The 52213-nt window shown below is 48.2% G+C and overlaps 1 protein-coding gene across 2 annotated transcripts; it reads left to right on the top strand.

Annotated features, from left to right (window-relative positions):
- The first annotated feature begins 1305 nt into the window (after window positions 1-1305).
- Window positions 1306-52011, top strand: LOC114607263 (tumor necrosis factor receptor superfamily member 16-like). 2 transcript variants are annotated; one of them, XM_028750297.2, is made up of 6 exons: window positions 1306-2234; window positions 26312-26444; window positions 28086-28469; window positions 42247-42469; window positions 49991-50136; window positions 51077-52011. In XM_028750297.2, exons 1-6 carry the CDS (start codon window positions 2136-2138, stop codon window positions 51379-51381), a joined length of 1290 nt encoding a protein of 429 aa, XP_028606130.2. In that variant the 5' UTR covers window positions 1306-2135; the 3' UTR covers window positions 51382-52011. The 2 variants fall into 2 exon arrangements, with proteins under 2 accessions (XP_028606130.2, XP_028606131.2); XM_028750298.2 differs by lacking the exon at window positions 1306-2234 and adding an exon at window positions 2426-2678.
- The last annotated feature ends 202 nt before the right edge of the window (window positions 52012-52213 follow it).

Raw genomic sequence — 52213 nt, 5'->3', positions numbered from 1 at the left:
ACTTCTGGACCCCAGAAGAAAAATGCAGCCCTCGGACTGATGTGGGTTCCCTGTACATCTATTAGGAGCAGGGCCTTTCCTGTGGTGGCCCCAGTAGGATTTTATTTAAATGTATTAATGTAGAAATGTGTTTGTCGCCGTGTGACGCAATAGTAGCAGCAGCGAAGGCATTACTGGGTTAATGTAAAGCGCTCTTAATCTCAAGGTTGTAGGTTTGAACCCCACGCTGGGCAAAAGCAGTGCTTTTTTCTGGGGGTATGCATACCCCAAAACATTTTGTGAATCTAAATCTGGCCTCACTGAGGGGCAGTATTTCAATATGAGTAGGAAAATGAGAGTACCCCTAAACCAGGCACCCCCAAACTCAGCCCTCTAGCTGTTTTGGGACTACAACTCCCATCATCCCTAGCTAACAGGACCAGTGGTCAGGGATGATGGGAATTGTAGTCCCAAAAAACATCTGGAGGGCCGAGTTTGGGGACGCCTGCCCTAAACATTTTTAAAGAAAAAAGTCCCTTCCAACTCTGCAATTTTGAGGGTGAAAGCGGAGAGCGCAAAATATGGCTTGAAGCTCAACATCAAAAAAACGGAGATCATGGCCACTGGTCCCATCACCTCCTGGCAAATAGAAGGGGAAGAAATGGAGGCAGTGAGATTTGACTTTCTTGGGCTCCATGATCACTGCAGATGGTGACAGCAGCCACGAAATTAAAAGACGCCTGCTTCTTGGGAGAAAAGCAGTGACAAACCTAGACAGCATCTTAAAAAGCAGAGACATCACCTTGCAGACAAAGGTCCGTATAGTTAAAGCTATGGTTTTTTCACGAAGAGTCGGACACGACTAAACAACAACAACAACAACAATTTATGGACCTAACAGGTCCATACACAACACAAAAACACAAAAATGTAGGTTTTATTATTTATTTTTTTAATGTTATATTTTGGAAATGTGCATCCAGGGTTTTTCCCCCCTTTAATTTTTTTGAGGGCCCCCAAGAGAGTGGGGCCCTAAGCTATAGCTTTTTTAGCTTATAGTAAAGTAAAGCACTGCTGCTTTCACACACAAATTGATGGAACCTCCCGTTTAGAGGCAGTCAGCGTTCTTGATGGATGCTGGACTAGAAGCGCAATTGCCCTGATTCTGAAGTGCTCTACTTATGTTTCCTGGGGTTTTTTAAAAAAATCATAATTTAGGGAGGTGGGAGAGAAAGACGGAGGAAGAGAGAGGCAGGAGGGGGAAGAAAGGGAGGAAAAGGAGGCGAGGCCGGGCGCGCCCACCTCTGGGAGGAGACGAGCGAGTCAGCCGCCAGGGAGCGCGTGTTGGAGAAGGGGCGCGTCCCCGGCCGTTGCAGCAGCTGCTCCTTCGCGGGGCTTGCGAGGAGGAGGCGGAGAAGAAGAAGAAAAAGAAGGAGCCGGGAAGGAAGCAGAAAGGAACCCGCTCTCAGCCTCGCCAGCCCCGGGCCAGAGAGATCCGGGCCAGAGAGATTCCACGGTGCCAGAGAGATCCGGGGAGGAAAAAAGCTGCGCAACGCCCAGCGAGGGATCGATCCAGCGTGCGGCTCTGCGCCCTTTTGGTTCCACTCCCCACTTTTCTCTCTCCTCGTTTATCTTCTGCAAAACTGCAGACCTTCCTCCTCCGGGAAGAAAGAGGCTCGGCTACGCCTGCGCGCGCCGACGCCTCTGGAGCAACATCTGGAGCGACTTTCCGGCCTCCCCAGATGCCAAACGCAGCTCCGGGCTCGCTCTCCCCAGAGGCCGCTTCGTTTTAGCAGTTGGATTGCCTTTTTTCTTTTTTTTAATCGGGAGAGAGAGAAAGAAGGAAAGAAAGAAAGAAGGAGGGACAGGAAGGGACAAATCTGTACTCCTCTTTGGGGAGAAAAGTGTCCCCCGTTTCCCTGCGATTGCAGAGCGCGCTCTCTACCCAAATTTTTGGACCGCGAGAAGCGTTTGGTGGTTGGTAACTTGTTAAGCAGTGGGCGGGAGGGGGCTCTGTATTTATTTATTTATCCCCCCCCCCGGCCAAAAAAAAATTAAACCATTAAGAAAAGAGAGGTTGTGCATACGGATCGAAGCATTCCTAGCTTGCATTAAAAAAGAAAAAGAAATATATATATAATTGAGGGGCGTGCAAGATGCATTTCCAAGGAGAAGTCTCTGGTGAAACGGACGTGAAAGTGACCAGAGCCACCCTTACCTGCCTTCTTCTGCTACTCCAATCCCTCCCTGCTCAGGTGAGTCTTGCCTTACCAACGCAGCCGTCTTCCACGCGGTTCCTGCGCTGTTGCAATCGGGGGTTAGGCTGGATGATCCTTGGGTGTCCCTTCGCCGCTTCGCAATTCTAGGATCCTGTCCTCTCCTCCTCCTCCCCCCCCCCAGCTTATTTTCCCACCCACCCCTCCAATTAATTCCGTGCCGTTTCGACCCGGGAAGCTTGGATATTTGGGCCATATTTGGGGGCGAAGATCTTTGCGCGCCCTTCGCTCCTTGGAAAACAACCACCGCTTGGATTTGAAAGTTGCGCGTCGATCTCTCCAAAGGAAATGAAGGGGGACTTGCGCGCTTTCTCGGGAGTAAGTCGCGCTCTTGCAGAGGATCTCCGTCTTCAAGAAAGGGCGTGGCTGGGGTGTGTCCGGACAGGGACTTGACGATGAGTTTGAATTTGGCTGATGCAGCTGGTCCGTGATTTTTTATATATATATATTTTTGTGTGTGTGTGTGTGGGCGTTTGTTTAAAGTGCACGAATTTGGAGGAATAGTTTGTAGGAGCAGCAGCGCGTGAGTTTCCCAGCACACGCGCAAACTTGGATTTAAGAGGCTTGGCGCTTCTTTCGGATGGTCTGAAAGAGTGCCTCTGAGCATAAATAAGTGCTTGTCGCTCTCAGCCTGGAGTAGCGCGCAGCAAACGCCTTTCCTTACTCCCATAACTGGGGCTGGGTGTTTAAAATGCGAGAGTACTGCTTAATCTCTAATCGCATAAAATTTATGTACTGCTTGATTGTTGAAAAAATAATCTCAAAGCTGTTTACAAAAAAAAACCCAAAAAAGAAAAAATAGCGACAGTAATTTAAAGCTAAAGTATAACAATAGACTAAAAACAGATGAGAGAAAAAAACAAATTCTGATTTGGTGGCATTCATTTCCCTAGCACTTACTGTGCAGATTTTGTTTTTGCCATCCGCAAAGTTATTTTGTATTGTTTTAGTATTATTTATTACAGTGGTACCTCGGGTTACATACGCTTCAGGTTACAGACTCCGCTAACCCAGAAATAGTGTTTCAGGTTAAGGACTTTGCTTCAGGATGAGAACAGAAAACGTGCTCTGGCGGCACGGCAGCAGCAGGAGGCCCCATTAGCTAAAGTGGTGCTTCAAGTTAAGAACAGTTTCAGGTTAAGTACGGACCTCCGGAACGAATTAAGTACTTGACCTGAGGTACCACTGTAGATATAGATACCACCCTTCTTCAAAATATATCACAAGATAAAAACAAAACAAGGGCAAAGCACAACAGCCCTGTGAGGCTTGCAGCTGGCTTCAAAGCTTGGGCAAATAATTTCACTGCCCCACACCCTCTGGAAAAAGGGTGATAAGGTCTCAGTTCTCCAGAACTGCTTGAATTCTTTAGAACTTCTGGCTTCTAAAGGACTTGTCACCAGATGGAGGAGACTGAGAGAGAGAGGAAACAGGCCCCCTTGCCAGCTTTAGAGTACTAAAAACACATTCACCAGTGGTGAGAGGGTGTTTTCCTGGGAAATCCAGACTCTCTACTTGAGATCTCAAAATATAAAACAGTTGCCCTTTAAACTACCCAGTCAGCTTTGCTTTTGGGGTGATGGAAAGTAAAAGAGGGACCTTTCCTTTTCTCTGTCCCCACTTTTGCATAGATGAGGCTGTTTCGCATGCATTGCGTGGGGATCTGTGTTCGAGAAGGAACAGAGATTCACCTCTGGTTTTTGCTGTGCATTTTGCAGTTTTTATGTTGTGATTTTGCGCCGTGAACCTCCCTGAGATCCGCGGGCGAAGGGTGGCATGCAAAATTAATGCATAATAATAATAATAATAATAATAATAATAATAATAATAATAATAATATTTTGTATGCAATGTGGTTAATGCATTTCTAGGTATGATTGCTCCTTGTGCTTTTTAGTGCTTTTTTTGCAGCCTAAATTTCGACACTTGGCAGAAGGGTCCACAATTGCACAAAACTCTGCACTTCTACGATTCTGTGCAGTTCCACGATTCCCCAGTAAAAAGGGGAAGGGCTAGGGGGAAACAAGATCAAGAGTTCGAATTCCCAACTTCACCTTGGACTTCCAGCCCACCACTGCAGCTCAGACTTGGTTTGCCTGTTGTGAAATGTGAACAGCAGTGGCCTACCTCACAGGATTATTGTGAGACTCGAGGCTGCAATTTTATTTACGTTTAACCTGGCCGTGAATCCCATTCGTGGGGCTTTACTTCCGCAGTGGTATTTAGGGAGTTGTGCTACGGATTAAATAGCATGTTAAAGTCCTAAGCATTCTTTTTGGGAGCAAGTCCTGTCGTTTCTTCTCTGTATATGTGATTGAAATCGGTCTGTACAAGTTTATGAGCATCAAGGAATCTTGGGGAAAGAGCCTACAGTCTTTTCAGCTGCCCAGTATCTTTGGCTCGCCTTCGTCTAACTTATTGGTTAATTGGTTATAGCAGGCACATCCAACTCACAAGATTATTATTATTATTATTATTATTATTATTATTTAATTGTACCCCACCCATCTGGCTTAGTTTCCCCAGCCACTCTGGGCGGCTTCCGACAAAGATTAAAAATACAATAAAACATCAAACTTTAAAAATTTCCCTAAACAGGGCTGCCTTCAGATGTCTTCTAGAAGTCAGGTAGTTGTTTATTTCCTTAACATCTGATGGGAGGGTGCCACCACCGAGAAGGACCTCTGCCTGGTTCCCTGCAACTGCACTTCTCGCAGGGAGGGAACCGCCAGAAGGTCCTCGGAGCTGGACCTCAGTGTCCGGGCAAAACGATGGGGAGACAGTGATCTATATAAATCTGTATTTAAAAAATGGCAGTGTCCTACCCAGAGTGGTTGAGCTTTTTTTAGGGTTTTAGGGGGGGCGTGGGGGGTGGAGGGCGGATACATTCATTCTACGTCTTCTTTAATCACAAGATCAAAAAGTATCCTGCGATTAACCTCAATATCCAGGGAATCTACCTGTCGACCGGTTGGACACCGCTGGGTTATAGTACCGTATTTTTCGCTCCATAAGATGCACCTGACCATAAGACACACCTAGTTTTTAGAGGAGGGAAACAAGGGGGGGAAAATATTCTGAACGAAACAGTGGATGTTTGATTTTTGTGGTTCATGCTATGGCAGCCTCCTTTATCGCTAGAGTCCCTTATCTCCCCTCCCGATCGCTTGCTGATCAGCTGTTCAGCGGCTTTGTTTCAACACCCCCTTCCCTCTTTCTAAAAATAAAAAGCACGATCTGCTTTTTGCTCCTGGGCAATTTGGCTCCAGGGACCATGCATTTACTCCGTAAGACGCACAGACATTTCCCCTTATTTTTTAGGAGGAAAAAAGTGCGTCTTATGGAGCAAAAATTACAGTATTTCACGCAGTAATGACTCTTGACAGCAGTGTTACAAACTCATATATATAAGCTAGGTGCCAAATGGCCCCTTAAACCAAGGTTTGCAGTTGCCAAATGGAAGGTCCAGTTGCCATTTTGGGGCAAGATGGCTCTCAAGTCTTCTTTTCCAAAGGATGGACTGACTGTGATTGGTTCTCAGTTAAACATCTGGCTCAGTTCAAATTGCTAACTTGAGCTTGGTTAAGAGCTTTGAGAACTTAAAGAAGAAAAATCGCTTGATCCGGGGACAGTCCACATATATATTGGCCTATTCCTACCTCTTTTTCTTAATGGTGACACAGACCATTCATAATGTAAGAATATTCTTCACAACTGTGAGCAAGGCAGTGGGGTAAGTGAAGACAAGAAGCAACGATATGATACAATACAATACAATATCTTTATTGTCATTGTCCCATACAGAACAATGAAATTGAAAAATCTACGTAAGACATTCAAAACCCCCTAAAAACTCTGAAACCCCATTTTAAAATACAATACACTCCTATAGAGACTCCTTATACTGCGTTTAAAACCAGAATTGCATTTGGGTAGAAACAATTTCAGTTTATTGGTTAGTCAGTTTCAGTTTATTGGTTAATTTTTCTAGTAAGGCTGTTTCCCGGACTATTCGGTACCATTGGTCCATGCTTACTCCTGTCAGGTCTCTCCAGTGTCTGGTTATGGTGTTTCTGGCTGCTGAAAGTACCGTATTTTTCGCCCTATAGGACACACTTTTCCCCCTCCAAAAATGAAGGGGAAATGTGTGCGTTCTATGGGGCGAACGCAGGCTTTCACTGAAGCCTGGAGAGCGAGAGGGGTCCAGGCTTCAGGAAGTTCTTGGGGGCCCAGTGCGACTTCCCGCCGGACTCCCTAGGTTTGCGGATCGCAGCCTGTTCTGGGGAAATAATTTTTTTCCCCTTTAATTCCCCCCCCCCCAAAAAAAACCTAGGTGCGCCCTATGGGCCGGTGTGCCCTATGGGGCGAAAAATACGGTAACTATAACATTGTTTCCTGCTCAGGCTGCACAGAAAAAGGATTTTGGTTCCTGAAATCCATTCTGATTGTGCAGATCAAATACAACCGATAGAATTCTACAGGATGTGGGATTAGGGTGTGGAAACATCCAAGGATCCCCAGATGGTGGAAATGGGAAACACCATCCTGTCTCCCAGGCATCTCGACTTGGCCGAGAGCCAGGTGCAAAAGGCGCCTGGCGAATTTCGAACCCAGTGCTGGACTAGTTGGGCCGCTGGCCTGATCCGGCAGGAAATGAGAAGGGGGATGAGGGAAGAATGATGCAGTTATGACCATTCTTTATCCCATGTGTTGTGTGTCTTTTACCTAACTAGGGCACCAAAGTCCCTGCTTCCTAGGAGCTTACAGTGTAAACGGTAATGGATGAACAGGAGTGATGAAGGAGGGATTTCTCTTAGAAGTACAGTTGTACCTTGGTTCTCAAACGCCCCAAACCCAGTAGTAAATGTTCCGATTTTCAAACATTTTTCGGAAACCGAACATCCGATGCGGCTGTCGGCTATTGTTTCCGGGGCGCCTGCACCAATCAGAAGCCGCACCTTGGTTTTTGAACATTTCAGAAGTCAAACAGACTTTTGGAACGGTATGAGTTTGGAGCTTTTGTTTTTGAGGATTTTTCGGTTAATTTGTTTTTGTGACTGTGTGGAACCCAGTTCAGCTACCGACTGATTGATTGTGTGACTGAGGAAATGGATTAAAAAAAACCCCATCCAAACAATGACTATTATCAGTGCAGGTACGAAAAAATATAAATTTTTATTTTTAGCATCTACAATACTGTCTTATTTATTTTCTAGTACAGTACATTGATTCTTGCTTTCGTTTTATGGATCAGTGGTCTTGTTAGAGAGTAAAATCCATGTTAAATTGCTGTTTTAAGGGTTGTTTTTAAAAGTCTGGAACGGATTAATCCACTTTGCATTGCTTCCTATGGGAAAGCGCGCCTTGGTTTTGGAACGCTTTGGTTTTGGAACGGACTCCCGGAACGGATTAAGCTTGAGAACCAAGGTGCCACTGTAGCAAAGTTGGCTGAGGTTATTTTATTAATGCCACTTGATCTTCCAGCTTTGACAGGGGTGCATTTAGGATCGCCAGGTTTTTGCAGACACAGAGAGCTGTTGTTAGGCCTCAGATACAAAACCTTGAACGTGTGGAGCCAAGGCTGCTGGCTACTGACTCTGCTTTTGCTCAGGGCTACGTGCCTCTGTGATGTATAGGACTGTGGACTTTGCCTCAGGGTGTTTTCCCTTAAATGGCTCTGGAAAGATATTTGGAATTTTTGAGGGCGATGTGATCTAAATCTTCCCTCAAGCGCTTATTAAGCAGTACAAAAGACGGGGGAATGTGAATTTTAGCGAAACATGATAGGGGGGGGCGGAAATACCCACAATTTAAGGGAAACCAAACATTGCCTCCCACTGATGTTAATTTACAGGCCAACACACAGCATTTAAAGCATTAAACTGTATTTTGTTTGTGTCTGTACTTTGTGAAGAAGGGTCCCCGAGAAAATAGATTTTAAAAGGCTATTAAACTTCAACTTCGTAGGGCACAATCGAAAGGCGAGTTCCATTACAAAAATCCCATTGAAGTGAACGGGGACTGAGAATAATCCCATTCATGTGAATGGGACTTGTGCCCCCAATAGTGTTTGTGACTCCAGGGGGTTAACTCCAGCAAGTACAAATCTGTTTTCCCTAAAATTGTGGGGGTTTTCTTTCTAAGTATTATTCATGTGAAAATCTGTGGTCAATCAAGGCTTGAAGACAGGCGTGTCTGGGTTGTGGGGCTGACTTTTCTCAGAAGTAACACAGAGCAGGTCCCAGATTTTCCTTACTGCTGTTTAGATTGTAAAAACGTGGCGTTTTGAACCTGGAACAGATGTGAAATAATCTAGGATGCCATCTTCATATCCAGCAATGTTCTCAAACTAGGATAATTTCATGCCTAGATAAACAGAATGTTGTTGTTTAGTCGTTTAGTCATGTACGTCTCTTTGTGACCCCATGGACCAGAGCACGCCAGGCACTCCTGTCTTCCACGGCCTCCCACAGTTTGGTCAAACTCATGCTGGTAGCTTCAAGAACACTGTCCCACCATCTCGTCCTCCGTCGTCCCCTTCTCCTTGTGCCCTCCATCTTTCCCAACATCAGGGTCTTTTCCAGGGAGTCTTCTCTTCTCATGAGGTGGCCAAAGTCTTGGAGTCTCAGCTTCAGGATCTGTCCTTCCAGTGAGCACTCAGGGCTGATTTCCTTCAGAATGGAGAGGTTTGATCTTCTTGCAGTCCATGGGACTCTCAAGAGTCTCCTCCAGCACCATAATTCAAAAGCATCCATTCTTCGGCGATCAGCCTTCTTTATTGTCCAGCTCTCACTTCCATACATCACTACTGGGAAAACCATAGCTTTACTATACGGACCTTTGTTGGCACGGTGATGTCTCTACTTAGGTTGCGTTTATGATTTTCTGAAGTGCCAATATGGCGTGGCAGGCGGCACAATCCAATCCTCCGTCTACTCAGAAGTAAGCCCCCGTGGGTTCAATGGGGCTTACTCCTAGGTAACTATCCTGTGTGGGACTGTAGCCTGTCTCCCATCTCATGCAATGCTTGGGATAATCTTTTTGCGTGCAGGATGGCCGGAGGAGAAACTGCCTCTGAGCATGAGCAGAGAGATATTTCCTTACCAGAACCAGCTTCTAGGCCTGTTTTTGATTATTCCAGGCACTAGGAATTCTGTGTGCATGAGCCCATGTGCGCAGGAGTCCAACATCCTGCATAATTCTTTGCCATGGCTACTAAAGGCAGAAATAATTATGCAAAGGACAAAGAAATAATAAAAAAAACCACAATGCAGTCACTGCAGATTTTCCATTGTTGTCTTTCATGTTTTCGTGTTTTAAAACGTGGAATACACAGAGGCCACAATAGGCAGGTCTTTTGCACACAGAGAATACAAATGACGAAAACAGACTCTTGGGCTGGGTACGCACCGTACAATTAAAGCAGAAGCTTCTCTCCACCGGGAACTGTAGTTTAAAGGCGCTGGGAATTGTAGTTCTACTTTAGGGCACTGCCTGAAGCTGTTCTCTCACTTTGCCTAATGGCAGAGCTACCCATATTGCCGAGCAGTAAAGAGAGTTTACTTCTATGTGTCTGATGGTCAGGCATCCTGGAGGTTTCGCCATCTGCGCTAGGTCAACCTGAGCTGCGATTGCAGGGGGTTGGGCTAGATGACCTTTGGGTCCCTTCCAATTAGGTATCCCAAGAAGGTATTGAAGAGGCACCAGAAGCCTAGTTCTTAGGGTCCATGTAAGGCTAACACGTCCTGCATCAGGTGAAATGGGCTGCCGTCCACCATAATGACTTTATTAGCCTTTTGCATGGGACGCTTCTTAATAATAATAATAATAATAATAATAATAATAATAATAATAATAATTTATTATTTATACCCCGCCCATCTGGCTGGGTTTCCCCAGCCACTCTGGGCGGCTTCCAACAAAATATTAAAATATAGTGGTCTGTTAAACGTTAAAAGCTTCCCTAAACAGGGCTGCCTTCAGGTGTCTTCTAAAAGTCTGGTAGTTGTTTTTTTCTTTGACATCTGATGGGAGGGCGTTCCACAGGGTGGGTGCCACCACCAAGAAGGCCCTCTGCCTGGTTCCCTGTTACTTGGCTTCTCGCAGCGAGGGAACCGCCAGAAGGCCCTCGGAGCTGGACCTCAGATGGGGGTGGAGACACTCCTTCAGGTATACTGGGCCGAGGCCATTTAGGGCTTTAAAGGTCAGCACCAATACTTTGAATTGTGCTTGGAAACGTACTGGGAGCCATTGTAGGTCTTTCAAGACCGGTGTTATATGGTCTCGGCGGCGGCTCCCAGTCACCAGTCTAGCTGCCGCATTCTAGATTAGTTGTAGTTTCCGGGTCACCTTCAAAGGTAGCCCCACGTAGAGCGCATTGCAGTAGTCCAAGCAGGAGATAACCAGAGCATGCACAACTCTGGCGAGACAGTCTGCAGGTAGATAGGGTCTCATCCTGCGTACCAGATGAAGCTGGTAAACAGCTGCCCTGGACACAGAATTGACCTGCACCTCCATGGACAGCTGTGAGTCCAAAATGACTCCCAGACTGCGTACCTGCTCCTTCAGGGGCACAGTTACCCCATTCAGGACCAGGGAGTCCCCCACACCTGCCCGCCTCCTGTCCCCCAAAAACAGTACTTCTGTCTTGTCAGGATTCAACCTTAATCTGTTAGCCGCCACCCATCCTCCAACCGCCTCCAGACTCTCACACAGGATACCGGTACTTCTTCAGTTGGAGAAGTATTTTCCACGCATTGTGGACTAGGCTCAGTGGCAGAATACCTGTTTACACACCCAAAGCGTCCCTTTTTTCCGGAACCAGTGTTCCCAGGTTTCAGGGGGGGGGGGAGATCAGTACGTGTGTTATGTGTCCGAGACCCTGGAGGGCAGCTGCCAGTCTTCGTTGAATTGGAAGGGACCCGATGGTCATCTAGTCCAACCCCCTGTAAAGCAGGAATCTTTTGCCCAACATGGGACTCGAACTCACAACCTTGAGGTTAAGCGTCTCAAGATCTGATGACTGAGCTATCTCCATTCAGCGTAGACAACGCTGATGGACAAAGAGTCTGAACTGGGATAAAGCGACGTGTTATGAGGCTGGGCTATGTCTTTTGTGGGTTTTACCACTGCTTTGGAATCTGAGGTCTGAACAGGGAAATGAGCCTTTTCTTCAGGAGCCATTTTTCCTTATCAAGATGGCCCCTCGGGGAACAAGATACCAAGATAAAGAGATCATGGAAGGGGCAATTATGGTTGGGGGGCGGGTTTGGGCCCAAAGGGCAAGAGATAAGCAGTTCCGGTAATCCAAATTGCAATTCCTGCAGCTGCTTTATGCTTAAAAAACAATTCTTGAATTAAGAGAGAGATTGTGAGGAGTCCCCACCTACAGTTTGGAATCTCTGGGTGAGACAACCTCACTGAGGACTAGAGCAGGGGTCAGCAAACTTTTCCAGCAGGTGGCCGGTCCACTGTCCCTCAGACCTTGTGGGGGGGCCAGACTATATTTTGAAAAATATAAATACAGTGGTACCTCTGGTTGCGAATGGGATCTGTTCCGTAGCCCCGTTTGCAACCTGAAAGGAACGCAACCCACATCTGTGCACGCGTGGATCGCGATTTGCTGCTTCTGCACATGCGCGTGACGTCATTTTGCACGCATGCGCGAGCGGTGAAACCCGGAAGTAACCCTTTCCGGTACTTCCGGGTCGGCGCGGGACGCAACCTGAAAAGACGCAACCTGAACCGAACGTAACAAGAGGTGTGACTGTACCCTGCAAGCCGGTCCCACAGCTGCCTCCGGACCTGGAGGAGGAACGCACTCTGCACGCGCTCAGGAGCGCATCTTGACGCCGCCCACTCACCAGCGTTGTTGATGAGCAGCTGCCGTTCCATCGGCCCGACCCTGTGGAGCTCCCAGGTGGTGTGCACCACACACTGCGGCCCGTCGTTCGCACACACGGAGCGCTGGGCAGGCGCCACGCAGCTCGCCCTCCAGCTGCTCCAGCGTGGCCGCCGAGCGCGCCACCAGTACAGCACCGAGCCAGGCGCAGGGGCAGCAGGCGCGCCAAGCCCCGTGATGCGCCTATCATGATGCCCATGGTGCTGTTGGGATGCGTCCGGGGAGACGGGTGCATTTGGCAGGCCTCCAGCTGGCTCCAGCCACCGGCCGTTCAAGTCCTCAACTCTCCGGGGCAGGAGAAAACAAGATTGTTCCCTCTCCAGTGCGACAGCCCTTGAGATATTTGAAGATGGCTCTCTCCTATATCTCCTCTCAGTCTCCTCTTTCGGCAGGCTAAACATGCCCAGCTCCTTCAACCGTTCCTCATCAGGCTTGCTTTCCCAACCCTCAATCATCTCAGCCACTTTCCTCTGCACACCTTCCAGCTTGTCAGCATCCTTCTTAAATTGTGGTACCCAGTATTCCAGGTGTGTCCTCACCAAGGTAGAATAGAGTGGTACTACGATTTCACTTCCTTGACCTGGAACAGGGGTCAGCAAAGTTTTTCAGCAGGGGGCCGGTCCACTGTCCCTCAGACCTTGTTGGGGGCCGGACTATATTTTGGGGGGGGGGGGAACAAATGAACGAATTCCTATGCCCCACAAATAAGCCAGAGATGCATTTGAAATAAAAGGACACATTCTACTCATGTAAAAACACGCTGATTCCTGGACCATCCATGGGCTGGATTTAGAAGGCGATTATACGAATAATAATAATAATTTATTATTGATACCCCGCCCATCTGGCTGGGTTTCCCCAGCCACTCTGGGTGGCTTCCAACAAAGTATTAAAATACAGTGGTCTGTTAAACAATAAAAGCTTCCCTAAAGAGGGCTGCCATCAGATGTCTTCGAAAAGTCTGGTTGGGCCGGATCTGGCCCCCGGGCCTTAGTTTGCCTACCCATGACCTGGAAGCTAGATTTCTGTTGATGCAGCCTAGAATAGCCTTAGCCTTTCTTGCTGCTGCATCACACCTTGGGCTCATGTTCCGCTTGTGGTCCACCAAGATCCTATTCACATATACTGCCGTCTCCTCCATCTTCTTAGATGCTGACGGCCATAGCAACGTATCCCTGCATCTCAGCCAAGATGCTCTCAAAAGTTTTCGCTCTCCCTAAGCTTCCGGTTTGCGATCACTGCAGATGGTGACAGCAGCCACGAAATTAAAAGACGCCTGCTTCTTGGGAGAAAAGCAATGACAGACCTAGACAGCATCTTAAAAAGCAGAGACATCACCTTGCCAACAAAGGTCCGTATAGTTAAAGCCATGGTTTTCCCAGTAGTGATGTATGGAAGTGAGAGCTGGACCATAAAGAAGGCTGATCGCTGAAGAATGGATGCTTTTGAATTCTGGTGCTGGAGAAGACTCTTGAGAGTCCCATGGACTGCAAGAAGATCAAACGCATCCATTCTGAAGGAAATCAGCCCTGAGTGCTCACTGGAAGGACAGATCCTGAAGCTGAGGCTCCAGTACTTTGGCCACCTCATGAGAAGAGAAGACTCCCTGGAGAAGACCCTGATGCTGGGAAAGATGGAGGGCACAAGGAGAAGGGGACGACAGAGGACAAGATGGTTGGACAGTGTTCTGGAAGCTACCAGCATGAGTTTGACCAAACTGCGGGAGGTAGTGGAGGACAGAGGTGCCTGGCGTGCTCTGGTCCATGGGGTCACGAAGAGTCGGACATGACTAAACGACTAAACAACAACAACAACAAGCTTCCGGTTGACCCGATGAAAGAGATCATAGCGCAAGTCGTGACTCAGTGACGGCCCATCTTCCCTGGCACCTTCAGGTACGGCTGGGGGAAACCAGCTGCTGCCAGCCAGTGTAGACAATATTGAGGTCGCTGGACCAATGGTCTGACTCTGATTTGTGCAGTTCCGAGGCTGAGGCCTGGATCAAATTAAGCACCGACGATCGTTCTCACGTCAGAAGAGAGGCAACTAAAGCCGTACGTTCCTCCATTCACTATTTCCAGCAAATTTCACATCGTGGGTTAATGCGAAACACATTTCCCCTAGTCTGGTATTAACATTTTTTCCCAGGCAGCCCCTGTAATTACGCGGTCAGACCGTATAAAAGCTGCCTTTATCCCTTGTACTTCCTGGGGAAGCTAATTAATGTTGCACAGCTTAATATTCTCTAGTCTTATTAAGTTGCAACTTTGGGGTGGTGGCGCTCATGGCTGGGGGCGTTATTTAGAATTTTTTTAGATGGGATGGCAAAAAACGTAACGAATGCAGAAGTGGGGGGGGGGTGGAGGAAAGCAGATATGGGTTCTTTGTTTCAACCCCAAATGCTTCAGGATGAAATTAACTTTGTAGGAGTTTTGGGCTTCCTAGATTGTTTGAAGAGAGTGAAAAGGACATTGTCTTAAAGGTAAAGGTAAAGGGACCCCTGACCATTAGGTCCAGTCGTGGCCAACTCTGGGGTTGCGGCGCTCATCTCGCTTTATTGGCCGAGGGAGCCGGCGTACAGCTTCCGGGTCATGTGGCCAGCACGACTAAGCCGCTTCTGGCGAACCAGAGCAGCACACTGAAACGCCGTTTACCTTCCCGCCGGAGCGGTACCTATTTATCTACTTGCACTTTGATGTACTTTTGAACTGCTAGGTTGGCAGAAGCAGGGACCGAGCAACGGGAGCTCACCCCGTCGCAGGGATTCGAACTGCCGACCTTCTGATCGGCAAGTCCTAGGCTTGCCTTGTTGTTGTTTAGTCGTGTCCGCCTCTTCGTGACCCCCTGGACCAGAGCACGCCAGGCACTCCTGTCTTCCACTGCCTCCCGCAGTTTGGTCAAACTCAAGCTGGTAGCTTCGAGAACACTGTCCAACCATCTCGTCCTTTGTCGTCCCCTTCTCCTTGTGCCCTCCATCTTTCCCAACATCAGGGTCTTTTCCAGGGAGTCTTCTCTTCTCATGAGGTGGCCAAAGTCTTGGAGCCTCAGCTTCAGGATCTGTCCTTCCAGTGAGCACTCGGGGCTGATTTCCTTCAGAATGGATTGGTTTGATCTTCTTGCAGTCCATGGGACTCTCAAGAGTCTCCTCCAGCACCAGAATTCAAAAGCATCCATTCTTCGGCGATCAGCCTTCTTTATGGTCCAGCTCTCACTTCCATACATAACTACTGGGAAAACCATAGCTTTAACTATACAGATCTTTGTTGGCAAGGTGATGTCTCTGCTTTTTAAGATGCTGTCTAGGTTTGTCATTGCTTTTCTCCCAAGAAGCAGGCTTCTTTTAATTTCATGGCTGCTGTCCACCAACCTAGGTAAAGGTAAAGGGACCCCTGACCATTAGGTCCAGTCGTGACCGACTCTGGGGTTGCGGCGCTCATCTCGCTTTACTGGCCGAGGGAGCCGGCATACAGCTTCCGGGTCATGTGGCCAGCATGACTAAGCCACTTCTGGCAAACCAGAGCAGCGCACGGAAACACCGTTTACCTTCCCGCTGGAGTGGTACCTATTTATCTACTTGCACTTTGACGTGCTTCCGAACTGCTAGGTTGGCAGGAGCAGGGACCGAGCAACGGGAGCTCACCCCGTCGCAGGGATTCGAACCGCCGACCTTCTGATCAGCAAGTCCTAGGCTCTGTGGTTTAACCCACAGCTCCACCCGCATCCATCCACCAACCAAGCTGCCTTTAAAAGATTGTACAAATACATGGTCAGTGCTATTGACTATTGCAAATCTTCCTTGCTGCCTATCTGAATCCCTCCCACCTCTTTTCTCTCTTCCCCTTTCTCTGGGCATGTCTACACAGAGCTGAGGATGTGTTGCAGAAATATTTCTCCCCCCCTTTTTTTTTTATTTCTGCATTCCAGGTGAGCGTTGCTGCTCCCACTCCATCCCTCCAGGCAGCTAGGGGGCCGGGGCTTCCCTGCCATTCATCCAGCCTCTGAGAGTTCATTCATCTCCCAGACGCCCTGCCTTACCCTGGGGGGATAGCAAAGAGTGATTTGAGCTCTCTGGAAATCAGGAACCCAGGAGGGAGGAGGAGGAGGAGAACAAGGGAGAAACCTCTGGGTTGAAAATGCAACCCTTTGTTTGCTTGTCAGACGCCGCTTTGCAACAACTGTCCCTTAAATTGCCTTCCTTGCAGAGGTTTTGGGCTCCCAAATCCCCTCAGCTAGATGAAACATCTGTAGCAGATTGTGGCTCACTGGACATCACTGTACCAGAGGTTTTCAACCTTTTTGGGTCCTCAGCTCCCATGACCAACTACAGTGGTTCCTTGGTTCTCAAACTTAATCCGTTCCAGAAGTCCGTTCCAAAACCAAAGCGTTCCAAAACCAAGGCGCGCTTTCCCATAGAAAGTCATGCAAAGCGGATTAATGCGTTCCAGACTTTTAAAAACAACCCCTAAAACAGCAATTTCACATGGCTTTTACTCTTAACGAGACCATTGATCCATAAAATGAAAGCAAGAATCAATGTACTGTACTATAAAACAAACAAGACAGTATTGTAGATGATAAAAATTTAAATACATATTTTTTCTCACCTGAACTGATGATAGTCATGGTTTGGATGGGGGGCTTTTATCCATTTTCGCAGCCACAAAAATCAATCCATCAGTAGCTGAACTGGGTTCCACACAGTCACAAAAACAAACCGAGAAAGCCTCGGAAACAAAAACACAAAATAAATGGCAAAAACAGAAGCGCCAAACTTAATCCGTTCCGGAAGTCCGTTTGACTTCCGAAATGTTCGAAAACCAAGGCGCAGCTTCTGATTGGTGCAGGTGCCCCGGAAACAATAGCCGACAGCCGCATTGGACGTTCGGCTTCCGAAAAACGTTCGAAAACTGGAACACTTCGGGGTTTTAGCGTTTGGGAACAAAGGCTTTGGACTACCAAGTTACCACTGTATATTCTTTCTGCGGCACCCCTGGGGGGCTCTGGAGTGCAGTTAGATCACCCCTTGCCTGCAGAGCTGGCAGCCTCTCGCCCTTTTTCGAACACGCTCCCTTATGGTATCCTCAGCCTCCTCCCTTCTCCCATCTCCTTGGGAGTCCTTTGCCCCCGATCTCTGAGCTGCCCCTCCTGTCCCACAGAAAGGTGCCTCCTCACACTGCCCCACGGGGCCTGGAAAGAGGGTGCCCCCAGGCTTAGTGGCCCAATGGAGACAGGGCAAAGGTGAACGTGAGGCTAGCGCCTTACTTTGGCAGGCAGCAGCGGGCACTCCTTCAGCACCAGGCTCTCCTTCATCACCAGGCACTCACCTCCCAGGCAGGCCTTGCACACAGCAAGCACGAAAAGGACTATTATTATTATTGTTATTATTTATTATTTGTACCCCGCCCATCTGGCTGGATCTCCCCAGCCATTCTGGGCAGCTTCCAACAAAGATTAAAAATACATTAAAATGTCACACATTAAAAACTTCCCTGAACAGGGCTGCCTTCAGATGTCTTCTAAACATCAGGTAGTTGTTTATCTCTTTGACATCTGGTGGGAGAGCGTTCCACAGGGCGGGGGCCACCACCGAGAAGGCCCTCTGCCTGGTTCCCTGTAGCTTTGCTTCTCGCAGGGAGGGAACCGCCAGAAGGCCCTCAGAGCTGGACCTCAGTGTCCGGGCAGAACGATGGGGGTGGAGACGCTCCTTCAGGTATACTAGCACAGTGCCTGCCCGCCCAGCCTCTGGTCTGCCCATTCCCAACAGCAAGGGCTGGCTGGCAGGGCTCCCTCACCTGTTTGCGAACTTACTCTCAAACCGCCTCGGCTCCAGGCAACCAGCTTCTTCTTTGGCGATCCCTCGTAGCCGAGTAAGATTGTCTTCCATAAACACAGTTTTAACAGTGAGTCCGTAAGTGACTGCGGAGGCCAGTTCTGGATCCATACATCCTTCCACAGTGGGGACATTGGTTTCCGGGCTGGAGTTGATCACGGTGAGGGTTTGCCAAGCGTGCCTTCCTCTTAGCACGTTTCTCCCTTGCGTCCTGAGTTCGAGTGTCTTCAAAGCCCATGACACCTTTGGTAAAGGCTGTTCTCCAACTGGAGCGCTCGCAGGCCAGTGTTTCCCAATTGTTGGTGTTTATACTACATTTTTTAAAATTTCCCTTGAGACCGTCTTTAAACCTCTTTTGTTTACCACCAACATTACGCTTTCCATTTTTAAGTTTTAATAGAGTACAGTGGTACCTCTGGTTGCGAACGGGATCCGTTCCGGAGCCCCGTTCGTAACATGAGCAGAACGCCGCCTGCGCGGGTCGCAATTCGCCGCTTCTGCACATGCGTGTGACGTCATTTTGAGTGCATGCGTGAGCGGCGAAACCCAGAAGTAACCCGTTCCGTTACTTCCGGGTCGCCACGGGACGTATCCTGAAAGAACGTAACAAGAGGTATAACTGTAGTTGCTTTGGAAGACGATAATCAACATGACCAGTCCAACGAAGTTGATGTTGAAGAATCATTGCTTTCACACTGGGGATCTTTGCTTCTACCAGTACACTGACATTACTTTGCCTGTCTTACCAGGTGATGTGTAAATTTTTTCAGAGACACCGTTGATAGAATCTTTCAAGGACTTGGAGATGGCTCCAGGTAACCAGCACCCTCTGGCCAGCGTCAGAGGCGCCATTCACCTGCGGCGCTTATAGCCAGGGCTGCTGCAACAAACAGCTGTGCAAGCCTTTGGGAGGGAAATGAACGGATTCCTATGCCCCACAAATAACCCAGAGATGCATTTTAAATAAAAGGACACATTCTACTCATGTAAAAACACGCTGATTTCTGGACTGTCCACGGGCCGGATTGAGAAGGTGATTGGGCTGGATCCAGCCCCCCGGGCCTTAGTTTGCCCGCCCATGGAGTTACCCTTTCTCAATTTAGACTGGAGCCCCCTCGGGGCAGAGACTTGCCCCTTTCTGCTTAGGCGAGGCTGCAAATTGCCGAATAGACTAGCGGAACCCAGGCAAATGGAGACAAGAGCAATCTTATCCCAGCCTCTTCTTTCTCCTCAAGGGAGCAATGGCCGCCCCACAGCATCTGATTTCTTGCACCCAGATTTATAAGGGTGAGTCAGTTGGAAACACTGCCGTCCCACGCAGAAGAGGAGGGTGGAGCCTCTTTGCAAACCATTTTTATGAGTTGCAAAATGGGCAAAATAGCCTCTATGGATCTAAGACTATTTCAGTTGATTTTATACTTGACTCCCGTATATCATTTGTTATCTGTACCCTGAACTCTTCACTCCATTTTTGTCTTATCATATTCTAAATCACTTTGTGCTTTTGAACTGCTAGGTTGGGAGGAGCTGGGACCGAGCAACGGGAGCTCACCCCATCGCGGGATTCGAACCGCCGACCTTCCGATCGGCAAGCCCAAGGCTCAGTGGTTTAACCCACAGCGCCACCCACGTCCCAGGTTCATGATACAACTGAACAAAATTAAGAGCAATAAACTCATTCACTTGGTTTGTAGTTTGACAGCATAACGGACCCCCTTGAAAGGTGGAGAGCTCTCCTTCCTGGGCTGTTTTCCAACAGAGCTTGGACTGCCGTTCTTGCGCTGCGATTAGACTTGAAGACCCTTCCAACTCTGTGAGTCTGTGATTTTTACACCAAGAATGTTCCGGCAGTGGACTGGGAGAGGCTGACTGTCAAAAGCAGGGGTCAGCAAACTTACTACGCCTTGGGCCGCTGTCTCCAGCGCCAATCGCGTGGCAGGCCGGAGAGCAGGGGAGCACATGCCCATACACATACGCACACGCTATTTCTGGCGCACTTCCGAGTCGGAGGAGCATCGGAAATAGCTTGTGCGCATGTGCACGGGCCTCCGACCTGGATGTGCACAGGAAATAACGCGCATGCGCAAATAATGCTTGTGGGCAGCCGCGCAGCGCTGGTAAGAGCGGGTGGCGGGAGTTGCTGCAGGCCAGATAAACGAGTCCCTCGGGCCTTATCCGGCCCGTGGACCTTAGTTTGGTGACCCCTGGTCAAAAGCCCCGGAGAGCACCCCCCGGTCCGTGCAGACGTTCTTGAACACACCGACCGCCTGGCGCTGTATAAAGCAGTTTGCTATGTTTCTCTGGAGCCAGCCCATTCCTAGAATCATAGAATTGTAAACTTGGAAGGGACCCCAAGATTCATCTAGTCCAGCCCCCTGCAATACAGGAATACCAGCTAAAGCATCCTTGACAGATAACCACCCAAGCTCTGCTTAAATATGTTTAATAGGTTATTCCAGTACATATCCCAGTGGTGATGATAGGGAAACTGGTGCAGATAAACTCCATCTTCCTCCCATCCCCTGACCCTGTTTCCAGCCTCCTTTTCCTCCTGTTTCTCTGGGCCCCTTCTGCAGATGAATAATAATAATAATAATAATAATAATAATAATAATAATAATAATTTATTATTTATACCCTGCCCCTCTGGCTGGGTTTCCCCAGCCACTCTGGGCGGCTTCCAACAAAATACTAAGACACAATAGTCTATTAAACATTAAAAGCTTCCCTAAACAGGGCTTTCTTGGGCTCCATGATCACTGCAGATGGTGACAGCAGCCACGAAATTAAAAGACACCTGCTTCTTGGGAGAAAGGCGATGGCAAACCTAGACATCATCTTAAAAAGTAAAGACATCACCTTGCCGACAAAGGTCCATATAGTAAAAGCTATGGTTTTCCCAGAAGTGATGTATGGAAGTGAGAGCTGGACCATAAAGAAGGCTGATCGCCGAAGAATGGATACTTTTGAATTCTGGTACTGGAGGAGACTCTTGAGAGTCCCATGGACTGCAAGAAGATCAAACCTCTCCATTCTGAAGGAAATCAGCCCTGAGTGCTCACTGGAAGGACAGATCCTGAAGCTGAGGCTCCAAGACTTTGGCCACCTCATGAGAAGAGAAGACTCCCTGGAAAAGACCCTGATGTTGGGAAAGATGGAGGGTACAAGGAGAAGGGGACGACAGAGGACGAGATGGTGGGACAGTGTTCTTGAAGCTACCATCATGAGTTTGACTAAACTGTGGGAGGCAGTGGAGGACAGAAGTGCCTGGCGTGCTCTGCTCCATGGGGTCACAAAGAGTCGGACACGACTAAATGACTAAACAACAACAACAACAACAAAACAGGGCTGCCTTCAGATGTCTTCAAAAAGTCTGGCATCTGGTGGGAGGGAGTTCCACAGGGTGGGTGCCACCACCGAGAAGGCCCTCTGCCTGGTTCCCTGCAACCTGGCTTCTCGCAGCAAAACTTCCAAAAGAAGAGATGGTTATGGAAAAGCAGCTGATGACCTTGATCTCTAAAATAAACAACCCTGCGGATGGGAGTGAGGATTTGACCTTGAAAGATTTTACAACTGAACCAGAAAAAACATCTTTGGAGTTGGTGGAAAAGGAGTCTGGAGGGGAAAAAGTGCAGGAATATGAACTTGTGCAGCCAGGGAATAGAGAACTCTTTTGGATTACAAGTTACAAGAGAAGAAAAGCAAAGGAGAAAGCCCACGGACATCATGGAGCTAAAGTCAAAGGAATAAAGAAACACAACTGGGACTTTCTCCTTTTTTCTGGCCTTGTTGATTGTGATTTCGAGGAACTTTTGTTAGAACTCTGGCAGCAAACCCGAATGGAAGGTGATTGGAGAGAAGGTGAAGAGACTGTGTTTAACATCCCTCGAGACTTGGATCCCTACAAGAAGGACTACCAACAGAACAGGCGGAGAGAGACTCAAAGGGACTTAAAAGCCTCTGATGTGAGAAATCCGGGCTAAGAGTTCTACAAGAGGACAGGGATCTGGGAAGGGACAGATACCAGGGCGGGGAGGAGGGGGGGGAAATCTAACTTCATCTTATGATTTTTGGGTTTTATAATCTTAATTTAGATTCTAATATGAAAAAGTGGAATTTATGGTATAAGAACATGGATCGATCTTAGAAAATGGATTTAATGCATATAAGAGAACTAGATAATTAAATTGGGCCTAGCAAAGGGAATTAAGTTTAAGTATAACAAGAACAGGTTGAAGGAGTGAAATAAGAACTTGCTGAATTATACAGGAGAATTGGGATGCATGGGGTGGGGTGGGGGGAAGTCAAGAAAGAGGGCGATGAAAGAATCTATTTGTATTCTTCTTATTTTTTTTTTTCCTATTTTTTTTTTTGTTCTTTTTATTTTTGTTTTGTTCTTTTTGTTGTTATAAAACTCTGAAAACTCAATAAAAATTTATTTAAAAAAAAAAAAAAACTTCCAAAAGAAGAGACAGTCACAGGTGGTTTTGAGAGTCTCTGAGAAGCAGCTGGATCCAGCCATTCAGTTGTCTTTGAGGAACAGCTGGAGGAGGGGGGAAAATATCTCTCCTTCCCTCTCGCCTCCTGCTCGATATCATATAGGCGCTGCTTAATTAAATTATTTGCTTTAATGAAGCCCAGTGTTAGGAACTGTGGTGGTGATAAACCAGAAAAGTAAAGCTTTCGGTTGACAATTTTAGTCTTAAGAGCTCCCGTGACAATCTTGCAATACTTGCGATCAAGTGAAGATGCCCAACGGCCAGGATTGCACCAGACATCTCTATAATCTGAGGATCCTTGGATCGGGACTGTTTTCACACACTAATACTACAGCCTGTAGAATTCTAGCAGTTCTATTTAATCTGCACAATCGGAATGAATTTCCGGAACCAAAACGCTTTTTCTGTGAAGCCTGAGCAGGGAGAAATGTTATAGCTAATTGTTGTCACTTGTCTTCACTTAATGCACCCTACTGCCCTGTTCACTGTTGTGAAGACTATTCTTACGTTTTGAGCGGTCTGTGTCACCACTAAGAAAAAGAGGTCAGAACAGGCCAATATATTTGCAGACTGTCCCTGGGTCAAGTGATTTATCTTCTTAAGTTCTCAAAGTTCTCAACCTAGCTCAAGGTTGTCATCTGAAAGGACGTGGGTGGCACTGTGGTCTAAACCACTGAGCCTCTTCGGCTTGGTGATTGGAAGGTCGATGGTTCGAATCCCTGCGACAGGATGAGCTCCCGTTGCTCTGTTCCAGCTCCTGCCAACCTAGCAGTTCGAAAGCACACCAGTGCAAGTAGATAAATAGGTACCGCTGCGGCGGGAAGGTAAACGGCATTTCCGTGCGCTCTGGTTTCCATCACGATGTGCTGTTGCGGCAGAAGCGGTTTAGTCCTGCTGGCCACATGACCCGGAAAGCTGTCTGTGAACCAACGCCGGCTCCCTCGGCCTGAAAGCGAGATGAGCGCCGCAACCCCATAGTCGTCTTTGACTGGACTTAACCGTCCAGGGGTCCTTTACCTTTACCTTATGCCTGTCATCTTTTGAATGTTTTATGTAGATTTTCAGTTTCATTGTTCTGTGTGGGACAATGACAATAAAGATACCGTTTATCAATCTGAACTAGCCTGATGTTTAACTGATAATTGATCACAGTCACTCATCCTTTGAAAAGTTAGGCTTTAGTCTTGCTCCAAAATGGCACCAGACATTCCGTTTGGCGACTGTAACCTTTGTTCAAAGGAGCCGTTTGGCGCCTAGCTTATACAGTGATACCTTGGTTTACGAACTTAATCCGTTCTGGAAGTCCGTTCTTAAACCAAAGCGTTCTTAAACCAAGGCGTGCTTTCCCATAGCAGCGGGGGACTCAATTTACAAATGGAACACACTCAACACGTTCTGCTTCCAAGGCAAAGTTCACAAACCAAAACACCACCTTCTGGGGTTGCAGCATTCTTAATCCAAGTTGTTCATAAACTAAGCCGCTCCTAAACTAAGGGACCACTGTATATCTGAGTTTCTCACTTCATAGGATCATTGTAGGGATTAACATGAACCATTCACCCTTGGAGAAAAAGATGGGAGATTAATGCAATTAACCGGTAAATTTCTAACCCTAATTGCAATGGGGTGTGCTTGGCATTTACAAAGACCTGGATGACAGCGTGCAGGGTGGGCTCATATCTCTTTAAGGCACCCCAGCCAGTTGCTTTATCCCAGGTTAGCTTAAGGTCACCGTCTTGTGCTTCCTCAAACTTTACCAGCCTGCCAAAAGGGAAAAAAAGAAAGAACCGGGAGCCAGCAAACCAAAGGTTAAGCGTCAAAGTCTGAACACCTGGTTGCAGAGAGGTGGGAATTGCAGAGACCTGTCTGGAGCTAATCTGTTGGAACAGGGCTGCCTTCTGGTTTGCAAACTCCTCCGAAACATGCAAGCTGTTAGGAGAGGGAGCAGACCCCCCCCCCACAAACCACCTCACAAACACACACACACAAAATGCTGGAGAACAGGATTCTCGTCCTTGCCTCCTTGTAATTTTCTGCTCTGCCTTTAAGAGAGGACCTTGCAATAATTAAGTATCTCCAGATGCAAGGCTAGCCAATTAATTTTCTTTGTTCTTGGCTGGGGGCAGAGGGGAGGAGATATTTCCACCAGAACCTCTTGCTGTTCGAGAGAGATGGAGGAGAGATTTGGGGGGGGTGTCTCTCCACCCACACACTCCTCCCCCCCAACTCTGCGTCGTGCAAAAAAGTATGGATCCGATGATTCCTTGTAACATGATTCGTCTAACTCCCAAAACAGAGGGGAGTGACAGGGCAGATTTAGGCTTAATTGGAACAGGCTTATATTTTATATTTTATTTTTTTGGATTCCAAAGCAGGCAGGGAGTGTCAGGATGGGGGCAGGATTCTTCCGCAAAGCAAAGAACACAGGGACGTTTTTGTTCCACGCTCTCTCTCTCTCTCTGGGATGGAAAAAAGTTTGGCGTCTGCCAGCTGTGAGCCTTTGCGTTTGCAACCGCCCAGTTCTGGTCTGAGAGAGGTGTGTCGGTGTGAAACATGCCTGCATTCCAAAGTTTATTAATAGAGACCCTCCAGGGGGGGGGGGGGCGGAGGCAGGGAAAAAGAATTGCCCCACAGTCTCCAAAGTTCAGGGGTTGGAGTCTGGCTCTCCCAGCAGGCCAGAGGGTACGATGCGAGATCGGAATCAGCAAATTCCTGGATCCCAAGAAACCAAGGTCTTGCTTAAAAAAAAAGTAGGGTTTGGAGGTTATTTTCCTGCAACTTTCTTTAAACACCGCATAGTGAAACTGTGTTACAGTGGTACGTCGGATTACATACGCTTCAGGTTACATACGCTTCAGGTTACAGACTTCCATAACCCAGAAATAGTGCTTAAGGTTAAGAACTTTGCTTCAGTTTAAGAACAGAAATCGTGCTCCGGCGGCACAGTGGCAGCAGCGGGAGGCCCCATTAGCTAAAGTGGTGCTTCAGGTTAAGAACAGTTTCAGGTTAAGAACGGACCTCCAGAACGAATTAAGTACTTAATCCGAGGTACCACTGTATCTGCAAGAGGTGTGCAGTGGTACCTCGGGTTAAGTACTTAATTCGTTCCGGAGGTCTGTTCTTAACCTGAAACTGTTCCTAACCTGAGGTACCACTTTAGCTAATGGGGCCTCCTGCCGCCACCGCGTAATTTCTGTTCTCATCCTGAAGCAAAGTTCTTAACCCGAGGTACTATTTCTGGGTTAGCGGAGTCTGTAACCTGAAGCGTCTGTAACCCGAGGTACCGCTGTACCGTGGTCACCAACTGGAAAGGTTTTTTAAAAAGAGCCATAGAAACACATGGAGAATAATAAACTAGATGACATGAGACTCTTAATCTCAAGATTGTGGGTTCAAGCCTCAAATTGGGTAAAGATATTTCTGGGTTGCAGCGGGTTTGACCAATGTGATCACTTCCAGTTCTATGATTCTACCATTTAGGAGGCAACTAACACAATAGGGACGCGGGTGGCGCTGTGGGTTAAACCACAGAGCCTAGGACTTGCCGATCAGGAGGTCGGTGGTTCGAATCCCCACAACGGGGTGAGCTCCCGTTGCTCGGAAAAGCACTTGTTTCTGGTGGAAAACTGCAGCGCAAAATTGCGGCGCCCAGAAATGGCCGCCGTCCTCTCGTGAGAAAAAAACGGGGTGTCCCGGTTTTCCTGGGATGATTGCGGGGGCTATGCCTTTGTGCTGTGGAGATGGTGGTCGCAGGTGTGGGACTCTATCCCGTTCCGTTGGCCCAACTCATCACGTCCGCGCATCTCGCTTTCTATCCTCTCTCCAGGTTTGGGCCCGCCAGCGGTGCGAAAACGGGCGCTTCACCTCCGCCGGAGATTGCTGCGACCTTTGCCCCCCGGGTTTCGGGGTGGCCACTCCTTGCGGGAGCGCCAACACCAAGTGCGAGCCATGTCAAGGAAGTAAGTGGCAGAGGAATAATAATAATTATTATATACTCCGTCAATCTGGCTGGGTTTCCCCAGCCACTTTGGGCGGCTTCCAGCAAAATATTAAAATATTCATCAAATATTAAAAGCTTCCCTAAAGAGGGCTGCCTTCAGATGTCTTCTAAAAGTCAGAGAGTTGTTTATTTCCTTGACATCTGATGGGAGGGCGTCACCACCGATAAGGCCCTGTGCCTCGTTCCCTGTAACCTTACTTCTCGCAAGGAGGGAAGCGCCAGAAAGCCCTTGGAGCTGGACCTCAGTGTCCGAGAGAGCAAAGCCTTCTGCTATGAGCCAACTAGATAAATTACGTAGGCAAATCAATATGGGGAAAGCAAAATGTCCCTTAGAGAAGGACCTGACTTATTTCACTTGAAGCTTGATTCTGTTTTATCTGAAGTTTTAATGTGTTGTAAACAGGGTGGATTTGATTTAAATCAAATTGATTTAAAGCACAATTTAAATCACTAGTCAGTAAGACTCGATTTAAATCATTTTTATTTTTTTACAGAAAGACTCTTTCTTGCTGGTATAATCTTAATATTTACAAACAGAGATTACAAACTCATAAAGATATGTATAACACAATAATCCGTTACAAAGATTTTCTCTTTTTCACTCGACAATAGTGTTGATCCTTATAATTTATCAGCTTGCAGATGGAGACTCAGTTTCAATCCTAGAGCAGGAGTCAATTATGGATTAGAAGCCAGGTTTGTAATCTCTGTTAGGATCTGTAATCTTTATTTGAGTTTGTAATCCTTGTCAGAATACATACTTTTGAATGGGTTAGTTTTTGTTACTATTGACTATTGATTTGTGAGTAGGGACCACTCCCACTACTGAAATTTACATTGGCCTGAGTTCTTGGTGTGCTTTTTTCTTGGTACATTCACCATATTTTTCGCTCTATAAGACGCACCAGACCACAAGACGCACCTAGTTTTTGGAGGAGGAAAACAAGAAAAAAAATATTCTGAATCTCAGAAGCCAGAACAGCAAGAGGGATCACTGCGCAGTGAAAGCAGCAATCCCTCTTGCTGTTCTGACTTCTGGGATAGCTGTGCATCCTGCATTCGCTCCATAAGAGCCAGTGTGGTGTGGTGTTTAAGAGCGGTAGTCTCGTAATCTGGTGAACCGGGTTCGCATCTCCACTCCTCCACATGCAGCTGATGGGTGACCTTGGGCTAGTCACACTTCTTTGTAGTCTCAAAGAACGGCAGCCCATCAGTGACGGTGAGAGCCAGTGTGGTGTAGTGGCTAAGAGTGGTGGACTTGTAATCTGGTGAACCGGGTTCGCTTCCCCTCTCCTCCACATGCAGCTGCTGGGTGACCTTGGGCCAGTCACACTTCTCTGAAGTCTCTCAGCCCCACTCACCCCACAGAGTGTTTGTTGTGGGGGAGGAAGGGAAAGGAGAATGTTAGCCGCTTTGAGACTCCTTAAAGGGAGTGAAAGGCGGGATATCAAATCCAAACTCCTCTTCTTCTTCTTCATAAGACTCACACACATTTCCCCTTACTTTTTAGGAGGGAAAAAGTGAGTCGTATAGAGCAAAAAATACGATAATAACAAGAACTCCTACTTATCTAACATTACCCTTCCTCTCTCCGCCACAGGTGTGACGTTCTCCTCCGTCGCCAGCGCCACGGAGCCTTGCCAGCCTTGCTCCGTATGTCCGGGCCATGCACTCCTACTGGATGCCTGCACCCCTGCCCACGACACAGTCTGCACTGCCAGCTGCCCGCGGGGGCATTACCACCCTGCTGGAAATGGGAGCCAGGGCGTCGGGCAGTGCCTCCCTTGCCAAGTTTGCCCCGAAGGCTACGGAGCCGCGATGCCCTGTGGCCCCAGCAGTGATGCCGTGTGCCAGAGGTGCCCGGACGGCTATTACTCGGAGTCGAAGAGCTCGCTGGAAGCCTGCCAGCCCTGCCGGCAAGCGTGCGGCAAAAACGAGGTCATGATCCAGGCCTGCACCCCTCTCTCCGACACGCTGTGCATGGGTAGGTACATAGGCGCAATGGGAGAAAGGTGAAGCTGGTTTTATTTTATTTTGGGTGCCTCTCTGCCCTCCGGGACACGGGTGGCGCTGTGGGCTAAACCACAGAGCCTAGGGCTTGCCGATCAGAAGGTCGGCGGTTCGAATCCCCGCGATGGGGTGAGCTCCCGTTGCTCAGTCCCTGCTCCTGCCAACCTAGCAGTTCGAAAGCACACCAGTGCGAGTAGATAAATAGGTACCACTCCGGCGGGAAGATAAACGGCGTTTCCATGCACTGCTCTGGTTCGCCAGAAGCGGCTTAGTCCTGCTGGCCACATGACCGGTACGCCGGCTCCCTTGGCCAGTAAAGCGAGATGAGTGCCGCAACCCCAGAGTCGTTCGCGACTGGACCTAATGGTCAGGGGTCCCTTTACCTTTACCCAGCCCTCCAGATTTTGCCAAAAAGATTTCCGCGCATACCAGTGCTCTAGGTTTGGCACAAGTGAGCTGAATGAAGGCACACTTCTCACCACTGCAGAACCATGAAAGAATTTGTTTTATTCATTCGTTCATTCAAAAGAAAAATTTTCCTTAATAGTTTTTATTTGATTTTACAAATTCATTCACACCCATAATCACAAATAATAAAAAATTACACAAGATTATTCCAAATCTCAAGACTTTCCTCTGTGGGTTCTTTAGGTAACTTTTTAAAACTGCATGTTATAAGGTAAAGGTACCCCTGCCCGTACGGGCCAGTCTTGACAGACTCTAGGGTTGTGCGCCCATCTCACTCTATAGGCCGGGAGCCAGCGCTGTCCGGAGACACTTCCGGGTCACATGGCCAGCGTGACATCGCTGCTCTGGCGAGCCAGAGCCGCACACGGAAACGCCGTTTACCTTCCCGCCAGTAAGCGGTCCCTATTTATCTACTTGCACTTAGGGGTGCTTTCGAACTGCTAGGTTGGCAGGCGCTGGGACCGAACAACGGGAGCGCACCCCGCCGCGGGGATTCGAACCGCCGACCTTTCGATCGGCAAGCCCTAGGCGCTGAGGCTTTTACCCACAGTGCCACCCGTGTCCATATAATATAATATAATATAATATAATATAATATAATATAATATAATATAATATAATAAGTCCATCTAATTTACAATCCTCAATTGTCTCTAAAATCTATGTATCATTGCAGGAGTTATTTAAAACCTGCCAAAGAGTTCAGGTGTTTACAGTGGTCTTTCTAATGTGATATAAATTTGTCCCATTCTTTGTTGAAGTTTTGGTCCTCCTGGTTTCTGATTTCCCCAGTTAATCTAGCCATCTCTGTGAAGTCCAATAATTTCATAATTATTGGACTCGTTCGTTCAAAAATTCTGTTGTGGTCCAACCCACGGCAGCTCACCCCAGCGATTAAAAACTAGTTTTCTTTTGCAGTGGGATTATTATTATTATTATTCATTTCATTTCTATACCAATTTATCTTTTAAAGGAAAAACCTCAAAGCCGTTTGCAATGCATGAAAATGTCGTGTAAAACAATCCAGAGCAAAACAAATTCACGCTTCAAGAGAACTATTTCAGATCCTTCTCTAAGTGACAATTTGTTTTCCCCATATTTAAATGCATGCTTAATTCATAGAGCTGCTCCATAGCAGAAGGACACTCTGAGGGAAGTGTGGTGTAGTGGTTAGAGGGAGATCAGGGTTCGAATCCCCACTCAGTCCTGAAACTCACTGGGTGGACTTGGAGTCTGTGGCAGCCTCTTCACCCGCCTCACAGGGTCGTTGTACGGATTAGATGAGGTGGGGGGTGAACCATGGACTCCTTGGATAAAAAGGTGGGAAGATAAATGCAATAAATTAGCTCTTCTGCCGACCTGCTTAAGAATATCATGAGAAAACATCGAGTGAAGGAACGTGGTTTTGAGAAATGTGCAAAAATCCATTCAGCATTGATGCTTCTCTGTTAGTTAGATCAGACAGCATTTCTGTACCTCTCCCAATGACCCACTCAACACAGCCTACAGTATTTTGCCAATTGAATTAAAAGAACAATTCTTTTAAAAATTATGGACTCACAGCTGTCCATGGAGGCGCAGGTCAATTCTGTGTCCAGGGCAGCTGTCTACCAGCTCTATCTGGTACGCAGGATGAGACCCTCCCTGCCCGTGGACTGTCCTGCCAGAGTGGTGCATGCTCTGGTTATCTCCCGCTTGGACTACTGCCATGCACTCTACATGGGGCTACCTTTGAAGGTGACCCGGAAACTACAACTAATCCAGAATGCGGCAGCTAGACTGGTGACTGGGAGCAGCCGCCGAGACCACATAACACCAGTCCTGAAAGACCTACATTGGCTCCCAGTACGTTTCTGAGCACAATTCAGAGTGTTGGTGCTGACCTCTAAAGCCCTAAACGGCCTCGGTCCTGTAGACCTGAAGGAGCGTCTCCACCCCCATCGTTCTGCCTGGACACTGAGGTCCAGCTCCGAGGGCCTTCTGGCGGTTCCCTCCCTGCGAGAAGTGAGTTTACAGGGAACCAGGCAGAGGGCCTTCTCGGTGGTGGCACCCGCCCTGTGGAACGCCCTCCCGTTAGATGTCAAGGAAATAAAGTGGTACCTCGGGTTAAGTACTTAATTTGTTCCGGAGGTCCATTCTTAACCTGCAACTGTGAAGCACCACTTTAGCTAATGGGGCCTCCTGCTGCTGCCGCACTGCCGGAGCACGATTTCTGTTCTCATCCTGAAGCAGAGTTCTTAACCCGAGGTACTATTTCTGGGTTAGCGGAGTCTGTAACCTGAAGCCTCTGTAACCTGAAGCGTCTGTAACCCGAGGTACCACTGTAAACAACTGTCTGACTTTTAGAAGACGTCTGAAGGCAGATTCCCTGTTTAGGGAAGTTTGTAATGTTCAATGTTTTATCGTGTTTTTAATATTCTGTTGGGAGCCGCCCAGAGTGTCTGGGGAAACCCAGCCAGATGGGTGGTTTAGAAATAATAGATGATGATGATGATGATGGTGACTTTGCTGATTTGGGCATCCATCTTGCTGCTACAGTAGGAAAACTTTCCCCCGAGAGAGGAGTGCTTGTGTCCATCGCCGCCGTGAACTTCGCTGCTCTCGCTCTCCCGCAAGGCCTTTCAAGCTTTGTTTCAGAGCTACAGTTGCGGTTTTTTGTCTGCGAGAACAGAGTCTCCCTGGGTTGCGGCTAATCCACCTTTTGTCCGCGGCTCCTGCCCCTAATCCTACTCTGGCTGTCTCTCTCTCACATCTTCCTGACTCAATTCACCCTCCCTGAGCACCCTGCTGTCCTGAGAAGGCTGCGATCACCTCGCAGTGTGCGGATGGGAGAGTTTTGCTGGGGTGGGGGCCTCCGTGGCAAGAGGTTTCCACGGCCGACCCCCTCTCCCTCTGCGTGTTCCTTCAATCTTTCGCTCCTTAACATTCGCCGCCTTTTGGAACGGCGTCTCTCGCTCCAAGCCGTGGGGCTGGGGGCGGTTGTGTGTGTGGTTTGGTGGGGAGGAGGGGGGAGAAACGGGGCTGTGAACAAGTCCCGGAATGAGACAGGACCCTTGTGGGATTTGCGGGGAGGACAGAAAAGAACAGCAGGGGGAACGAGTCTCCTATCGGCAATATTGTAGGAATTATCCCTGTCGTTCCCCCTCCACAAAATATATTCAGTTTTCCAACAGCATGAATACTCTGCAAACCCACCCTCCCCTGATTTTCTGTCCTCTCCAACTCAGCCCTGGTTTTCTCACTCCCCTAAACTTGAAATTTATTAACGGCATTGAAAGAGGCTTTGCAACCAAGCTGGAATCCAGTGTTTCGGGGACACGACCCAAATTCCCTGACAGAGCAGGTGCTTTGAATGCAGAAGGCCCCAGGCTAAGCCCCAGGTGTCTCCCCGTTGTTGTTGTTATTGTTGTTGTTGTTGTTGTTGTTCAGTCATTTAGTCGTGTCCGACTCTTCGTGACCCCCTGGACCAGAGCATGCCAGGTACTCCTGTCTTCCACGGCCTCCCGCAGTGTGGTCAAACTCATGCTGGTAGCTTCCAGAACACGGTCCAACCATCTTGTCCTCTGTCGTCCCCTTCTCCTTCTGCCCTCCATCTTTCCCAACATCAGGGTCTTTTCCAGGGAGCTTCTCTTCTCATGAGGTGGCCAAAGTATTGGAGCCTCAGCTTCAGGATCTGTCCTTCCAGTGAGCACTCAGGGCTGATTTCCTTCAGAATGGATAGGTTTGATCTTCTTGCAGTCCATGGGACTCTCAAGAGTCTCCTCCAGCACCAGAATTCAAAAGCATCCATTCTTCGGCGATCAGCCTTCTTTATGGTCCAGCTCTCACTTCCATACATCACTACTGGGAAAACCAGAGCTTGAACTATACGGACCTTTGTTGGCAAGGTGATGTCTCTGCTTTTTAAGATGCTGGCTAGGGTGTCTCCCTAACAGCTGGGAAAGCCTCGTGGTCTGAAAGCCTGGGTCTTTGGCGCTGATGCCAGTCACTGCAATACTGGGTTGGATAGACTAAGGGTTTGAGTTACTTTTAAGCTGTCTTCCTGGGGGCTACTGTGAGGATATTTTTTTAGTTAGATCCTTTATTAGGCATAGCAAACCACACATTATCAAACAGAAACCGTATACAAATTGTGCAAAATAGGAACTCAACATAGCAAGGTTTGTCCCAGTCATATCTTTGACTCCAGAGAAAATCAATTTGCTTAAATAATACAATACAGCACTACCGAATCCCCGGTCAATTAAGAACCACTAATTCTCTTTATAATGGCTCAGCCTTTCTACACGGACAGCACTCAAAAATCCAGCCACTATTAAAGTAATTTGATCATTCCTGTCCGAAAGCAGGTCCTGAACTGTTGGTAGCATAGAAACCTGCCTATTAAGTTGTAAGGCCTCTAATAATTTTCTCCTGGCATAAATGCCAAAATCACAAGGAAAGAAAATATGCTCCAAAGTGTCAGGTTCCTGTTTACTATATTTGCAGAGATGCTCTGGTTCTGGGAGAGCTAAATATCTTCCTCTCGCTGTGAGGATATACAAACTAGGGATGGGCTCTGATACCGGTTGCTCAGTGAAAGGGCAGCTGCCTTGCATGTAGAATGTCCCAGGTTCAAAACTTTGCATCTCTCAGGTAGAAGAATGTCAGCTGGCAGGGCTTGCGAATCCTTTTTTTGGGGGTGAGGGCCTTAGGTCAGTTGCAGAGCGGCACTTCCTTGCCTGCAGAACACCCCAAATTCAGTCCCTGGCCTCTGCAGGCAAGGCTGGCAATGCCCTCTGCCTCCCAAACATTTCTCAGAGCATCTTTGCACTTTCCCGGTATACTTTCTCCCCTTCTGCATTTTATTCTTACAACGGGACTGCCTCTCCTGGTATGTCCCACGGAGGACCTTACGGTCTCCAAACAAAAACATCTTGGAGGTCCCGGGCCACAGGGAGGTTACGCTGGACTCAACCAGAGCCAGGGCCTTTTCAGCTGTGGCCCCGACCTGGTGGAACGCTCTGTCCCAAGAGACTAGGGCCCTGCGGGACTTGATATCTTTCCGCAGGGCCTGCAAGACAGAGCTGTTCCACCAGGCCTTTGGCCAAGGCACAGCCTGACCCTCTCCTTTGGTAATTCTCACAGAACTCTAGCCCAATGGTTGCCATTAATTTGATTTGAATTAATTTTATAATGAAATGATTTTAGAATGTTGTATTATTTTATTGTTGTTAGCTGCCCTAAGCCCGGCCTCGGCTGGGGAGGGCGGGATATAAATAAAAAATTATTATTTATTTTTATTATTAACAACCCTGAGAGGTAGAAAAGATTGATCGGCTCAAGGTCACGCGGTGAGCTTAAGCGGAGATTTGAACCCAGGTCTCCCAGTGCCCTAACCACATTGGTGTAACCTCGCCGCCGATTGCTTTAGATGACAAATCTTGCTTATTCTTGCAAAGGAAAAAAAATAAACTCGCCTGCTACGTTTTGGCAAGCTGATATCAAGCTCTCGCTCAGAATGAGAAGAAAATGTCTGAAAGCTACTATAGAAGAGAGCTTCTTTTATTTTGAGAAAATAGCCCGAGCTTCACAGCAATCCCCACCCTCCGATCCCCCAAAATGCTTTCATTTTCTCCGTTTCTCTGCAAGAGAGAACAGATTCCCTTTCTTCACTTCGCTTTGGCAGAGACAACCGTCAAGATCGTCTCCTTTGGCTGTGAACGTCACAAGCAAAGTGCACTAGGGCACAGAGGCAGAAGAAGCGAGGCCAAATGGCTTTTGGTAGAGGTCTGGACATGGCCTTCATGAACGCTGGGCTGTTGCCTTTCATACTGTGGATTTTGGAATATATGCATAGCTGTCAACCGTCCCTTATTTGGCGGGAAACTCCCTTATCCCAGCGCTGCTGTCCCTTATTGATGATGTGCCTTAAATTTCCCGGGTTTCAAAGGAAGCAGCTCCTCTCCCTCCCTCCCTGCCGGCCAGGGAGGAGGGAGGCTCCAACTGTGTGCCTTGGCTGCGTTGCTCACCCAATAAGGAGTCTAAGAACGACTGGAGGGGTGGAGCTTGCATGTGCCGATCAAATCGGCCGCGTTGCCTGGGGACTCGCCTTTGCTCAGCGCTTCCCAGCGGAGAAGTGACGGTGGTTTTCCTTGCTGCATCCCCTTTCCCGGGTTGCTGCACTGTGGGAACCACTGCTTGAGGCTTCGTTTCGCTGCTGGCTAGGCTTTCTGCCTTTGGCTCGGAGGGGCTCAGAAGTCGAACATACCTGTGTGCCCTGAAAATCCCTTATTTTGGCTGCTGTTCCCTTATTTTCGAGGCTGCTGGTCCCTTATTTTCAAATCTGTAAGTTGACAGCTATGGATATACGGAATAACGGCCACACTCAAAGCCGGGCTGAGGAACCTCTCCCCCTTGTCCCGGGCGTCTCTAGACTACAACTCCCATCATTGTGCTGATTTTGGGATAATGGCAGAGCTGGCCCTACCGCTAGGCTCCCCGCAAAGCTATTTTTCGACCTTCCTGACAGGTTTAGATCAGGATCGCACAAGAAATCCCTCTTGGACAAAACACAGAGACATTAGTGCGCTTCCAGGGGTTGAGACAAACCGCTGCGATAGCGGCAGCCAAGCGACCTCCAAGGGGCAGTGAGTCTGGAGGTCCTGGGCTGCCCAGACGACAAAACCCTCTTCTCAGCTTCACTGAGAAAAACAGAGTAAGATGTTGGGCACCCGCTTGGCTGCCAGAAGGAGGCGTACAAGGAGCCATCCAACTGCCTTAGGGACCCCAGTCTGGATTTGTGTAGGCTTCACTTCTTAGCCTCTCCTACTCCCAATGATATCCCGCAAGTTAGCAGAGGTTTAGGATCAGATATTTCCTTCTCTTAGACAGGCTCCCTTCCCAAGATGATGACCTCTATCTGTCCCTCACTTCCCTCAGTCTACGGCACGTGCCATCTATCTATCTACAGCCATACTTCGGGTTGAAGTTGCTTCAGGTTGAGAGTTTTCGGGTTGCGGAAGTAACAGAATGCGTTACTTCTGGGTTTCGCCGCTCGTGCATGCGCAGACTATCAAAATGACGTCATTCGCAGACGTGGCGAATCATGACCCACACATGTGCAGGCGTGGATTGCGTTCGCTTCAGGATGCGAACGGGGCTCTGGAACGGATCCCGTTCATATCCAGAGGTACCACTGTATCTATCTCTATCTATTTATCTATCTATAATTTTTATTTTCCCCCAATTAATATTTTACATTCACATCATCATTATCCACTATACAGTGGTACCTCGGGTTAAGAACTTAATTCGTTCTGGAGGTCTGTTCTTAACCTGAAACTGTTCTTAACCTGAGGTACCAGTTTAGCTAATGGGGCCTCCTGCTGCCGCCACACAATTTCTGTTCTCATCCTGAAGCAAAGTTCTTAACCTGAGGTACTATTTCTGGGTTAGCGGAGTCTGTAACCTGAAGCGTCTGTAACCCGAGGTACCACTGTACTGCTCTGGCTCTTAGAGCCTGTTGACTTTCAAAATTAACCTTTATATCATTGCCATTTATATGTTTCCCAATTCTAATTACACTCATTACAGAATGACTCAAAATTTAAATAAAGATAGAAAATTTCTCATTGCAAGTCTTCAGACGACCTTGCTAGTGATGTTAATTCCTTACAATGATCTTTCAAACATCGTATAAATTTACCCTAGTCCTTTTGGAATACATGAATACGTGCTGGTTTCGGATTTTTCCTGCCAGCTTCGCCAGTTCTGCAAAGTCCATCATCTTCATCTGCCACTCTTCTTTCGTTGGGACTTCTTGCTGTTTCCATTTTGGATAAAACAACAACAAACAAACCTATGGTCACATAAAGCATCCTCAGTAAACACACGAGATGTAACTGGCTGTGTTCTTAGATAAATAAGGTATACTATTCATTGTACGGGACGCGGGTGGCGCTGTGGGTAAAAGCCTCAGCGCCTAGGGCTTGCCGATCGAAAGGTCGGCGGTTCGAATCCCCGCGGCGGGGTGCGCTCCCGCTGCTCGGTCCCAGCGCCTGCCAACCTAGCAGTTCGAAAGCACCCATGGGTGCAAGTAGATAAATAGGGACCGCTTACCGGCGGGAAGGTAAACGGCGTTTCCGTGTGCTGCGCTGGCTCGCCAGATGCAGCTTTTTCACGCTGGCCACGTGACCCAGAAGTGTCTCCGGACAGCGCTGGCCCCTGGCCTCTTGAGTGAGATGGGCGCACAACCCCAGAGTCTGTCAAGACTGGCCCGTACGGGCAGGGGTACCTTTACCTTTACCTTTATTCATTGTATACCACAGCGACTTCTATGCCATAAGATCTAGTGTCTTGTAATATCACACATGTTCTTTAACTTCTGATGAAGCCCAAGACGGCAAAACAAGGCCAATATTCCAGAAATCCTTGTCTTAGACTCTGTGAAAGGATTTTGTGGAACTGTAACAACCTTTCATGCAGATTGTTTGGACTTTATGAACAGACAGGTGGAATGGACACCATTACATAGATGGACCTTATGCATGAACTGACTAGAGAATGATCCGATCCACTGGGTCTTCGGCTTTGTTCGTTTGTTGAACTTTGTAAGTTACTTCCGTTGAAATTTACAATTTGATAGAATGAATAGTATACCTTATTTAACTAAGAACACAGCTGCTTACCTCTCGTGTTTTTATTGAGGATGCTTTATGTGACCATAGGTTTGTTTGTTGCTGTTTCCATTTTGGGAACAGAAACTGGCCTTCTTGACCGCTGGACCAACTCTTGTTCTCGTCTGCTCCATCCATCAGAGCCTGTCTTCACATGCAGGCAAAGTTCCTAACTCTTTGAAGGTTTGAGACCCATCAGCCACCATCACCTGGTTGAGCCAGCCAGTCGAAGCCGTTTCCCAGGATTGTGGCCGCGTGTCACAGCTCCTGGAAGCCACAGGTGAGAGCTGAGTGCAGTCTGGAGACCAAAGGATGACAAACTGCCCCAGAAGGAGCATGATGTGTCCCCCTTCCAGACTTAAAGGTAGAGGTGAAGGGACCCCTGACCATTAGGTCCAGTCGTGGCCGACTCTGCGGTTGCGGCACTCATCTCGCTTTATTGGCCGAGGGAGCCGGTGTACAGCTTCCGGATCATGTGGCCAGCATGACTAAGCCACTTCTGGCGAACCAGAGCAGCGCATGGAAACACCGTTTACCTTCCCGTCGGAGTGGTACCTATTTATCTACTTGCACTTTGACGTGCTTTCGAACTGCTAAGTTGGCAGGAGCAGGGACCGAGCAACGGGAGCTCACCCTGTCGCAGGGATTCAAACCGCCGACCTTCTGATCAGCAAGTCCAAGCGGTACAGTGGTTTAAACCACAGCGCCACCCATGTCCCTATTATTCAGGTAAATGGACCCCTGACCATTAGGTCCAGTTGTGGCCGACTCTGGGGTTGCAGCGCTCATCTCGCTTTTCTGGCCGAGGGAGCCGGCGTACAGCTTCCGGGTCATGTGGCCAGCATGACTAAGCCACTTCTGGTGAACCAGAGGAGCGCACGGAAACGCCGTTTACCTTCCCGCCGGAGTGGTACCTATTTATCTACTTGCACTTTGAGGTGCTTTCGAACTGCTAGGTTGACAGGAGCAGGGACCGAGCAACGGGAGCTCACCCCGTCGCGGGGATTCGAACCACCGACCTTCTGATCAGCAAGTCCAAGCGGTACAGTGGTTTAAACCACAGCACCACCCATGTCCCTATTATTCAGGTAAAGGGACCCCTGACCATTAGGTCCAGTCATGGCCGACTCTGCGGTTGCGGCACTCATCTCGCTTTATTGGCCGAGGGCGCCAGCGTACAGCTTCCGGGTCATGTGGCCAGCATGACTAAGCCGCTTCTGGCGAACCAGAGCAGCGCACAGAAACGCCACTGACATTCCCGCTGGAGCGGTACCTATTTATCTACTTGCACTTTTGACGTGCTTTCAAACTGCTAGGTTGGCAGGAGCTGGGACAGAGCAACGGGAGCTCACCCCGTTGTGGGGATTCGAACCGCTGACCTTCCCATCGGCAAGCCCTAGGCTCTGTGGTTTAACCCACAGCGCCACCTGCGTCCCTAGACTACCAGACTTAATGTCCCCCTAACACCCCACGGCTGCCTATACAGTGTGCATTGAAAGCACATTCCTTCCTCGAATAATCACAGCAACTGTCGTTTGCCCCTCGCCGAGCTACAAATCCCAGCGCTACAATTCCCAGTATTCTTTGGGGGGGGCATGTGCATTTTAACGTGCTTTAAATACATGGGATGTGCTCAGTTGCTTGTGACAAAGGAGCATCAGAGAGGATATTATAGAATCATCGGCCCATCATTCCTACGGCACCAACAGTTGCAGGGACAGCTAGGAGCCACAGGTGAGAGCTGAGTGGACATTAAGAGCATGATGTGTCCCCCACCAGAGGTACTAACCCTTCTCTAACTCCCCATACTGTGCTGTGGAGCAGATATTCAGCTTTCTGACCCTCATATATTTGGTCCTGTGAAAAGAGGCAGCACAGCAGAGCAGATCATCTTTTTCCTACCTACTGTTCTCAAACAAAATGTTCCTTTAATGCCGATTCTGCACATGTTCAGCCAGCCGCACTATGCACTGCGACTGTGCCCTGTGTGCCCTGATCCGCTCTGCCTCGGGCTGCAAAATGTCTCAGAGCAGCGCTGGACGATGGGAGTCAGAGTCCCAACCATGTCCAGGAGGCCGCAGGTCTCCCATCTCTGCTTTCGGAATCCCAAGTCGACTCAGGAGACGGAGGTAATATTTTCCCAATTAGCAAAGCCTCCGAGGTCCGCAGAGCTTGTTCCGAACGCTTCATTGTGCTTAAAGATGCAGAGGAATTTATTCTACGCGCCACCGCCCCCCCCTTGTTTTCCCGTCCCGGCGCATATCTCCTCCTTTCATCTCCACAACTCGAGTCAGACTTTCTGCTGGAAAGTGGCGAAAAGGAATTATCAGCGGTTTTTGCACATAGTGTTCCTGTTACTTTTGAGTTGAGCCTCTTTTGCACTTCCTATGTCACGCCGAAATCAGGACCTCTTAGGATGTAACAGATTTTGGGGGACAGGAGGCGGGCAGGTGTGGGGGAATCCCTGGTTCTGAATGGGGTAACTGTACCCCTGAAGGACCAGGTGCGCAGCCTGGGAGTCATTCTGGACTCTCAGCTGTCCATGGAGGCGCAGGTCAGTTCTGTGTCCAGGGCAGCTGTTTACCAGCTCCATCTGGTACGCAGGATGGGCCCTTAACTGCCCGCAGACTGTCTTGCAAGAGTGGTGCATGCTCTAGTTATCTCTCGCTTGGACTACTGCAATGCGCTCTACGTGGGGCTACCTTTGAAGGTGACCTGGAAACTACAACTAATCCAGAATGTGGCAGCTATACTGGAGACTGGGAGTGGCCGCAGAGATCATATAATACCAGTCTTCAAAAGCCTACATTGGCTCTCAGTATGTTTCTGAGCACAATTCAAACTGTTGGTGCTGACCTTTAAAGCCCTAAACGGCCTTGATCCAGTATCCCTAAAGTATCTCCATCCCCATTGTTCTGCCTGGACACTGAGGTCCAGCTCCGAGGGTCTTTTGGCGGTTCCCTCCCTGCGAGAAGCCAAGTTACAGGGAACCAGGCAGAGGGCCTTCTCGGTAGTGGCGCCTGCCCTGTGGAACACCCTCCCGTCAGATGTCGAGGAAATAAACAACTACCAAACTTTTAGAAGACATCTGAAGGCAGCCCTGTTCAGGGAAGCTTTTAATGTTTAATAGGTTATTGTATTTTAGTGTTCTGTTGGAAGCCGCCCAGAGTGGGCGGGATATAAATATTATTATTATTGTTGTTATTATTATTATTATTATTATTATTATTGTTATTATTATTATTATTATTATTATTATTATTATTATTATTATTATTATTCACACCTGGAGTTCGTGCTTCTCATGATGGAAAGGTGTGGCCAAACATCTGTTTTGCAAACTAAATCCCAAATTGATCTCCAGGCACTGCCAGCCAGTGCCAGCAATACTCAGCTGGACTGGACAATGGGGTCATATCCAGACTGTCACTGTTTGTCATCAGGCATTTGAATACATGCTGGAAATTTAGATTAGAACAATTAAAAGTGGGGTAAAGCACTCTGTTGCAACGAATCCACTTTAAAGAGGAGGAGTATATATCTTGATCCATAACCGGTAGAGAAGGTAAGAAGAAAACAGAGCACACAATATAATACCATTAAGGGCACTATTAAATGTAGAATTAAAAGCAATGTAAAATATAAAAAGTGAGAAATACAAAATAATTATATTAAAATGATTTTTAAGAAACAATGTAAGGTTTGTTGTTGTTTAGTCATTTAGTTGTGTCCGACTCTTCGTGACCCCCTGGACCAGAGCACACCAGGCACCTCTGTCCTCCACTACCTCCTGCAGTTTGGTCAAACTCATGCTGGTAGCCTCGAGAACACTGTCCAACCATCTCGTCCTCTGTTGCCCCCTTCTCCTTGTGCCCTCCATCTTTCCCAACATCAAGGTCTTTTCCAGGGAGTCTTCTCTTCTCATGAGGTGGCCAAAGTACTGGAGCCTCAGCTTCACGATCTGTCCTTCCAGTGAGCACTCAGGGCTGATTTCCTTCAGAATGGAGAGGTTTGATCTTCTTGCAGTCCATGGGACTCTCAAGAGTCTCCTCCAGCACCAGAATTCAAAAGCATCCATTCTTTGGCGATCAGCCTTCTTTATGGTCCAGCTCTCACTTCCATACATCACTACTGGGAAAACCAGAGCTTGAACTATACGGACCTTTGTTGGCAAGGTGATGTCTCTGCTTTTTAAGATGCTCTCTAGGTTTGTCATTGCTTTTCTCCCAAGAAGCAGGTGTCTTTTAATTTCGTGACTGCTGTCACCATCTGCAGTGATCATGGAGCCCAAGAAAGTAAAATCTCTCACTGCCTCCATTTCTTCCCCTTCTATTTGCCAGGAGGTGATGGGACCAGTGGCCATGATCTTCGTTTTTTTGATGTTGAGCTTCAGACCACATTTTGCGCTCTCCTCTTTCACCCTCATTAAAAGGTTCTTTAATTCCTCCTCACTTTCTTAAATGATTTTTAAGAAACAATGTAAGGTAGGGTTGCCATATTCCCAAAAGTGACGTCATGGTTGGCGCACATGGCACCAGACTGGCAGTGTCGTCAAGCGATGTGGTTCTTATTGATCAACCTAGCCAAGGCCTCCACACTTAATAACTTTTGCCCTTCTTTTTCCAGATAAAGAGCTTCAGATCCTGAAACGCAGCGAGAGCGAGGCCCGGAAGGAGTTCCCGAAAAAGACACCGCTTCTGGATTCAGAAAGCAGCCTTGCTCCCAATGCGTCCTCTTCAGAGTTCGTGCCGCCATTGGCCGAGGACAACAGCAAGAACATCATCCCCGTCTACTGCTCCATCCTGGCGGCCGTGGTGGTGGGACTCGTTGCCTACGTGGCTTTCAAATCGTAGGTCTGGGACGCTCGGGGTGGGACGGTCGTGTGTAGGGGATTTTGGCAAGCAATGTGCCTTTGTGGCTTTGCAGGCTAGTGGTTGGAGCACACTTGGAGGGCAGAGCAAAAAGGAGTGTTTGCACAGTTGTTTATTATTATTATTATTATTATTATTATTATTATTATTCTGAAGGCTCCCCTTCAGAACTGGGCACTCAGCTCCCAGGCAGGCTTTGCACACAGCAAACACGAAAAAGACAACAACAACAATTTATTATTTATACCCCGCCCATCTGGCTGAGTCTCCCCATCCACTCTGGGCACACATTAAAACCAGCATTTAAAAAATCCTAAAATAATAATAATATTTTATTTATATCCCGCCCTCCCCAGCCGAAGCTGGGCTCAGAGCGGCTAACCACAGTAAAAATAGCACAGCTTACATAGAATCACCATCAATTAATTGAAATTTATTCTAAAATCAATTCATTCTAAAATCAATTTGTCTGTTTATATATTTTTAAGCTATGTTAAAACATCGCACCCACGCAAAAAAGGCCATCGGTTAAAAGCCGAAAGGCCTGACCAGTTGGTAGAGCATGAGATTCTTAGTCTTGAGGTTGTGGGTTCGAGTGCCGCATTGGGCAAAAGATTCCTTCAGAGCAGAGGGTTGGACTAGATGATCATTCTGGTCCCTTCCAACTCTGTGATTCTGTGACAATTAAAAACAAACAATTTGCCTAATCCTCTTTTAAAGCCATCGAAGTTGGTGCTCACCACTATTTCCTGTGGGAGGGAGTTCCGCAGATTAACTGTGTCAAGAAGGGCTTCCTTTCCTCTCTCCCGAATCCTCCATCTTCCTTGGACGTCCACCAGTTCTAGCGCTATGAGAGAGGGAGAGAAACTGTTCCCTGGACTGGCCCGGCCAGTTCCTCCCAGTCCGGACCAGTTCCTCCCAGTAATGCCAACACGGACTGGCAGCATCTCTGCAGGGTTTCAGAAAGAGGATGATCCCAGTCCTATTGAACCAGGGACCTTCTGCCTGCAAATATCTGAACAGCTGTCACGTGGAAGAAGAGGAAACAAGCTGGTTTTCTCCTGCTAATAATAACAATTATTATTATTATTATTATTATTATTATTATTATTATTATTATTATTATTTATAACCCGCCCTCCCTGGCTAGAGCCGAGCTCAGGGCAGCTAACACCAATAAAATAAAATCACAGTAAAAACATAATAGGGGAAAAAGAGAGGGAGAAAAAAAAACCAGTTTAAAATGCAGCCTCATTTTAAAATAGCTGAAAAATCAAGACCATAAGGGGAGGGAAACATAAGGGTCAGACTGAGTCCAAACCAAAGGCCAGGCGGAACAGCTCTGTCTTGCAGGCCCTGCGGAAAGATGTCAAGTCCCGCAGGGCCCTAGTCTCTTGGGACAGAGCGTTCCACTAAGTCGGGGCCAGTGCTGAAAAGGCCCTGGCCCGAGTTGAGACCAATCTAACCTCCTTGAGCCTCAGGACCACCAAAGTGTTGTTAGTGGAGGGCAGGACTCGAACCCGTGGCTTCAAGTTACAAGGAAGGAGATAAGGAGATTCCGACTCAACATGAGGAATAACCTTCTGACAGTGAGAGCTGTTCAGCAGTGGAACGGTCTCCCTCGGGTGGTGATGGACTCTCCTTCCTTGAAGGTTGTTAAGCAGGGCTGGATGGCCATCTGTCGTGGACGCTTTCGCTGAGATTCCTGCATTGCAGCGGGTTGGACTAGATGACAACGTGGGGTCCCCTTTCAACACTACCAGGATTCTACCCAATCAGCCCTGGTCCCAATAAGCCCCAGATAATAATAATAATAATAATAATAATAATAATAATAATAATATACTGGCCTTGGTCCAGTATACCTGAAGGAGCATCTCCACCTCCATCGTTCAGCCCGGACACTGAGGTCCAGCTCCGAGGGCCTTCTTGAGGTTCCCTCCCTGCGAGAAGCCAAGTTACAGGGAACCAGGCAGAGGGCCTTCTCGGTGGTGGCCCCCGCCCTGTGGAACGCCCTCCCACCAGATGTCAAAGAGAACAACAACTACAAGACTTGTAGAAGACATCTGAAGGCAGCCCTGTTTAGGGAAGCTTATAATGTTTAATAGGTTATTGTATTTTAGTGTTCTGTTGCAAGCCGCCCAGAGTGGCTGGGGAAACCCAGCCAGATGTTGTTGTTGTTGTTTAGTCGTTTAGTCGTGTCCGTCTCTTCGTGACCCCATGGACCAGAGCACGCCAGGCACTCCTGTCTTCCACTGCCTCCCGCAGTTTGGTCAAACTCATGCTGGTAGCTTCCAGAACACTGTCCCACCATCTCGTCCTCTGTCGTCCCCTTCTCCTTGTGCCCTCCATCTTTCCCAACATCAGGGTCTTTTCCAGGGAGTCTTCTCTTCTCATGAGGTGGCCAAAGTCTTGGAGCTTCAGCCTCAGGATCTGTCCTTCCAGTGAGCACTCAGGGCTGATTTCCTTCAGAATGGATCGGTTTGATCTTCTTGCAGTCCATGGGACTCTCAAGTGTCTCCTCCAGCACCAGAATTCAAAAACATCCATTCTTTGGCCATCAGCCGTCTTTATGGTCCAGCTATCACTTCCATACATCACTACTGGGAAAACCATAGGTTTAACTATACGGACCTTTGTTGGCAAGGTGATGTCTCTGCTTTTTAAGATGCTGTCTAGGTTTGTCATTGCTTTTCTCCCAAGAAGCAGGCGTCTTTTAATTTCGTGGCTGCTGTCACCATCTGCAGCCAGATCGGCGGGGTAATAATAATAATAATAATAATAATAATAATAATAATAATAATAATAATGTGGTACCTCAGGTTACCAGAAATAGTGCTTCAGGTTAAGAACCTTGCTTCAGTATGAGAACAGAAATCGTGCTCCGGCGGCGCGGTGGCAGCAGGAGGCCCCATTAGCTAAAATGGTGCTTCAGGTTAAGAACGGACCTCCGGAACGAATGAAGTACTTAACCCGAGGTACCACTGTAACAACAACAAAAACAACAATAATAATTTTTTATTTATACCCTGCCCATCTGACAGGGCTTCCCCAGCCACTCTGGGCGGCTTCCAGGAAAATACAGTAATGCATCAAACATTAAAAGCTTCCCTAAACATTTTTCCCTCATTTTCATCTGTGCCCAGGTGCCGTGTTGAGTCCCGGCGAGGCAGCGACTTGGCCACAATAGTGTTGCAAAAAGACACACACACACAGCATTATCCGAAAATGTGGGGAGAGGGCGTCCTCCCCGCTGGGCCAGGTCTCGCCGCTGGGGCCTGTCGCCTGAATAGGATTAAGCCCGGCGCTGGGATGCTCTGGCCCAGATTAGGCCAGTCTCTTCTCTCGCCAGCCGGGGAGGCTGAGATTAATGGGGTTTGGCTGAAAGGAAGTCCAGTCTCTTGCTGTTCTATTGGGAACGGGCAAAACTCCCCCTTTGTGCCGGCTTTTGGGGCGGATTTATTTCCCTCCGAGCCGCCTCACCCCCTCGCGGGGCTCCCGCTCTTTATACATTCCTCTCACACCGGCGGACCCCCAAGCCCAGGCCCCTCCTGCTGCTCAGGGCTCTATAGATTTGGCTGCGGCCGACGGCCCCACAACTGCTCTCCCCTGGCTCCCCAAATCCGCCTCCCGCTTCTGATTTCCCCCAGTAAATTTAGGGCGAGGTGAAGCCGTCGGCCCCCCTCTCTTTGGGGAGGAGAGGAGCCAGTCCTTTCCCACACAGCGGTCAGTTTCCGAGACGTTTCCTCCGGCCTCATCTGCACCCCGCTTCCTGCCATCGCCCTGTTGGACCACCTCCCAAAAAAGCACACACACACATACACACACAATGTTGCAGCGCAAACGTTTGCGGTTTTGCAGCAATGTCCGCCAGCTCTCCACGGGGCAGGGGGTCCCCTCTTGTAAATTTGCTGGGTGGTCTGTTATCAGTTTTAAAAATCTGGGGTGCGTTTGGAACACTGCGGGTCCCACGTTCTGGTCGCCTCGTCTCAAAGCAGAGTTGGAAGAGGTTGGGAAAAGATGGAGGGGATGGAGCGAAGGAAAAGGACCGTTTAGAGAAAAGGGAAGGAAGAGGAGAGACGTGAGATTATGCGTGTCCTGGCCAGAGTTGATTAGAGAAAAGCTTTCTTAAACTTTCTTATGGCAGTAGAACTCGTGGGACGAAGCTAAACGTTGGAAGGTTCAGGGCAGAGAAAGGAAAATCCTTCATCACGCACCGTAGAGTTAGCCTGTGGAACTCCCTGCCACAGGCCACCAACCTATCTGACTTTAAAAGAGGATTGGACAAATTGATGGAGGGCTATTGATGGCTAAGCTCAGCCTCCGCAGTCAGAAGCATGGTCGGAAACCGCAGAAGAAGAGAGGGCTCTTACGTTCGAATCCTGGTGCCCCATTCTTTTAGGACTAGTTTAGAAAAGAATTTTTTAAAGCTTCCGTTCCGTTCTTCCAAGATTGTGTTCTCTGTTCCTCCCTGCTCATCCCTCCCCCCCCCCCCCCGTTTTAAGTAAGATTCCCAGAAGTATTACAGTGGAAACTCAGGTTACATACGCTTCAGTTTACACACGCTTCAGGCTACAGACTCCGCTAACCCAGAAATAGTGCTTCAGGTTAAGAACTTTGCTTCAGGATAAGAACAGAAATCGTGCTCCGGTGATGCGGCGATGGCAGGAGGCCCCATTAGCTAAAGTGGTGCTTCAGGTTAAGAACAGTTTCAGGTTAAGTACAGACCTCTGGAATGAATTAAGTACTTAACCTGAGGTACCACTGTACAGAGATGCCAAGAAAGAACAAAGAGGAAGAAACAAAGGATTAAATGAAAAAGTAAAACTGAGAGCAAGAACATGAATGTTTCACCAACCTTAGTGGGCTTCTCTCCCCAATATATATTGGGGAGGGAAGCCCACTAAGGTTAGACATATATATATGTCTATGTTTATGTCTATATGTGTGTAGAGAGAGAGAGAGTTTGCTTTTTAATTAAATCCATATGGAATAGCACCATGCAGGCAAGTGATCAGATGTTGTTGTTGTTTAGTCGTTTAGTCGTGTCTGACTCTTCGTGACCCCCTGGACCAGAGCACGCCAGGCACTCCTGTCTTCCACTGCCTCCCGCAGTTTGGTCAAACTCATGCTGGTAGCTTCAAGGACACTGTCCCACCATCTCGCCCTCTGTCGTCCCCTTCTCCTTGTGCCCTCCATCTTTCCTAGCATCAGGGTCTTTTCCAGGGAGTCTTCTCTTCTCATGAGGTGGCCAAAGTCTTGGAGCCTCAGCTTCAGGATCTGTCCTTCCAGTGAGCACTCAGGGCTGATTTCCTTCAGAATGGAGAGGTTGGATCTTCTTGCAGTCCATGGGACTCTCAAGAGTCTCCTCCAGCACCACAATTCAAAAGCATCCATTCTTCGGCGATCAGCCTTCTTGATGGTCCAGCTCTCACTTCCATAAATCACTACAGTGGTACCTCGGGTTAAGTACTTAATTCGTTCTGGAGGTGTGTTCTTAACCTGAAACTGTTCTTAACCTGAAGCACCACTTTAGCTAATGGGGCCTCCTGCTGCCGCCGCGCCGCCGGAGCACGATTTCTGTTCTTATCCCGAAGCAAAGTTCTCAACCTGAAGCACTATTTCTGGGTTAGCAGAGTCTGTAACCTGAGGCGTATGTAACTCGAGGTACCACTGTACTGGGAAAAGGCTGCCCTAACCCAGATTCTGGCGCTGAGAGAATATCGCAAGGGGTTCTTACCCCAGATGACTACTTGTATAGAAGGTGGAGATCGCCAAAGAAGAAGACGACGACGACGACAGAGGATGGTCTAAACTGGCGGGGTGGGGGCTGCAAGCTCATGTGCCAGCGGAGCCGGTGTCAGTGGCCGGGGAGGGGGGCGCGAGAAGCCCCTGCTCTCCTCTCCACAGGCCCTCCAAGTCTGGGATAATAAGCCTGCATCAATTCCCTCCCCTGCTGGCATCTTAAGACAGATGGCCCAGAAAATGCTGGCAGAAAGAGAAGGGGTTGCAAGGAGGAATTTTGCGGTGGCAGAGTGGGAAACAGCTGCCTCAGGAAGGAGGAGGAGGAGGAGGAGAAGGGGATGGGGGAACTGGCAGGAAAGGAGGAGAGAGGGAGAGGAAAGCGGCTGGTGGGTGTACAGAAGGATGGAAAGGGAGATAAAGGGGAAGTTCAGCTCAAAGCAATTTGGGGCGCAGTTGCAACGGTTCATAGAAGGCGGGGAGTGTCCTCTATGTTAATTTCTGGCCATGCACATAATAAGGGGATTCCGCCCCGCCCCCCATAATAATAAGACTTGTGAGGTTTAATAAAAGGTAAAGGTACCCCTGCCCGTACGGGCCAGTCTTGACAGACTCTGGGGTTGTGCGCCCATCTCACTCAAGAGGCCGGGGGCCAGCGCTGTCCGGAGACACTTCCGGGTCACATGGCCAGCGTGACATCGCTGCTCTGGCGAGCCAGCGCAGCACACAGAAACGCCGTTTACCTTCCCGCTAGTAAGCGGTCCCTATTTATCAACTTGCACCCGGGGGTGCTTTTGAACTGCTAGGTTGGCAGGCGCTGGGACCGAACAACGGGAGCGCACCCCGCCGCGGGGATTCGAACCGCCGACCTTTCGATCGGCAAGCCCTAGGCGCTGAGGCTTTTACCCACAGCGCCACCCGCGTCCCTGAGGTTTAATAAGTTAACTGTTTATATTTGGGCAACTTTTCTGCTGCCCTTCATTGGAAGGAGAAAAACAATCATTTCCTTAATAACAATTTAAACAACTTCTTTAACTAAAACAATAACAATATAGCATACGTATCCATATTTGTTAACTGATGTGGTTAAACAGTTTTTTAAAAAACAACAGGCTGAGTTTTATCACACATGAAATCCTCATTTCCTGATGAATAGCCTTTGGACTAGAATGTAACTTAAATAGAAAACTATCTTTAGAAAGATTTTTCCTCCGAAAGCATTTTATTTTTAAAAAATCCGATTGAAATAAAATAAAACCAATCAATTTTATTTATATACTAATTTTTAAAATCATTGATTTTTTTTAAAAAAAATCATTTTTATTAGTTTTTTTAACATATTAATTCCAAAATTCATACAGCATAACTTCTCGTCTTATACAATATTTTTGGACTTCCGTCAACACCTCTGACGATTTCCCATTCTTTATCACTTCTTACGCATTTCTTAATTTCATATTACCTTTCGTTATCCTTAACCAATAATTCTCCTCCTTATCTTTTTTGCAATACGCCTTACAAAACTTCTTGCAAACCTAACGAGCATAATTTGTTCGTCACAATTGCTTTTCAAATAGTCCATAAATTTACTCCAGTCTTGATTTTTATCCACCCTGGTCTTCACGCAAGTCAGGGCAAGGCAGTAGCTTTCGTGGGGGGGACGGGTTTGGGGGGAGATCTGGGGTTCACCTCTTCCTGCTCTGTGCCCCTCACTGACGTCCGTGTGTCCCCCTCCATCCTTTTTGGCGCGATTGCAGCTGGACCACATGCAAGCAGAAGAAGCAGCTGGCCAAGGCCCGAGCGGGCGAACTGGTGACGTCCCCAGAGGGCGAGAAGCTTCACAGCGACAGCGGGGTCTTCCTCGACACCCACAGCCTGCAGGATCAGCACCTTCCCAAGAAGGGTAAGGCAAGGCTTGTGCCCCCAGGGTTTTCCCAAGCACAAACGGGGCGGTGTGATTCGTGGCTGAGGCACCCTGGCCCAAACTGGTGCAGTCAGTGGCGTAGCGAGGTGAGGTGGTACCCGGGGCAGAATATTTTTTTGTCACACACACCCTACACGTACATTGATGGCTTGGGGCAGGCTTCAGAGTTGCGGGTGGTGTGCCAAACGTCACCCCTCAGGCCAGTGCCGGATTTACGTTGAAGCTAAACAAGCTATAGTTTCGGGCCCCACTCTCTTGGGGGCCCCCAAAAAAATTAAAGGAGAAAAAACTGGATGTATGTTTCCAAAATCTAAGATGAAAAACAAATAAAATAAAACCTACATACAAAATGAACCTCTTTATACAGCAGCATTTGTCATCAAAGAGATGCACAGCTAAGCTGAGACTGGTTGTTTTTAGATCAATATTTTTATTTTATTTTTTGTTTTGTTTTTGTTTTAATGTTTGAATTACAAGTCACTTTGAATTTGCATCCTGTTTGGGTTTTTTAAAGACACAAATAAATCCAATAAGTTTTGTTTATTTCATGAGATTTTTATACTTCTTGATTGTAACATACCTCAGAATGAAACAATAATTTTTTGGGGGGTGAAACAGTTAAAAGCGGCTATTTAAAGCATTCAAAACATAAAATCAGCAAGAAACTGAAAACGGACCAAAATGCAAATCAGCATTTCCGAGCACCTGGGTTGGCTTGCTTAAATAAACATGTTATTAGCAGGGTACAGTGAATGTCAATAGGCAGGGAGTTTCAAAGTTTAGTTGCCGCCACAATCTTGGAACAGGTATTATGTGGCGCCTGTGATGGTGCCCATTCCGCAGATGAAAGCGGGCAGGGGGGCATATATTAGTGATATCCTCTCTGACCCCCCTTCCCCCCTCTCTCTACTCAAAACAGGGCACAGGATTGAACCCCGCCTGTACACGAACCTGCCGCCCCACAAGCAGGAAGAGGTGGAGCAGCTTCTGGAAGCCCCCGCCCACAGCAAAGACTGGCGTTGCCTGGCCAACTACCTGGGCTACGAGGAAGAGACCATCGACGCCTTCGGCCGGGGGGAGGCCCCCGCCCACACCCTGCTCTCCGATTGGTCGGCCAAGGAAGGGGCCACGCTGGAGTCCCTCTACACGGCCCTGGCGGCTATTGAGAGGGCGGACGTGGCAGAGAACTTGAGCGCCCCCGCCGAGGTCAGCTCCGTGGTGTGATGGGGGAGCGGACCTGCTGGCCCGGCAGGTGGACTGACTTAGGGTTACATTTGTGGGTTTGGGGTTTTTACTAAAATTGGGGGTCGGGGGAGGGGAGGGGAAGAAGAAGGGGCAAGTCAGGGATCGGGACGTTGGTTTTACTGTAAAGGGATTTCTTAAAACACATGGGAACTTGAGCAAACGGCAGTGGACATCATTGGGGCGCCTGAACACCGATGGATAATGATAATAATTTTACGATTGGTACCCCACACATCTGACTGGGTTGCCCCAGATGACCTGCGGGTACAAGGGAGAGGGGAAATGGCTTTGTGCTTCCTTGTTTGGAGTTCCTTGTTTGGGTCTACACGGTGTGTTTGTGCTGGGGGAGAAGCAGGCATGTGTGCTTTTCCCTTTTAGCTAAAGATTGGACTCAATGGGGTTTTCGTTCTCTCTGCCCCTGCTACGTATTTCTATTTCAGGTGAGCTGGACCCTGTTTCTGTACATCTTGCAGGTGTCGCGTTTTTACAATGTAGGGACGGTCCTCAGAAATCTGTCCTTTTTAAAATAATAATAATAATCCCCAAACTTTTACTATTTCGGTTGTTTTGGTTTACTGTGTTGAATAATAAACAATGAAATGTTTTAAATCGTGATGGATGGGGGAGAGTTCCGGGAGGAGGTGGTCTGGAGGGTGGCAGTCTCACCGTAACCACTTTTATCCTGATGAGAGTGGTACCCCAAATCAGCTGGAGGGCACCAGCTTGGCAAAGTCTGCTGCCACCTATGGGATGTAGACAAGGTGGTTGCTGGGATTTTTTTTTTCCGGGGTGGGGGGGGGGTGAGGTGTCC

The sequence above is a fragment of the Podarcis muralis genome, chromosome 12 (genome assembly GCF_964188315.1).
Source record: "Podarcis muralis chromosome 12, rPodMur119.hap1.1, whole genome shotgun sequence".
NCBI lineage: Eukaryota > Metazoa > Chordata > Lepidosauria > Squamata > Lacertidae > Podarcis > Podarcis muralis.
This window is presented reverse-complemented; position numbering and strand designations above follow the sequence as displayed.

Bases quoted from the DNA above. Each gene is read 5' to 3' on its own strand.
- LOC114607263 (XM_028750297.2), top strand. From the start codon at position 2,136: ATGCATTTCCAAGGAGAAGTCTCTGGTGAAACGGACGTGAAAGTGACC. The intron at 26,445-28,085 runs GTAAGTGGCAGA...TCTCCGCCACAG, and splicing joins GTGCGAGCCATGTCAAGGAA to GTGTGACGTTCTCCTCCGTC. The intron at 42,470-49,990 runs GTAGGTCTGGGA...GCGCGATTGCAG, and splicing joins GCCTACGTGGCTTTCAAATC to CTGGACCACATGCAAGCAGA.